General features: G+C 35.0%; 5 protein-coding genes across 12 annotated transcripts; 3 read left to right on the plus strand and 2 right to left on the minus strand.

Annotated features, from left to right (window-relative positions):
• The first annotated feature begins 10,504 nt into the window (after window positions 1-10,504).
• LOC114263506 (Vacuolar protein sorting-associated protein 26) lies at window positions 10,505-33,713 on the plus strand. Of its 7 annotated transcripts, none has more exons than XR_003629637.2 (12): window positions 10,505-11,578; window positions 11,668-11,760; window positions 11,846-11,910; window positions 30,089-30,143; window positions 30,966-31,055; window positions 31,176-31,260; window positions 31,350-31,445; window positions 31,719-31,903; window positions 32,008-32,096; window positions 32,951-33,050; window positions 33,139-33,275; window positions 33,400-33,713. XR_003629637.2 is itself a non-coding variant. In XM_028204059.2 (12 exons), exons 1-11 carry the CDS (start codon window positions 11,450-11,452, stop codon window positions 33,181-33,183), a joined length of 1,032 nt encoding a protein of 343 aa, XP_028059860.2. In that variant the 5' UTR covers window positions 11,052-11,449; the 3' UTR covers window positions 33,184-33,200; window positions 33,400-33,713. The 7 variants fall into 7 exon arrangements, 4 of the variants coding, with proteins under 4 accessions (XP_028059860.2, XP_028059861.2, XP_028059862.2 ...); XR_003629638.2 differs by having other exon boundaries at window positions 11,052-11,578; window positions 33,408-33,713; XR_014327798.1 differs by having other exon boundaries at window positions 11,052-11,578; window positions 31,845-31,903.
• Window positions 33,714-34,586: 873 nt separating this feature from the next.
• On the minus strand, window positions 34,587-38,301 carry LOC114263507 (Galactose mutarotase-like superfamily protein). The gene is made up of 5 exons (XM_028204062.2): window positions 37,965-38,301; window positions 37,819-37,868; window positions 37,527-37,653; window positions 35,538-35,642; window positions 34,587-35,460 (listed from the first exon to the last, which is right to left on the minus strand). Exons 1-5 carry the CDS (start codon window positions 38,077-38,079, stop codon window positions 34,838-34,840), a joined length of 1,020 nt encoding a protein of 339 aa, XP_028059863.2. The 5' UTR covers window positions 38,080-38,301; the 3' UTR covers window positions 34,587-34,837.
• Window positions 38,302-51,508: 13,207 nt separating this feature from the next.
• On the plus strand, window positions 51,509-52,783 carry LOC114282968 (large ribosomal subunit protein eL19z). Its single transcript, XM_028225756.2, has 2 exons — window positions 51,509-51,895; window positions 52,239-52,783. The coding sequence occupies exons 1-2, from the start codon at window positions 51,784-51,786 to the stop codon at window positions 52,643-52,645; spliced, it is 519 nt and encodes a 172-aa protein (XP_028081557.2). The 5' UTR covers window positions 51,509-51,783; the 3' UTR covers window positions 52,646-52,783.
• Window positions 52,784-63,208: 10,425 nt separating this feature from the next.
• Window positions 63,209-67,096, plus strand: LOC114283017 (uncharacterized). Of its 2 annotated transcripts, none has more exons than XM_028225811.2 (4): window positions 63,209-63,383; window positions 64,625-65,078; window positions 65,168-65,393; window positions 66,433-67,096. In XM_028225811.2, the coding sequence occupies exons 2-4, from the start codon at window positions 64,638-64,640 to the stop codon at window positions 66,942-66,944; spliced, it is 1,179 nt and encodes a 392-aa protein (XP_028081612.2). In that variant the 5' UTR covers window positions 63,209-63,383; window positions 64,625-64,637; the 3' UTR covers window positions 66,945-67,096. The 2 variants fall into 2 exon arrangements, with proteins under 2 accessions (XP_028081612.2, XP_028081613.2); XM_028225812.2 differs by having other exon boundaries at window positions 63,271-63,383; window positions 64,620-65,078.
• Window positions 67,097-67,432: 336 nt separating this feature from the next.
• On the minus strand, window positions 67,433-68,288 carry LOC114283018 (uncharacterized). The gene has a single exon (XM_028225815.2). It carries the CDS (start codon window positions 68,102-68,104, stop codon window positions 67,580-67,582), a length of 525 nt encoding a protein of 174 aa, XP_028081616.2. The 5' UTR covers window positions 68,105-68,288; the 3' UTR covers window positions 67,433-67,579.
• Window positions 68,289-72,089: the final 3,801 nt, after the last annotated feature.

Raw genomic sequence — 72,089 nt, forward strand, 5'->3', positions numbered from 1 at the left:
TAACCAACCAACCATTCTTTTTAAGAGAAAAACAATAAGATTCTAAACATAAGATAACAATATAATTGTACACATAAATTACAACCATTAAAATAATTTCAGTAATTTTAATAAATTAGGTGATACTCTAAATCTCACCAAAGAGATTTAACTTACCAACCACTAAGCATGGCAACGGTTAATTTGAAACCCTCCCTTGGTCAAATATTTAAGTGTCACCAACCGTAACTACCAGGGATGCTCATGTTCGGAGTTATATTTCCAAGTAGTGGCATCCGTGGTCTGCCCCAAGGAAATGGTCTGCTAGGGGTAAGCAACTTCCCTGTGTGCCACCTGCACATCCACCCTTATTCCAAAATCGAATACCGAAAAGGGTTCAAATAAGTCCCATGCCATCTTAGAGTTTTGCAACACAATTTACGTGAGAATTCTCAAAACCAGGGCTCACCCTGAACGACCGGTATTAACCGTCAACCCTTAATTTCGTACACTCTTTAAAACCAATACTCACCCTAAACAACTGGTATTAACCGTCAATTGTTAACTTTATATATACCATTATTCATTTAGATTAATTCATAGATCAAACCCATAATCTAAAAATTTATCATGAAACTAGACTTCTCAAGTCTCATCTTTTAGTTAGAAATTACCATATTAGGCTTAGTATAGGATTTTGAATAAATTTTTGAATACATAGTAAAATCTGTCTCACAGTTTCAGATTTAGTTAAAAATTTGTATAAATTCGTAGGAAACTCAAAATTTGTTGCCAAAAATTTTTGGATAAACTAGACATCATTATCAACATCTTTGTAGAAGAAATCATCTCGAAATTTTGAGTATAAGATTATCTAAAAATTCGGGTAAACATGCTGGCAGATTCAAAACAGATTATTCTCAACACAGTTTCAGATTTAGTTAAAAATTTGTATAAATTCGTAGAAAGCTTGAAAATTGTTACCAAAATTCCTAAATGAACTAGAAATCATTATCAACAACTTTGTAGAAGAAATCATCTCGAAATTTTGAGTATAAAATTGTCTAAAAATTCAGGCAAACATGCTGGCAGATTCAAAATAGATTACCTTCAACACAATTTCAGATTTTTGTTAAAAATTTGTATAAATTCGTAGAAAGCTCAAAAATTGTTTCCAAATTTTTTTGGATAAACTAGACATCATTTTCAACAACTTTGTAGAAGAAATCATCTCGAAATTTTGAGTATAAAATTATCTAAAAATTCGGGTAACATTCTGGCAGATTCAAAACAGATTATTCTCAACACAGTTTCAGATTTAGTTAAAAATTTGTACAAATTCATAGAAAGCTCGAAAATTGTTACCAAAATTCCTGGATGAACTAGAAATCATTATCAACAACTTTGTAGAGAAATCATCTCGAAATTTTGAGTATAAAATTGTCTAAAAATTCAGGCAAACATGCTGGCAGATTCTACACAGATTATTTTCAACACAGTTTAGACAATGTATCATATGTATACAATCTGAAAATTTCAATTATGTAAAAAAAAAATGAGAGGATTGAGAGGGTTTTCTTACTTAGTTGTAGGGTTGAAATGGAATAATGAAATGGTAGGAAAAATATGCAACTTCAACCTCTTCCTCTTCTTCCACAAGAATTCCCTCTATTTGGATGTATATGGTTTATGCTTAGCCCAGAAATTATGAACTTTCTGTGCATGCTACTAGGTGCATTATATAGACTCTCTCCGCGGCTAGCTCTCTCTCTCTCTCCCTCTCTCTCACACATTCTTTTCATTAATAAAACCATTCCCTTTCTCCAAGTTCTAAGAATTAGGCTTTCTCTAATTTCTTTGCTCACTTTCTCCAAATTCTATGGCTTTCCCTAAATCCTAAGAAAGATAATGGTTTATGGTTTCCATATCACCATGCAAATAGCCACGAAATTTTTTTTTTTTTAACAATAATTATTGAACATCCATAGCATTTTTATTCTTAATAAGGTCTTTGTTAGTGATAGAATTGGGTTAATTTAAAACTTTTTTTTTTTGTACTATTATATATTTTAGGTAGATTCTGAATACAATTAATTAATTAATTTATTTATTTGCTCTTAAGAATAATTTAAAGATGGGTTTTTACACTAATTAGGGAACCAATGGTTATTTAAGTCCCCCAAGACATGGGACTTCCGTGGTGATACTTATAAAATAATTACTCAAAACACATTTTAATAAACAGTTATATTCATAAGTTTTTCTTAGTATATCAAATAAGGTTCATAAATAAATAACATAATTAAAAATGCTAATATAATATATAAAACGTAAAATAAATTATAGTAACTCAAAACATACATAAAATATATTGGGTATGTTTGGTTTGATTTTGAGAGAGTAGTTTTTAAAAATTATTTTGGGAAGAGAGTTCAGAAATTTTTTGGTTTGTTTGATTGTTTATTTTGAATGTAGTTTGGGAGTTTGGGAGTTTGGAATGAATTGATATTTTGTTGTAATTGAGTCGATGTGTGTGAAAGAAAAAGTGATTGAGAAGGAGAGAGGAGAGAGAAAAAGTGATTGATTAATGTGTAAGAGAGAGAAAGTGATTTTGAAAATTGTTTTGGAAAAATTACAAACCAAACAAGTTTTTCAGAATTTTTTTTCCCAAAATCACTCTACAAAGCCAAACCAAACATAACCATTATGGTGACTCAAGGTATAATATAATTCACCTTAATATTAATTCCTACTATTCCTGTCTATTTTCTTTGGTTTTCCGAGGCTCCTTTCTTTACTCACTCTTTTACTAATTTCCCTCTTCTTCTTTTTTTTCCTTTTCTTTTCTTTTTCTTTTGGTTCTTTGGCTTCTCGGCCACCTCGTTTTTATACCTGAGCTAGAGGTGATGAGTCACCCCCTTACTAATTACACCTAATGGATGATTTATCTCTCCTATAGATTTAACCTTCCCAAGTGCTCATTCCACAAGCTTCCAACCAACATGCATGCATCTCCTTATATTCCTTCTTGGCCTCATTTAACCATAGTTGTTTTGATTTAGCCACAAATAATATATTAATAACACTTTTAATAAATTAATACCAAATTAAATTATATCTTAGCATATATAATTATAAAATAAAATATTTTATTTTATTTTACTCTTACGAAATATTTAAGATTTTTCTTATTTATAATTAAATAACACGAATATAAAATTTAAGGGGACAACTTAAATTTTCGGGTTGTTACACTTCTTGTTAATCTTCCTTTGTCTTTGCGCTTGTTACGACAATCTTTTGCTCGATGTCCCTCTTTGTCACAGATGTAACATTTGTCATTGAACTTGTACTTCTTAGTTTGCCTTCCTTTAGAGCTTTGTGCGGAACTTTCTCCAGAATTCTTCCGTTTCTTTGCTTTTAGAATATGTTCCACCACATTTGCCTTAGACTCCATTAGATGCTTACTAGCCCGTTTCTCAGAATTGCGGTTGTCCTCCTTAATTCTCAAATGCACAATCAATTCCTCTAAAGTTATTTCTTTGAGCTTGTGTTTGAGGTAGTTTTTGAATTCCTTCTAGCCTTGTGGTAATTTCTCAATTAAGGCAGCAACTTGGAAGGATTCACTGAGAGACATGCTTTCTGCATGAATGTCATGCAGAATGAATTAGAGATCATGAACTTGGCTGATCACAGTCTTAGAATCAACCATTACAAAGTCTAGAAATTTGGCTACCACGAATTTCTTCGAGTCAGCATCTTTGGTTTTGTATTTTTTCTCCAAAGACTCCCAAATTTTTTTACCGTCTTGATAGGACTGTAAGCATTGTATAATGTGTTGTCAAGTCCGTTCAAGATGTAGTTTCGGCAAAAGAAATCAGTATGTTTCCAGGCATCGACCGCAGCAATTGCCGGTCGATTTCATCATCTTTCAGAGTAGGAGCATTCTCACGAAGGAAACGCGTCAGGTTGAGAGTAGTAAGATAGAATAACATTTTCTACTGTCATATTTTAAAATTAGTTCCTAAGAACTTCTTTGGGTTCTCATCGTGATTTACTAGCACAGTCACTACAGGAGAAGGGGTTGGAGCAATTGCAGCCACCATATCAGTACTTGTTTGAGCATTAGTTTCAATAGTCATGAATTCTAAATTATAAAAAAAAATTATAATTCGAATTTTATACTACACAGAAAATTAAAACCATAAATACATAATTTAATTCTATAAAAATAAAAGAAATAAGAATTGTAACTTTTTTTTCCAATTAATTTGAAAATAAAATAAAATTTTATTTGAACAAATTAATTCCACACAGAAAAAAATATTTCTGTAACACTTCAAAAATTAAAATACTGAAAACAAAATTTTAATTAATGAAAAACTTAGAAATTATTTTTGAAAATCAAAATTAATTTCTGACCAATTTCACAAATAAATATTCTGAATTGTTAATGATTACCAATATATTACTACTAGTTGTCACAGAAAATAAACAGTATATGACTACTATTTGTCAAACAGTATATTGTTACTATTTGTGTTTTTCAACCAGAATATTATTTTTGTATACGCACAGAAAATTAATTTCTGTAAGAAGAAGAAAGAAAAAAAAGGAAATAAACGAAAAATTCTGTATAAACAAAATAATTCAAATTTGTTTTAAGATTGTTAGAACAATCTTTTGTGTAAAATAAATAACTTGAAATCAGATCAAACAAATAAAAATAAAATACTTATAGAATTTATTTACCGAACCGAATAAGTACAAAAAGATCAAGTCGAGTGTGTGATACTCTGTCCTTAAGACATATTCGCTGTAATAACTCAGATTTTTAATTATTCCGTAAAATTTATACTAATATTATTTAATTTCAGTTCGGAAAATATATAATTTGTTATATATTATTATGCGTAATTTTGTAAAATAATATAATTATTATGAATTTAGGGACCAAAGTATAAAATAAATAATTAATTTACTATTGATATACAATAAGTGTAATTTAATTAAGAATTATATATTATCAAAATTATGTATATATATATATAATTAGTTTAAAGATTTGGGCCTAATTAGTATTAACTATTTAGGTGGTGTTTGGCAAGTTGGGCTGGGGCTAAAATAGCCACAAAAGACAAAACAGGCTATTTTAGCCACAACAAACAAAACATCACATCTAACCCATAATCATTACACTCTTCTCTCACAAAAAAAATCAAAAAAGCCAAAAAGTCCTTCCCAAACTAAACTTTTTAGCCCAGACTAAAATAGCTAAAAAAGTCAAAAAGCCAAAAAGCCAACCCACTTCCCAAACGGAGGCTTAAACTTATCCGAAGGATAAACTCAAATCTTGAGTGTAATAACGGTTGAGATATAGGAAGGCTACGTGGATGCCACGTGTCACCCCCGAAACTTGTTGCGCAAGTACTGCTTGATTAGTATATAAGGAGGTGATTCATTGGAAAAGAAAAGAAAAAGGAACGAAAGAAAGAAAGAAGGAAAGAAAGAAAAGAAAAGAGAGAAGGAAGAAGGAAAAAATTAATGGAAGTTGAAAGGATCTTTGATAGTAGAAAGAAAGGGTGGGGTATTAAAGTTAAAGTGAGTTGTATTATACCTTGAGTTACTAAAATATATTTTACTTATATTTTGACTTACCATATGTATTTTATACAAGTTATATTTTATAAACTATCATAAATTATATAAACATTTTAGTTAGGTGGTTTTAGTTCTGAACCCTATTTGTTAAAAGGAAACCTATGGATATCTTTGGTTATATTTTAAAGAATATTTGACTATGACCCTATATACAATTATGTTTTGTAAGTACCACCACGGGAGTCCTATGCCTTGGGGGACTTAAATAACCATTGGCCTCTATTTGACCACTTTGTGATCCTCTGTTTGTCATGGATCCATTGATCTCTGTTCTGTGCGGAGCTAAGTGCTACACTATTGTGGGAGCCACCTCTAGAATCCGTACGAGCCACCTCTTGAATCCGTATCTCTGTTCTGTGCTGACCAAAATACTGTGCGGAGCTAAGTGCTACACTATTGTGGGAGCCACCTCTAGAATCCATACGAGCCACCTCTTGAATCCGTACCTCTGTTCTGACTATCGCTTCTTTGACCTCTGCTCTGTTTTGTTCAGTACCGTGGTTATAGTTATATATTTACATAATATCTGTATTCCAGTTTCTGCTATTTAAATGATTTGGTTACTAATGATTTATGTACCAAACTGAGTTATACAAATGTTTTGGCTACATAACTATCCATGGTTATTTCGTGTCCCTTATACTCTTGGTATAATATTTCTCACTCTGCCATGTGTTTATAGTTGTTTACCAATTTTCAAGAAACATGCAATTCAGAAATGGCTTTTGGAAAGTCTTAGATGCGGGACTGTAGGATAGACACACACGCAACACCTTTATCATATTTTTATATGTAAATATCGACCTTTTTTGTCAATATTTGTAATAAAAATAGAAGCTCCAATGATTATTTTCGTACCCTTACTTAAATATTACTTCCGCTTGCGTTTATTGATTTGTTTAAGAATTGGCCGTAAGTAACTTCAGTTACTGGCCATTACGATGCTTAACCCTTGTGTACGGGGAGCGGGTCGTGACATTCGCCCTGTTTCGGTGCTTACGGTTAAATAGCGTCTATCTCCCAAATACAATAATCTACACAGATTGTAGTAGCACTCCAAACAATCTATACGGCGAACCAAACCTGTGTTCTGTACTCTTAGAATTTTTTCCTAAATAACTAATATGAAGAACAATGCAAACAAAGTGCAAAAACAAGAGAGAATAAATTTTCTGAATCTGAAAAACTACTAGAAATGATCTCACTATAAAAAAATTAAGGTTTTAGAGATCAAAATTTAGGGACAATTATTTTTTAGGAACCAAATATTTTTGTTGCAAAAAGTATCGTCATTATATTTTTAGTAACGAAAATTGGACATTAGTGATGAATTATTATCATTTTGGGACCAAATTTTTTATCTAAAAAAATAAACCATTTTGAGACCAAATTATTTTATCCCAAAAAGTCTATTTATTAGTGGCATTTTCAAAATTTTGTCGCTAAAAGTCTTATTTTTGACTTTTCGGGACAACCTTTTAGCGACTATCCTCACGACGATAGAAATGGGTCCCTAAATGTCTTTTGCAACAAAATTTTCACTTTTAGAGATCAAAAAATTTAGTATCTAAAACTCTTATGTGTTGTAGTATCTCTATTTATGGGCAACTTGGTGGCAATTTGAACAGATATGAACAGTTATGAAAAAGAACTGAACATGTGCAATAAACCTGAACAGGTACAGTTTGAATTTTGAATAGATCTACTGGTAGTTTGAATCTGTCCATAACTGTTGGGTTGTTTTAAAACTATTAAAAAATTGTCTGAATCTATTGGAAATTTGGACCGGATGAGACTTGTTTGGACAAAAAATTTGAATTCAAATTTGGCACAAAATTTGAATTAATTTCCCACAAGAATTTTTGGAAAAAATTCAAATAAATTTTGTCAAAAAAATTAATATTCGACCCGGCCGACGGCCGCGCACGCGTGTGGTGGTTTGAACGAAATGTTACTTTGTCCATAACTCCTCATTTCTACAAACTTGGGGTGCCCCTTAAGGCCCAACCCAAGTGTTGACACCTAAAACTTATACACACACATAAGTTCTCTTAAGTTTTCAATGTGGGATAACCATTTCAAGGAAACCCATATTTTACTTCTTTAATAGTCCATTCCACGAACCCGAAAACGACGTCAACTTCTCATTCACTCATAAATGGTTTTGACGAACCGTCTTCACCGTGTGACTTGCCATGTGGCAAAGAACACGTCACCTACTTTGGACTCACCCCAAAAGACGTGTAGACCCCATCCAAATTTGAGCTCAAAGTTAACCTAAAATAAATCTATAAAAATCATAATTCCAACATGCTGATATTAGGTCACTTTTGAATTGGAGACATTAATTACTTTTGGCCAGCAGCCGAATCAGGTTTGAAGATTGGTCTCCAAGACCCCAGGTCAAGCTCCTCAGGCTATCCATTGGAGTTGTTGAACTTATCCAACTCATAGGAGTTACCGTCATTGGGAGAGGAGGAAGGGGCTAGCGGTGGTGGAGAAAGGGAAGAGAGATAAGAGAGCGTTGAAGTTCAACATCTGGGTTCGAATTTGATGCGGCATATCTTTGTCTATGTTTAGCTCTCTATCAACATGATGGTTGTTTGATTTTGTGTTTGTTGATGAATAAGAATTCAATCTTCCTAGCCATTGATGATGACAAATTTCCTAGAAAATGCATTTGTTTTATTCAGGCATCAATTCTTTCAAAACGAAAATATATAACATAAGAGTGGATTGTCGCAACTCAGCAGGTTTGGACTGGTTTTGAGGTTATGGTAAGAGTTGTTTAAATCCGATTTATATTCAAATTTTAATTGTCTATCTTTTATCTGAACATAATAAATTGAATTTGGACTAGGCTTGAATTGCCTTAGTTAACTACAAATTTGTTGGAACTGGTGGTGATGGGCAGTCGCTTTGATGGTCATTTTTGGGCCTTAGTAATGGCGATTTCCACTCATCATGCTCCCATGTTAAATGAGAGAGGCTCCCATATACTAGCCCCTTTAATTCATTTCATTTTTTAAATGAAGAAGTAAAAAAATGAACAGAAAATAATATTTTATTTGTAAGTCGAAATTTTATATAGTGCGAGATATGTCAAAATTGTTGTCTCTTCGTTTAGAGGAAAGATGACTGGATTAGATTAGGGATACACAAAAATAATATCAACAATTTATATACTGACGAAGAACTCTCCTCCTCCTCTGATAACAGGATTTAGAACAGCGGCCCATCCGCCCAATCTGGTGTGAGTTCACTGTTTACCACTACAAAATACCTCGCCAAGTCTCTTTCCGTTTCTATGCCAAGAATGCTTTCCTCACCTATTCACAATGCCCTTGTCCAAAAGAACAACTCTTAGAACTCCTCTAATCTCTACTCCAACTAGCCTGTCAGCCATACTACATACTTGTCGCAAGGGAGCTCCACGAAGATGAGACGGATTTTACTTCTCGTCCCATTCTATCCTTCCTTGCTTTGATTTTATTTATTAAATAGATATATAATTTAATTTTTTAATATAATAAAATTAGAACAATATTAGCGATTTTAAATATTATATTACAGTTTTTATTAAACATTTACATGAGTGTGTGATTTACATTTACAGTTAGTCTAATATTTTTAACATAATTGCATTGATCTCCTTTTCAATAAGATTAAAGTAGAAAAAAAAAACGATGACAATGATTTACTTGTCATGTAAATTAAAATTTCAAGAGAAATTAATACAATTATGTCAAAAGTGTAACACTTCGTTTGGATCATGATGTCAAGTGAGAAAAGAAAATAAATTATTGTAGTTTCTCACTTAGGTGAGAAAAGAAAGAAAATGATTATGGTTTCGCACCATTGTATTTGAATGAATAAAAGAGAAAATAATATGATTTCTTACACATTTTGTTTGAATAGAGTAAATAACAGAAAATAAAAAAAAGTGTTATATTTAATTTTACCAAAATAACTTTCCATATTAACAAGTTATTTTTCTAACTTCTTCTACCATAGGATAATTAGCTTTGATGAAAGTTTTTTCTCGTTGTCTATCACCATTTCTTACCTACTTTATAATCCAAGCAAATGAAGAAGTTTCTTATTCTCATAATTTATTTTATTTTTTCAACAAATCCTTCCATCAAAATGGAGTGTAAAATTAATTGTATTATTTTCTTCAAATTTTAAGAGTTTGAGTGTAATTTTTGTTTTTTAACATTACAAAATGGACAAATTATACTAACGGTCCCTATAGTTTGGGGCTTATGATACTTTGATCCTTGACCTTGTTACATTTGATCCTAAAATTTGAATCTCGTTCTAAATAAGGATAATTGAAGATACCGTTTCCTTTATAAACGGAAAATACTCTATTTCAAAGGCATAGTCGTCAATTTGATAAAATATAAACTTGTTTCACAAAAATAAATATCAAAAAATTATTTTTGAATTTTTAAAATTTATTTCTACCCATCAAAAATAAAATTATATAAAAATGATAAATCTTTTACATTTACGTATTTTTTTAATTTTTTTTACCAAATTCATTTTTAGTAAGTGTTTGAATGATAATCATATAATGGATGATTATTTTTTTGATGTTTTTGTTTTTGTTATTAACAGATATTTTTGAATGATTATTATGTAATTGATGGTTATTAGGTTTTTAATATATAATCAATATATTTAATATATGAAATGTTTTTAGTTTTAAATTTTTTAATTTAATAGGTTGGTTTAATAATGACATCAGAATTGTCGTCGTGTTTGAATTTTAAAAAAATATAAACTAATTTGAAGAAAATAAATATTAAAAAAATTATTTCTAAATTTTCAAAAGATAAAATTATATAAAAATAATGTGTTTTTATTTTTTTTTTCACCAATTTAATTTTTATTTTCTTATATATATATATATATTTTTTTTTTTCTGAAAATAGATTCTGAAAACTTTATAACTAAGAAAGTGTCAGCATTATTCATTAAAAAATAATTATTATATTTCAAATAATATACAAATTAACTAATAGAAAATAAGCTATATGATGACTTTATCTTTAAAATAAACTATTTTATTCAAAATAATATTTAAAATTCAAAATCAAATATATAAGAACGACCCCGCTACGTAGCTCGAAATTCGGTGGCTCGAATTTGGCTCGACACCAAAACGACGTCGTTTTGGTGTCTTTTTTTTTTTTTTTTTCTTTTTTCTTGTGTTTTTTGTTGCAAAAGGAAGAAGAAAAAGAAGAGAGAAGAAGAAGAAGGGTGGGTCTGCAGATCAGGAGGAGGGGGAAGGAGGAGGAAGAAGGAGAAGTGGAGGGGAGGGGGCCATAAAAATCGGGTTGGAGGAGGAGGCGGGGCCGGAGGCGGGGCTGCGACGAGCTGCGACGGGGTTGCGACGGAGGAGGAAGAAGAAGGACTGGAGGGGAGCTACGACGACGGCGGAAAGCTGCGACGACCTTTCCTCTCTCTTTCTCCCTCTCTCCTCCTCTTCCTCTCTCTTCTCTTTCGAGCCATTTTTCAAGTCAATTTATCGAGTTACCAATCTTTTTCCATATAAGAATTGAAAAAGGAAAAAATTATGTAATTCGCCCTTACAAAATCAACCGGTCATCGTGACTGCAACTTTGGTAAAAGACCAAGGATACAACTTTTTAATTTTAAAACTCTAATTAAATTTCAATAATGTGACAAAAAAAATAAAATAAAATATTACGATGAGGCTCACATCCTCCTCTCAAACATTTTTGTCTGGTAAATATGCGTGAACCGGTAAACTAATCAAACCGGGCAGGCGTTCTGGTCGATGTTGCGTTCGGTCTGGTTTGCTCTGTTGTGTTTTTGTGTCTTTCTTCTACTCATCTCTCTCTGCCGTCTCGTTGCCATGTCTGTAGAGCTTAAACTCTCCCGATCGAACCGTATCTTTCGCCCTAATGTAACTCTCTCTCTCTCTCTCTCTATATATATATACATACATACATACATATATGTGTGTGTATTTATTGATTCTGTAACTAATTTCAGGAACCACTTGAAGGCAAAATCATCACAAAGCTTCCATCTTCAATCTCCCACAACGGGATTCGCCTCACTGTCAATGGATCAGTCACCTTACAGGTTCTAGTTCTCTTCTTGTTTCATTTTCTCAGCTTCCAAACAAACATAGATTAAGCTGAAACTTCGTATTTATATATGTGTTTAGGTCCGTGGTGGATCGGCTGGAGTGATCGAGTCTTTATATGGTGTTCTCAAGCCTATTCCCATTGTGTAAGCCCTCTGCATTTCTCCCTCTTTTAATATCATTAACATTAGGACAAATACGAGGAATTTTTAAGTGGAATTAACAGGTAAAAGAGCAAAGAAAGATGAATTCTTTTAGTTATGAACTTAGGGAAGAAATTCAGATGCATGAATTTTTCAATTGATTGATTTTATTAACACTATGCGTCAATGTAGGGAATTAATAAAAGAAAAGAATTATAATTTTAGAATTTTGATATATCAATATCAAGGACTGAAGAAATTTAAAACCTCAATTCAACTGATCTGATCCTAATGCTACAAGAGTATGCATTGAAGATTTTTTTGTTAATAGAGGTTTTATTTCAAGAGTTTTACTAATAGAAATCCTTTATTGGGTTGGAATCTAAGCTGATATTTATTAAGAACTCTATATTTGGTTGGTTGGAGTTGATGATTGAAGTATAAGATGTTTCCCATGTTGATTAGAGTAATTTTTAGAAAGATTTATGTCTTTGGCTTAGGCCTTGTCAGGACGGCAGGAGTGGAAGTTAATGGATGGGTATGGCTTTACCAAAAGTATCAATATCAACACTAATCGAGCATTTAAAGTAGTTAATTATTTTAGTTTAATCATCTCCATCAATTATCCAAATTAAGAGGGTTCAAAAATGTTGTTGGAAAATTCGAAGATCTTCAAAAATCTTTGAAGAAAATTCGAATTCTCTAGAAATGATGAGAGATTGAGATTCTTCAATAGTCACAACTAAGAACACAAAAGCGAAGAGATGATGGAGATAAGAGATTAGGTGAAGAAGAAGGCAGTAGTTAGAAAGAGAAAAACGGCAAGGCTCTCTCATGGATCTCCCACTTTCACTCTCAAGGTTGATAATGGAGAGAGAAAATTAGTTCTTTTTCAAGAGTTGTCTCTCCAAAACTATCCCTTGTGAAGCTATGGGTGGGTGCTATTTATAAACACCTCATGATGTAGGATGGAACCCATGTGCAAAGGACATGGGAAATATTCTCTCTAGCCACCTTGTCCGAGGAGGTGACCTCTCTGAGGATGAAGAAAACCCCGAAGAGGAGATCAACCTCTCGACGAACCCTTCTTCTTAGCCGCACTTAACCAATGATCCCCAATCATCTCAAAGGGCCGAGGTAATCCTAGAGGACCCCCCGCCGCTGATATTGCCGATTCTCATGGACCTATGAAGCACGGATACTTCAAAAAGGGAGACGTATCCGTATCGGATACTTATCGGATACCGATACTCCTTGGATACTTGCGGATACGTATCGGATACTTCTTAAAAGTATCGGATACTTCTTAATTAATTTTTTATTAATTTTGAAGTATCGGATACTTAATTTTGAAGTATCGAATACTCGAATATTTTGTTTAGTTCTTTGATAAGAGAAATATAGTAAGAGTTAAAGTAATAGAATTTGTCAAATTGATGTATCCTGATTGTCTCTTTCACTTCTCTCTTGCTTTCTCACTCTCTCACGTTTCTTGTCTTTGCTCTCATTCTTTTTTTGGTGTTGGCATGTAAGGATGATGTTTAATTTGCATTTGCTTTTGTTTTTAGTTTTGGATGTTTTATGAATGTTTGAAGACTTTTAGGTTAATAGGAATCTCTCTCTTTATTTATTAATTTACTTTAAGTTTTATTTTCATGCATATTACATTATTAAAATTATAAAAATATATATTTTTTTACGAACGTATTCCCGTTATACTTGTATCATACTTTTTTAAATTTTGACGTATCGCTATATCTATATCGCGATATTCGTATCCATGCTTCCTAGGTTATCATTGATGACTTAAAAAAATATATTTGCTGAAATTTTTATTTAATAATGATTTTTTGGCTTTAGCTAAGGTCTTGATTCACTGAAGAAGGGGAACAAGTTGAAGCTATTGACCTTGAAGACTCTTAGTTTTATAGGAATCTTTCTTCTTTATCAAGTTGTCTTTTGTTATAGGTTTTATTTTTATGCATACTGCATTACTAAAAATTGTAAAAATAATATTTTTACGAACGTATCCCTGCCGTACCCGTATCCTAGTTTTTCAAATTTTTCCGTATCGCCGTATCCGTATCGTATCTGTATCCCGTATCTGTATCCGTGCTTTCTAGTCATGGACCCCTCGGGATTGTGCCACCTCAACTTGGGCATAGGCTAGATCAATCGATGAGTGAATTCATTTCCACCCACCGTCCTCGGGATTTGGGCCTTTTGTTCGGACTCTAACCTCACTCAGGTTGATCCGGAATGCTCCAAGTTCGCAAATGTTCTGGGACTCACCAATGGAGCGGCTTCTAGATTGCGATTGAATCTTTTCGAATCCCGAGTGCCTCGGATCTCTAGGCTTGCTCAATACCCTTTCGAGTCTGGGCCCGAGTAAGTCTCTAAGTTCGTCGATCCGAACTCTTTCGAGACTTAGAGCGATCTGGCCCATTTGATAGTGATAAATCCAGACCCACCAATTTTGGATTTTTTGATTGGGCCTAATTAATTTAAATGGGCCCGACTTGACGACTCCTACATTTTGCCCTTTGCGTGTATGAGAAATTTTAGTTTTCTCGGACATGCATGCTTTCATTTCTTTGGCCATACATTACATCACGTCCTCGGGAATATTGTCTTGACTTGGCCTATGGATAAAGTTGATGACTCACCGTAATTTATGGATAAAATTGACAATTAACAAGAAGGATTTTTTTTTTTCTTTTTCTTTTTTGTCATTGATTTTTTTTAGAACATCTGAAAATATATATATATTTTTTTTCATTCCAGGCAAAAGAAAGTTGATAAACGCATTTTCATACTTTTGAAAATATAAGGCCAACACGCTACTTTTTTTTTTTTTTTGGGAATACAGCAAGCCCATTTATATATATATATATATTCAGAATATTTGAAGGAATATTAAAGGAATCACACCTCTCTTTTTTCTATTTAAGGAAAAGGACAAAACCCTAATCAATAACACCTATCTTTTTTGATAAAGCCATTTTGGCTCTCTCTCTTTGCAGAGGCCACCCATCTCTCTTCTTCTTTCACGAACCAGAGCTTCTAACCTGCGTTGAAGACCATCGCCGTTTGCACAATTGCCGTCGTTGCAGCTCCAGGCACCGTCGCTGACTCGTCACGACTTCAGCTGCTGGTGCTGTTTTTCATCTTAGTGACGTAACTCCTTCGAGATCCAGAGGCACCGGAGCTTGGTTCTACTGACTAGCGTTGACGCCGCCGTGTGCACACTTGTCGTCGTTGCAGCTCCAGGCACCGTCGCTAACCTGTCCAGCGCCGACCACTGTCGCCATAGGTGTGGATACCATTGGCTTCGCAATCTAGGTAACCACCAGCTCACGCATACTGGTTCCAACCTGTGAGTAGCCAACGCCAACTACGTCGCGGCCCCAATGCGGCATGGGTCTGCCTAGTCAGCCGCGACACTGTCGTGCGACCACTCAACTCGCGTGGCTTGTGTGTCTCGTGTCTAGCACCTTTAACATTGCTGCTCTCTGTTAGCTGTGCCTCGTGTCTAGTATTCTTCTCACTCACTGCTCGTGCAGGCTACATGCGCCACCACTGACCTGTCTCGGCTGTCCCCGACTAATTCTATCAATCTGGGTCTTCATTACTTCAACCCAAATCATGACTAAGTCTTGCCTCGTACATCCAGTTTGTGGGTAAGCTCAAATCCCTCTTTCTCTTGATTTTTTTTTTTTAGAAGCCTTTTGTGAAAAACTGATTTCAAAATCTATAATTCCAGTGGATTTTTGCTTAGCTTCGGAACTTTGATCTGTTTGAGATTTACAATATTGAAATATGCAGTGGCACTTGAAATCTTATTGAGGGGCTTGACTTGAATATAACTTGTTGACCTTCATCACTGAGAAAAGGCCTAATGAGACTCTGTTCAGTATTAAGCTTCATTTTCTGGGTATTGCTTATATAAATTGAACCACCGCTGTTGAATTTTGCACTTGTGAGACCACTCTGCTGTTAATAGAATACTTGCCATTTTTAATTGAGCTATTTGACGTAGAGAGAGAATTATGTAATGCAAGTGAGTGTTGTTGCTAGCTTTGCTTGTTTTTTTGAAATTTGTAGAGCAACTAAAATAAATGTTGTTGCTAGCGAAATTCGAGGAAATGAGTCCCTCATATTTTTTATAAATCTTGCTATCGAACAATGAATTGTTGTGGCTTTAAAAATAGTGAAACCCGATATTGAGCTTCTTATACTTGATGGATGAATTCCTGATATCCAAATTTAGTGAACGCTTCATTTGGAAGAATAAACTGATGTAATAGAATATAAGACCATATATTGCTGTGTGCTGATCTTGCGGACACTCGAGGAAATAAAATGTTAATACCGAAATTCCATTTAAATTCTTATTAACTTGCATTGCCTCAATTCCGATATTTTGAATTTGATACGGTCGACTCCTTGTTGTTATGCCTATTATTTTAGCTATATGTCTCCTCGAAAAAAATCTGTCTTCCCAGGGTCATCAGAACCGGCTCTTATAAAAGAGAGGGATGTGCCTCCGGTGTCAGAGTGGAGGAAATCTCCTTATTTTGGCCGGAAGGACCCGTTCTAGCGAGCGGCTACCTCCATCGCTTCTCTTCCATCTCCAAAGGAGAGTTCATTGTGTCTTTTTAAGGATACTGATTCCAGACATGGGGCCTTCATTACCCTTTCTTCGGTGCTACACTTTAGGATTGAGTGAGGAGATTTTCCTTACTGCTATCCCTAGTTCAAGGTTTTCTCCAACCCTCCTATTGGTTGGTAAGAGTGGGTCGATTGTGTCCTCTCGGACAGGGGCCTTTGTCAGAGGCTTCAGGAGGCCCGATTATTGATTCCAGTGAAGATATCTCGATCTTTATCTATTCGTCGCAACAATACTAGCCTTGAAGCCATGGCTCTCCGGTGGAGCACCGAGACACACACTTTCATACTTGGCCAACATGAGATGAGGCCCACTTTCGAGGATGTGTTCATGTCGCTGCTTCTAGAAGTGACTGGCGTTGATGCCTTCTGCCCTGAACGGATACCCTCTGAGGATGATTCTCTAATCCAATCCCTAAAACAAAAATCTTCAAGCTTGCGGTCGGTAGTGCTCTGTGTTTGATGGTTCAACGAGGAGGACTAAACGAGTGAGGACGGATTGTGTCTCCTACACCGCATGGTTCCGCTACTTCTTTAGAGATCTTCAACCCCTGGCTAGAGATGCTGAACTTGGTTCTCAGGAATACGAGGTCGGTCCGATGTATGGTTCCAGGCTTTACTTTTTGGGATTTCTGACTTGCTTTCTCTTATTCTTCATTCTGCCGAGCACACCTCCAGATTCTCTCAATCCTTTTGTCTTTCCACTGGCAATTAGATTCTTCAAAGGGGATCGGATCCCCTTAGCCCCACTATTTCTTGGGAACCTGTATTACCGATTGGATCTACTACATCGAGTCATGGTACGTTTTGTGGGTCGATATAAGCCTGTCTCTTTCGTTTACAGTTAGTTCCTGCTTTGCTTCTTTTTTGAGAGGTTCCCAAAGTTTGCCCTTACTCCGACTGTATTCGAGGTAGAAGTTCTTCGGGAGATGGTGGATAAAGAGGGTATCCTTGTGATTGGTAATGACGGGTCTCACACATTTGAAAAGGCAAAGACTTGCCAACCGTTGATCACACGTTGGTCACGTGTTATTTCCACCCTGTCCCTGAATACATTGGTGAAGGATCCTCGGCGCTTTGTGGTACGCTCCTATGTATGCCTACCAGTGAGTGTGGCGACGCCACTTGTCTATCATGGCTCTTCTTGACTAGTGTCATTTCCCTTGCCAAAGGGCATTTCTGCTCATCTTGTTGATATGTTGATAATGGTTCATCCCAGTTCACTAGCAGTATGGCATGAGGAAGGCCTTGATAGTACCGTTTACAGATCTGATAGAGTAGCATGCCAATTTGGATTTGACCAGTGTGACCCAGGACCGACACCTCTTTTATTGTTTTTTTCGGAGAGCTATGGACGATTTACTCGCGGAGTTGTACACGCTTTGCTTCCTGTATTTGGCTCTTTGACACTGCCAGGTTTGAGTCGGGTAGGGGGTTTCACCCCTTCTTTCAGGAGATATTGGCGGAAGAACATTGATGCATTTGTTGAGTTTGTGCAAAGTAAACCAACTATATGTTTGCCTCCGCTGATTTATAAAAAGGTTTCCTCTCTTCGGTTGCCTAAGAGTTGGAAATCTGATCATCTGTATGAGAGTTTCTTCGCTTCATCCGCTCCAACTGACCCTTCAGCTCAAATATCTACTTCTAGCTTGGCGATTGCTGTCCCAGAGCTTGTCTCTCTGAATAAGACTTCTGGTCCTCAGATGACCTGCCTTAAGAAGATGGCTCACAAGCGGGCTTTTGATGCCAGTCCTTCTACTCGCCTTTCTAAAAGGCTTTATCAGGTACCAGATAGACATCTTAGTTCTTCTGTTGATTTGTAATTATTTTCCTTTTTGCGGCTATACTCTCTTAAATGAACACTCTTTACTTTCTTGTTGTACAGGACCCTACTCCGTCTTTTGATCCTGCAGCTGCTGATGTTCTCGATACCGCCGTTGCTAATGTTCTTGGTACCGTGGATATTGGCCATGTTGCCCCTACCGGGTCGGACTTTGACCTGGATGACACTATTCCTTTATCTGCATGACTCGTGAAGATAGACACCCTTCCTATAACAGTTATAGATAATGATAAGGCTGAGTCTTCCAATCACTTTTGTGACCTTGTCCCGCGTGTGCATCGTCATCGGCCTATTGTCATTGAGGATGCCTCTCCATCTGTCAGATATTCTCCTCACTCAGTTGTAGGGGAGGAGCGTCATCTTGGCGATGAGGTTATTGGGGCTCACTCCTCTGATGTTGAGATTATTGAGAACCATGGCTTTGGTGCTGAAATTGTTGAAGGGACTAGTGCTGCAGGGATTGATGCCGCGGGACATGCTTCTAGAGGCAGTGTAGAGATGAGGTGTGCTTTCGAGGGACATGCTTCTAGAGGCCGTGCAAAGATGATGTGTGCTTCCGGTGGTGCCGAGGGACACACTTCCAAAGGCGGTGTAGAAATGAGGTGCGCCTCTGGAAGTAGTGTGGAGGTAGATGTGCTAGAAGTTTCTAAGACTCGCTCTGGCACTTATGGTGATTCTTATCCTCCGGCCTTCCTTCCTTCCTCAAGGATGACTGCTACTGTTCTGGCTTTCATTAGACGTTGAGATCAATCAGGTGCCCCCCCTATGGCCAAGTGACTTTGTTGATGCTAGGAGTCCTCCAGTTGCCCCAGTTTTGCATAATGATTCTCCCTCAAGTAATCTTGCTTTCTGAAGTTTGTCATGCGCTTCTATCTGTGAGCACTTTTTGCTCAAATAGCTTTGCTGCTCCCTGCCCCTAATAAGACTTCCTTATCTTTTCTTCAATGTTAGCTGCTACCGAGGTCCTGCCTTCACTTGCCTCGAACTTTGCTCCGACTCTCTTTGTGACTCCTCATGGCTCTTCTTCTCGAGGGGACACACTCTTCATTGCAAGTGCCTTCGAATGTTTTGGATCTAAATCTCGGTGATTTCCACTTTGATAGTGATGTTTTTGGCCTTTCCCCTCATCGACTGTATTCTTAGGCTCCGGACTTCTCCCGGAAGTTACCCCTCCTGGTGGTTCATCTAACCCGATAGAAATTGGAGAGGTTCCTGAGCCTAATACCTTTCCGGCCCCAGTTCCCCCTTCGGCTTCTAGCAAATTGCCATTTCTCCACTATTGGGTAGCTCCTGAGTTTGCGTCGGTTCTACAGCTTGTGCATTCGAGTTACCCTGAGACCTTTGCTTCATTTGCTTGCCAATGTCCACTCATTCAGACTGCTTTTCTTGAGTCTTTTGCCACTATCCTATATAGCTTGGACAGGCAACGACTGTGTGACCTTAACGGGAAAGTAGTCGAGACAGTATATCAAGGGATCTCTGACATGGAGCGTCATTAAGTGGATCCATCTTGGCTTCGGAAGTGCCTGGATATAGCGCCGAACGTCAGTCAACGGGTAGATGTTTTGTCTGTGCTCGCCTTTTATCGGACCTCTATAAATGAGACAAAAACAACTCTTCGTGAACTTGAGTTGGGCTATGCTCGGGCCTTGGAGGTTTTAGAGGCACACTTTACTGCTTGTCCTCAGGATGTAGATGTGACGGGCAGTTTCTTCGAGGGTGTTTTTAAAAGAGATTGATTTTTTATTTTATTTTATTACTTTTTTGCCCCTTTCGATAAAAATGTTTTATCTAGGACAATGCAATGAAATGACAAAGACTGTATTTGTGGAGGTTTTCTCACTACTTTCTCATTTTGTTTGATAAAACATTTATCTCGAATGATACAATGGAAAGAACAATCACATGCACATGTTCATAAAAGCTGAAATATTCTCATTACTTCTGCAACCTTCTTGACAAAAGTATAAAATTTTTATCACAAGTAGTGGAATAGACATATATATCATAAAAGAAATTAGTTTTTTCATCACATAAGGAAAATACAACTTTTAGATAAAGTAAGAAAAATGAAAATGAGATTCAACATAGATAGTAACGCTTGATAAACTTTGCATTTAGCGGGCCTGTTCGGAAGCCATCTTCAACTCTCACGAGCCTGTAGTACCCGCTTGAACTTGCTTGGATCACCCTGTAGGGTCCTTTCCATTTCAGCGCAAACTTGGGCATGGGTTGTCCTCGCATGATTGGGTCTACGATCTTCCATACTAGATTACCCTCTTTAAACTTTCTTGGCACCACCTTTCCATGACTTTTGCGGCTCTGTCTTGCTTTTCCTCTAATGCTTCCAGTCTGGTAGTTCAAGGCTCAAGTACCATTCCTGAGGCGAGAGCTATCCGAGCAGATGGTGTCTCCAACTCTATAGGTAACACTTCCTCAGACCAATACACAAGGGAGTAAGGAGTTGCTTGAGTTGGCTTTCTCTTTAAGGTCCAATATACCCATAGGGCCATCTTGATCTGATTGTATCCGTTGAATCTATCCATGAATGAGAACATTTGGTGTCCTGAGGTGGAGTCCACAAGAGTGTCGATGTGAGGTAGAGGAGATTCATCCTTCGAGCAAGATTTGTTTAGATTTCGAAAGTTTACACATACTCTGATTTGACCATTTTTCTTCTTCACTGGCACTATGTTTGCCAACCACGTAGGGTACTGTATTGGTCGGATAAAACCTGTCTGTTGAAGTTTTTCAATCTCCTCCTTAATTTTCTCTTCGAGATTTGGGTGATATTTTCGAGCAGCTTGCTTGATTAGCTTAGAGTTTAGTAACACATCAAGATAATGGGAGACTAGGTCAGGATCTAGTTCGGGCATTTCCTTATATGAGCAAGATAGACTCATCTATGTTGAATCTCATTTTCATTTTTCTTACTTTATCTAAAAGTTGTATTTCCCTTATGTTATGAAAAAGTTGATTTCTTTTATGATGTATATATTTGTTCCATTACTTGTGATAAAAATTTTATACTTTTGTCAAGAAGGTTGATGCAGTAATGAGAATATTTCAGCTTTTATGAACATATGCATGTGATTGTTCTTTCCATTATATCATTCGAGATAAATGTTTCATTAAACAAAATGGGAAAGTAGTGAGAAAACCTCCACAAACAAAGTTTTTGTCATTTTATTGCATTGTCCTAGATAAAACATTTTTATCGAAAGGGGCAAGAAACTAATAAATGAAGAATAAAAAAAACTCAATCTCTTCTAAAAATACCCTTGAAGAAACTGTCCGTCACATCTACCTCCTGAGGACAAGCAGTAGAGTGTGCCTCTAAAGCCTCCAAGGCCCAAGCATAGCCTAACTCAAGTTCACGAAGAGTTACCTTTGTCTCATCTAAAGAGGTCCGATAAGAGGCGAGCATAGACAAAACTTCTCCCCGTTGACTGGCATTCGAGGCTATATCCAGGCGCTTCCAAAGCCAAGATAGATCCACTTGTTGACACTCCATGTCAGAGATCCCCTGATATGTTGTCTTGACTATTTTCTCATTAAGGTCACACAGTCATTGCCAGTGTTGTGAAAAGCGCGCCTAGGCGCCAAGCGAGGCGAGGCGCACTGTTTGCGCCTGTACAGGTCCCAGGCGAGGCGCTTTGAGGAAGGCTCACGCCTTAGCCGCGACTTGAGCCAGGCGATAGAGGCGCAAGGCGCACGACTAGGCGTGCTTGAGTTTTTAGCAGCTAGATCTGATCTAACGGCTACGGGAGTGTGTTCGAATGGCTCTTAACCACTGAAATGAACCCTAATCTATGTCGTTTTTCCTCTCTCGCCTCGCCTGGGCTGCTCAATTCGACTTCGACTTCGACTTCGACTCTGCTGGACTTCGACTTCGACTGGGTTGCTCGATTCGACTTCGACTTTGTAGATATGCTTCTTCATCTTCTTCTTCTTCTTCTTCTCCTCTTCTGGCCTGCTCGACTTCGCGACTTTGACTGGGCTGTTTTTTTTTTTTTGGCTTCGACCTCTTCTATCTTCTGATCTCACTCTCTCTCTCTCCTTCTTCTTCTTCTTCTTCTTTTTCTTTTGGCTTTGGCTTTGGCTTCGACTTCGACTCTGTTTTGCCCCTTCTTTTTTTTTTTTTTTTTTTTTTCAATTATGCCTTTGAGTCTCTGTTAGAAGAAGAAAAAAAAATACAAATACAAATACAAAATAAGGTGCTACTGGTCTGATTAATTAGGACAAAATAAGGTGCTACTGGTTCAAGTCTCTGATTCTGATTAATTAACTAAAAAAAATGCACTGAAAATTTTTTTTATAAATAATTAATTATTCACAAATAGTTAATTAATATAATGTGCTACTGGTCTTTTTTTTTTCTTTATATGTTAGGGGGAAAAAATAAATTCTGATTCTGATTAATTAACTAAAAAAAATACACTGAAAAAAAAATTACAAATAATTAATTATTCACAAATAATTAATTAATACAATGTGCTGCTGGTCTTTTTTTTTTCCCTTTATCTGTTAGGGAAAAAAAATGGATTCTAATTCTGATTAATTAACTAAAAAAAATACACTGAAAAAAAATACAAATAATTAATTATTCAAAAATAATTAATTAATACAATGTGCTATTGGTCTTCTTTTTTTTTTCCTTTATCTCTTAGGGAAAAAAAATTACAAATAATTAATTCATCACACATTACATTACACTAAAATTATTTTTCATTTATTAAATTTGTTGTGTAGAAAATGACATCGGAAAGTAAACATTACACTGAAATTTTTTTATTTTTTACTAAGACTGTGCGCCTTACTTAAATAAAGCCCGCGCCTCGGCTTGCGCCTTGCGCCTAGGCCTTGAGAGACCTTCAGCGCCTTAGTGCGCCTTGAGCCTTTAAAAACACTGGTCATTGCCTATCCAAGCTATATAGGATAGTGGCAAAAGACTTGAGAAGAGCAGTCTGAATGAGTGGATATTGGCAAGCAAAGGTCTCAAGGTAACTCGAATGCACAAGTTGTAGAACCGACGCAAACTTTAGAGCTACCCAATAGTGGAGAAATGGTACTTTGCTAGAAACCGGAGGGGAAACTGGGGCCGGAAAGGTATTAGGCTCAAGAACCTCTCCAATTTCTATCGGGTTAGATGAACCACCCGGAGGGGTAACTTCTGGGAGAAGTCCGGAGCCTGAGAATACAGTCCGATGAGGAGAAAGGCTAAAAACATCACTATCAAACTGGAAATCACTAAGATTTAGATCCAAAACATTTGAAGGCACTTGTGATGAAGAGTCTCTAGCAGTCGTCTCAAAGGTATGTGTGTCCCCTCGAGAAGAAGAGCCATGAGGAGTCACAAAGAGAGTCGGAGCAGAGTTCGAGGCAGGTGAAGGCAGGACCCTGGTAGCGGCTAACACTAAAAAAAAGATAAGGAAGTCGTATTAGGGACGGGAAGCAGTAAAGCCATTTGAGCAAAAAGTGCTTACAGATAGAAGTGCATGACAAACTTCAAAACGCAAGATTACTTGAGGGAGAATCATTATGCAAAATTGGGGCAACTTGAGGGCTTCTAGCATCAACAAAGTCACTTGGCCGTATTGGGGGCACCTGATTGATCTAAACGTTTAATGAAGCTAGAACAGTAACAGTCATCCCTGAGGAAGGAAGGAAGGCCGGAGGATAAGAATCACCATAAGCGCCAAAGCGAGTCTTAGAGACTTCTAGCACATCTACCTCCACACTACTTCCGGAGGCGCTCCTCATTTCTACACTGCCTTTGGAAGTGTGTCCCTCGGCACCACCGGAAGCACACCTCATCTTTGCACGGCCTCCAGAAGCATGTTCCTCGGAAGCACACCTCATCTCTACACTGCCTCCAGAAGCATGTCCCGCGGTATCAATCCTTGCGGCACCAGTCCTTTAACAATCTCAGCACCAGAGCCATGGTTCTCAATAATTTCAACATCAGAGCAGTGAGCCCAAATAACCTCGTCGCCAAGATGACTCTCCTCCCCTGCAACTGAGCGAGGAGGAGAATATCTGACAGATGGGAAGGCATCCTCAGTCACAATAGGTCGGTGACGACGCACAAGCGGGACAAGGTCACAAAAGTGATCGGATGACTCAGCCTCATCGTCATCTATAACTGCTATAGGAGGGGTGCGCATCTTCACGAGTCGTGCAGACAAAGGAAGAGTGTTATCCAGATTTGAGTCCGGCCCGGTAGAGGCAACATAGCTAATATTCACGATACCAAGAACATCAGTAATGGCAATACCAAGAATGTCAGCAACTGCAGGATCAAAAAAATGGAGTAGGGTCCTGTACAACAGGAAAGTAAAAAGTGTTCATTTAAGAGGGTATAGCCGCAAGAAGGAAAATAATTACAAATCAACGGAAGAACTAAGATGTTTATCTGGTACCTGATAGAGCCTTTTAGAAAGGCGAGTAGGACTGGCATCAGAAGCCCGCTTGTCAACCATTTCTTAAGGCGGGTCATCCGAGGACCAGAAGTCTTATTCAGAGGGACTGGCTCTAGTACAGCAATCGCCAAGCTAGAAGTAGATGTCCAAGCTGGAGGGTCAGTCGGAGCGGATGAAACGAAGAAGCTCTTATACATATGATCAAATTTCCAACTCTCAGGCAACTGAAGCGAGGAGTTAAATTAGCGGAGGCAGACATATAGTCGGTTTACTCTGCACAAACTCAATAAATGCATCAATGTTCTTCTACCCATATCTCCTGAAAGAAGGGGTGAAACCCCCTACCCGACTCAAACCTAGCAGTGTCAAAGAGCCAGATACAAGAAGCAAAGCGTGTACAAGTTTGCGAGTAAATCGCCTGTAGCTCTCCGAAAAAGACAATAAAGCAAGTACCGGCCTCGGGGCACACTGGTCAAATCCAAATTGGCATGCTACTCTGTCAGGTCTGTAAACGGTACTATCAAGGCCTTCCTCATGCCATACTGGTAGTGAACTAGGATGAACCATTATCAGCATATCAACAAGATGCGCAGAAATGCCCTTTGGCAAGGGAAAGGACACTAGTCGAGAAGAGCCATGATAGATAAGTGACGTCGCCACACCCACCAGTGGGCATACATAGGGGCGTGCCACAAAGCGCCAATGATCCTCCACCAATGTATTCAGGGATAGGGTGGAAATAACACGTGACCAACGTGTGATCAACGGTTGGCAAGTCTTTGCCTTCTCAAATGTGGGAGACCCGTCATTACTAAGCACAAGAATACCCTCCCGAAGAACTTCTGCCTCGAATACCGTCGGAATAGGGACAAACTTTGGGAACCTCTCAAAAAAGAAGCAGAGCAGGAACTGATTGTGGACGAAAGAGACAGGATCATATCGACCCACAGAACGTACCATGTCTCGATGTAGCAGATCCAATCGATAATACAGGTTCCCAAGAAATAGTGGGGCTAAGGGGATCCGATCCCCTTTGAAGAATCTAATTGTCAGTGGAAAGACAAAAGGATTAAGAGAATCTGGAGGTGTGCTCAGCAGAATAAAGAATGAGAGAAAGCAAGCCAGAAATCCCAGAAAGTAAAGCCTGGAACCATACATCGGGCTGACCTTGTACTCCTACGAACCAGGGTCAGCATCTCTAGCCAGGGGTTGAAGATCTCTGAAGAAGTGGTGGATCCATGCGGTGTAGGAGGCACGATCTGTCCTCACTCGTTTAGTCCTCCTCGTTGAACTGTCAAACACAGTGTTCCATTGACTACAAACTTGAAGATTTTGTTTTAGGGATTGGATTAGAGAATCATCCTCAGAGGGTATCCGGTCAGGGCAAAAGGCATCTGGGCCAGTCACTTCTAGGCGCAACAACATGAACACATCCTTGAGGGTGGATCCCATCTCATGTTGGCCAAGTATGAAAGTGTGTGTCTCGGTGCTCCACCAAAGAGCCATGGCTTCGAGGCTAGCATTGTTGCGGCGAATGGATAAAGATCGAGATATCTTCACTAGAATCAATAACTGGGCCTCCTGAAGCCTCTGACAGAGGCCCCTGTCTGAGAGGACATCATCGACCCACTCTTGCCAACCAAAAGGAGGGTTGGAGAAAGCCTTGAACTAGGGATAGCAGTAAGGAAAATCTCCCATCTCAATCCTAAAGCGTAGCACCGAAGAAGGGGAGTCCATTGTGTCTTTCTAAGGATACAAATTCCAGACATGGGAAATGAGGGCCCCATGTCTGGAATCTGTATCCTCAGAAAGACACAATGGACTCCCCTTCGGAGATAGAAGAGAAGTGGTGGAGGTAGCCGCTCACCAGAACGGGTCCTTCCGGCCAAAATAAGGAGATTTCCTCCACTCAGACGCCGGAGGCACATCTCTCTCTTTCATAAGAGCCAGTTCAGATGACCCCAAGACGACAGATTTCTTTTGAGGAGACATATAGCTAAAATAATAGGCATAACAACAAAGAGTCAACCGTATCAAATTCAGAATATTGGAATTGAGGCAACACAAGTTAATAAGAATTCAAATGGAATTTCGGCATCAATATTTTATTTCCTCGAGTGACCGCAAGATCAACACATAGCAATATATGGTCTTATATTCTATTACATCAGTTAATTCTTCCAAGTGAAGCGTTTACTAAATTTGGATATCGGGAATTCATCCATCAAGTATAAGAAGCTCAATATTGGGTTTCACTATTTTCAATATTGCAAATCTCAAATAGATCAAAGTTCCTAAGCTAAGCAAAAATCCACTAGAATTATAGGCTCCATTTGGTGGAGCTTTCAAAATATAATTCCACACTCACTTTTGAGTGGTGTTTGTTTACCATTTTCAAAAATTAATTCCACACTCACTTTTGAAAACTCTTTGCAAGGCAGGAAAATTTGGGCTAACCAGACGTCCCAACAGTTGACCGGAATAGTGTTCGATTTTTTTTTTTTTTTTGGCACCTACTATTTTTATATTATTAAAAAAAATATATTTATGAAATTTTTTATGAGCTTTGAATGGAATTTTGGATTGTGTGTTTGGTTATGAGTCATAAGTTTTTGTATCAAATATCATATGTCACATCACTCAATTCAAACTCAATTTAAAACTTGTTTCAAAAATCATAACCAAACAAATTTTCCACACTCAAATCATAATTCCAAAACTCACAAACTCAAAATACAACTCTATTCTCAAATCATAATTCTAAAACTCTACCAAACAATACCATAGATTATGAAATCAGTTTTTCACAAAAGGCTTCTTAAAAAAAAAAATCAAGAGAGAGAGGGATTTGAGCTTACCCACAAATTGGATGTACGAGGCAAGACTTAGTCACGGTTTGGGTTGAAGTAATGAAGACCAAGATTGATAGAATTAGTCGGGGACAGCCGAGACAAGTCAGTGGTGGCGCATGTAGCCTGCACGAGTAGTGAGTGAGAAGAATGCTGGACACGAGGCACAGCTAACAGAGAGTAGCAATGTTAAAGGTGCTGGACACAAGACATACAAGCCACACGAGTTGAGTGGTCGCACGACAGTGCCGCGACTGACCAAGCAGACCTATGTGGCGTTGGGGCAACGACATAGTCGGCATTGGCTAGTCACAGGTTGGAACCAGTAGGTGTGAGCTGGTGGTTACCTGGGTTGCAAAGCCAATGGTATCCACACCTATGGCGACAGTGGTCGACGCTGGACAGGTCAGCGGCAATGAACTACAACGATGGCAAGTGTGCACAAGGTGGTGTAGGCACTAGTCAGTAGAACCAAGCTCCGGTGCGTCTGGATCTCGGAGGAGTTACGTCGCTAAGACAAAGAATAGCACGAGCAGCTGTAGTTGCGACGTCCGCAGCAGTCGGAGCTGGGACAGGTCAGCGGTGGTGCCTGGAGCTGCAATGACGGCGAGTGTGCAAACGACGGTGGTTTTCAACGTAGGCTAGAAGCTCTGGTTCGTGAAAGAAGAAGAGAGCTAAGTGGCCTCTGTAGAGAGAGAGAGCCGAAATGGCTGTATCAAAAAAGATAGGAGCTATTGATTAGGGTTTTGTCCTTTTCCTTAAATGGAAAAAAGAGGGGTGTGATTCCTTGAATATTCCTTCAAATATTCTGAATACATATATATATATATAAAATGGGCCTGCTATATTCCCCCCCCCCCCTCCCAAAAAAAAAAGTAGTGTGTTGGCCTTATCTTTTCAAGAGTATGAAAATTGGTTTATCAGCTTTCTTTTGCCTGGAGTGAAAAAAATATATATTTTCAGATGTTCTAAAAAATATCAGTGGCACGAAAAAAAAAAAAAATTTCCTTCTTGTTAATTGTCAATTTTATCCATAAATTACAGTGAGTCATCAACTTTATCCATAGGCTATGTCAAGACAAAATATTCCCAAGGACGTAATGTGAAGTATGGCCGAAGAGGTGAAAGTATGCATGTCCGAGAAAACTAGAATTTCTCATACACGCAAGGGCCAAAATGTAGGAGGAGTCAAGTCAGGCCCATTTAAATTAATCAGGCCCAATCAAAAAATCCAAAATTGGTGGGCCTAGATTTATCGCCATCAAAAGGGCCAGATCGCTCTAAGCCTCGAAAGAGTTCGGATCCACGAACTTAGAGACTTAGTCGGGCCCGGACTCGAAAGGGTATTGAGCAAGCCTAGAGATCTGAGACACTTGGGCTTTGAAAAAATTCAATCGCAATCTAGAAGCCACTCTATTGGTGAGTCCCAGAATATTTGCGGACTTAGCATTCCGGGATCAACCTGAGTGAGGTTAGAATCTGAACAAAGGGCCCGAATCCCGAGGATGGTGGGTGGAGATGAATTCACTCATCGACTGATCTAGCTTATGCCCAGGTTGAGGTGGCACGACCCCGGGGGGTCCATGAGAATCGGCAATATTAGCGGCAAGGGGTCCTCTAGGACTACTTCGACCCTTTGGGATGATTGGGATGATTGGGGATCATTGATTAGGTGTGGCTAAGAAGAAGGGTTCGCGGAGAGGTTGATCTCCTCTTCGGGATTTTCCTCATCCTCGGAGAGGTCACCTCCTCGGATAAGGTGGTTAGAGAGAATATTCCCCATGTGCCTTGCACATGGGCTTCATCCTACATCATGAGGTGTCTATAAATAGCACTCACCCATAACTTCACAAGGGATGGTTTTGGAGAGACAACTCTTGGGAAAGAACTAATTTCCCTTTTCCATTATCAACCTTGAGAGTGAAAGTGGGAGATCCATGAGAGAGCCTTGCCATTATTCTCTCTCTAACTACTTTGTCTTCTTTTTCACCCAATCTCTTATCTCCATCATCTCTTTGCTTTTGTGTTCTTGGTTGTGACTATTGAAGAATCTAAGCCTCTCATCATTTCTAGAGAATTCGAATTTTCTTTGAAGATCTTTGAACTTTCCAACAACATTCTTAAACCCTCTCATATAATTTATAAATTGTGAACTACCTTGTTTGTTACAATACATTCAAAGTAATTCTGTTAATTCCATTAGTCCACGTGGATCCATACCTAAAACTTGCCAAGTTGCCACTGTTCTACATAATTGAGGTCTAGTTTAGTTCTTTATGTTTGGTTGGAAACGACCTGATCAATATGTACACCAGGCTTATAAGATATCTACATCAATGTGCATGATTTTATTTATTTCTGTTGTTCCTCATGTGAATATTTTTTTCACTTGACAACAGGAATAAAAGTATTGAGGTCAGATCTTCTGGAAGGATAGGTTCAGGTACAACAGAGGTATGATATTGGGTTAGATAGTTCATCCAAAAGGTTGCTTAAAGTATGGAAAGGTTTTGTTATAGTTGATGATTCATGCATGTTTCAACACCTCGGATTGAAGGACCAGCATATAGAACTAAACTATATTTGCATGTCTGTAATTGTTGGGCAAATGAAAAATTTTGTACCTGTTCAATCAGCAGAGTTTGTTTGCATGTGTTAGACCAAAAGAATCAGTGTTGAATATGCTAAATATGCTGATTCCCTCCTGTAGACCAGTGAAAGAGTACTGATAACAAATGAAACCACATGGCAGGCCAGAATAAAACAAACAGCCATAGCATGAGAAAATAAAAAATGATTTCTGAGAGCAGTAGCTCAGTTAACCCCTCTAGGGGCCTTGTAGCTAGAAAATAAAAAAGGCTGGTGTGCTGTGTGAAGTGATCAGTACTTTATACAATAGTTTCACCTTGAGCAGAAGCTGCTACAGCTGCTATACCGAAGTAACAACTAAGTGGTGGCAGATTTTGTCTAACATTTTGCTTTACAGATTACCGGCCTATCAAAGGGGGTTCCTTCTGAAGAGGAGCTATAATTAGAAGCAAAGATAGTAACGTTTTCAGGATGATAATTGTAGCTACCAATTTGTATAGAGAGCTCTAAACATGAATTCAAAGTTCCGTATGACTGCAATGCAATTTTACATATGACTGCAATTTTCCATATGAATGCAAGTTCAATGTATCAGCACTCTTTAAATTATCTTTTTATATTAATTATGGTCTAGTCAATTGCAATTTCTAATGTTATCTCTTTGATAATTGTTTTCCACCATGACAGATTCCATTTTCTGTGATTCTGAAACATCCAGGAGATGACAATTTAGAAAGATTTTATGAAACCTTTCATGGAGGAAATGTCAGCATCCAGGTGGATTTTTTCTTCACAATTTGTTCTTATCTGCTTTTTCTGGTTTCACCTTTTTCATTCTGTGATAATTTTATCTTTAATATTGTTCTCATGCTTGATGTCTTGTAAATCCCATGATAGTATCTGGTAACTGTAGACATAGTTAGGGGATACCTGCACAAGTCATGGTCTGCCACTGTGGAGTTCATAATTGAGAGTGAAAAAGGTATATGCATATTCTATTTCTTGATTTCTCCTGTACCAAATAATCAATGCACTTAATTAGCTTCCATTCTGCTGTGGTGTTTTCTTCAGCTAGTCTCCCTGATCAACCAGTTTCTCCTGAACTGGTCATATTTTACATTACCCAGGACACGCAAAGACATTCATTACTTCCTGAACTAAGATCAGGTTGTTTCTTGTTCTCCTTTCCCCTCTCTTTCTAGTTTTTATGAATTATAAGGACCAAAGTAACATTTTTCCAGCTTCCATGTCCTTACGAACCTTGTAGTTATAGTGTTTTTAAATACTGATAAGCATGAAGGTTGATGAAAGTCGAAGGGTCTGCTGATACATTTTTAGCAAAACGGTGATCATTATTGTTTTGCAATTGGTAGTGACCTCTTAAAGTTAGCTCATTGCTACACTAAAATTGTCATATTGACAATAGTTGTTGCTGACTAGGTGGGTTCCGAGTAACTGGTAAAATTGGCACTCAGTGCTCGCTGTCAGATCCTCTTAAGGGCGAGCTAACAGTTGAAGCGTCTGCAGTTCCTATTCATTCCATTGATATCCACTTGCTTCGTGTAGAGTCAATTCTGGTCGGAGAAAGGATCATAACTGAAACCTCTTTAATTCAGACTACGCAGGCATGCAACCTTTCATATTGTTTCGAGCAATTTTAGTTCTGTTATGCCTTCTTCAATTTTCATTTTCTTCCTTTATTTTGACAAAGTTTTTCGTTCATTTACAGATAGCTGATGGAGATGTCTGCCATAATATAACTCTACCCATTTACATCATACTTCCACGTCTTTTGACTTGTCCAACAATTTATGCTGGGTGAGTTGCTGATACAGATATCTACTTCCGGAACTTATTGTTGTGCCCTAGCATGCTGGTCCCTCTTCTCTTTATCAATTGTTATAAGAGAATATTTGCTACTAATTGCGTATTTAGACCTCTATTATTAGAATCATACTATCCACGATATGAATTGCATAATTCAGTTCGATACACCGACAATTAATTCATATTTGGGGGGTGAATCGACAGAAAAAAGAATTGCACATGAATTGCACAATTCAATTCTATACACCAAGAAGTCTTCAATTTTTCTGCAGGTCTCTATTTGCTGAAGGAACTCAATCCTTTGAGTTGAGTATTTGGATTATATGAATTGTAAAAAATTTATTAGTAGCCCCCTTGATACCCCGATTGAAGAATGAATGATTGAAGAGTTTCAGAGTTCTTGAGTTTTTATACCCAAATTTTGTTTGAAAGGGTTTATTTTTTACACAAGTATATATTTACACTTGTACATAAAGTTAGTCTATTTTTTTATATAGGGTATATAGACTTTTGATTCGACACAGAGTACAAATGTTAGAATTAGAATTTGTGAATCTTGTGATTGGTACAATTTTGTGTATAAAAATGCACATTGTGTCAAATTTATTTCACTTAGTTGATTAGAATTTTGAATTTTTAAACTTCTCATATGAAGTAATCCCCTTTTTAATATTCGAATTTTCAAGTCGATACTTCACCATCCATGGCAGAATCCCCCTTTTATCAGCATGCTCTCTGGTAGTGTTCTTTAGCTATTGTGCTCGTTTTACTTGTTTCTTGAACTTGAGGTCATCTATACGCCATAACTAGAATGCATGTGATGGCTTCTTTGATTTTGTCTGCAGTCCATTTTCAATAGAGTTCAAAGTTTCGATCGTCATTACCTTCCAGTCAGAGCTATTGAAGTTGAATCCAAAATCTGATCCTAGAACGCCTAGACTGTGGGTAAGCCTCAGTTCACTTAGGGTAGTCATCAATCACTATCAATAGCTGCTAGCTGTTGTAACTGAAATTATTTATTTTCAAATATCAGCTGGCAATGGAAAGTGTACCGTTGGAACTGATTCGAACAAAGTAAGATGATCCATATTGTAGGTAATCTTCTGATCAAACTCTTTTACCTTCTACACACAAATTGAGTGAAAACTCCTGGATATGTACTTTATTAAGGTGAATGAATAATGGTGAATGATGTGTAAGCTTTCCTATTTGTTTTATACTGATGTAATGAGCATTTTTATTCCTTATGTTATAATTTTTGTCTGATATTTTTCCACCTCGTGTCAACTGGAAGTATTTCAGTTGTTTGGAGAAGGCTCCTTGACAAGACCTGAAAGGAAGGAGGGTGGTAGCTAAAGCCTGCACTCGAAATGAGGATATCTTCAGAGTGTGTCACCTGTGTCTTTCATATGACTCAATGATAGTTGGACATCTTCAGAGACCAAAAAGGAAAAATAAAAACTGATGGCTACGATGCGTAAATACAGTTCTTTTCTTCTTTTGTTTTTTGAAAATATTCTCTCATTTGATTGTAGTCAAGGTTGGACAGTGTGTCGCCTGTGTCTCAAAACATATAATTTCAATGATAATTAACTTATTCACAAGAAATGTTGTGCCTGTAAAAAGTGGATTTGTTTACTTCTCTATCCTGTGGGACTATTGCAATAAATAACAGAACCTCTCACTCATTTCTTGCAACCTACTCAAGAAGTGTGTGATGTTGTGAATGAACCCTAAATCGCAAAATTGTTACTTTCTTTGAATTTTTCCAGGCTGGCTGGCCAATGTTGTAGGGTTGTAATGATATTGTGCAGGTCTTTCATATATTGGAATTCAAGGCTAGGCTAGTTTATCTGGACTGGATTTGCTCATTTTGTTGCTGATCTAATATATTTTTCTTGAATGCACCACCTTTAATTGATGTATGCCTGCCTCTTTTTCAGCTGAATTTTATTTATTCTTCTTTCTAATTTGAGATGTCTCAAAATGCATGTCTTACTTGAAATTATAAAATTTTATGCATAAAATCTAACAATCATAATACCCAGATTAAGGCGAGGAGAATTGAATTCCTAACCTTCTTTCTAATAAACAGAGTTAATGTTATTGAAACCTCAAAAACCATCATCAATTAGATTTTCATTAAAATCTAGTTAAGTAGTAGCATAGAAGCAGAGTCTGCAATAAAGCATATCAGTTAGTTCCATGGCATTTTTCAGCTAAATCAGACCTTGTGCTATTGTCTGAAACAACTTTATTTAGTAGATAGAGAGAAGGATTTTTTGCTAAAGGCTATCAACGTATGCAGACATAATTATATCTATGCTAGCCAACTTCAGTCTTTTTAACTAACTGGGGATGAATTTGAATTACTGCTGCAATATATAATTCAAAAGAATATGCAAGTGATTAATACACGACACCAAAATTCTGATAAATTGATATGTCGGGTATTTACAGCACACCAAGCAAAACCAGTGCTTTCTCCATCACAACCAGACTTTATTCATGTATAACTCAAAGTTTTCTCCATTGGATGATCATCTCTCCTTAGCAATTCATTGCAGAGAACAATCTCTAAAAAACCATACGTCAACTAACTTTCTCATTATTATTTCCGGTCTCATAACATAAAAAAGAACAGATAACCCCATAAGAACTAAGAGAGAGAAATAAAAAAAGAAAAAGAATAGAATTTATTCACGTTTTCCCTTCTCCAAGACTAGCATACCCTACTCGACTGAGAATTCAAACAACATACTGTGTTGATACTTCTCACCGGGCTTAACAATCACAGATGGGAAGTTCGGCTGATTAACGGCATTTGGAAATCCCTGCGTCTCCAAACAGAGCCCCGACTGCTTCCCATACACAGCCCCTCCTTTACCCACAACTCCATTCACATAGTTAGCCGTGTAAAACTGCATACCGGGAGCATTGGTCCATAAATTTAGGACCCTTGAGCTTGATGGGTCCTTCACTTTTGCAGCATGTTTCAAGCCCATTTTTTCATCCTCACAGTCCAGCACAAAATTGTGGTCATAACCTAAACCAACCTCATGAATCGAACTCCCGATTTTCTTCTCAGCTGTGAAATCAAAAGGAGTACCTTTAACTGGCATGATTTCACCCGTTGGAACGGTGTTCTGATCCACGGGAGTGATATGCTTTGCCCATATCTGAATTGAATGGTCGAGTATGTTCCCAGAGTTGTGACCTGCTAAATTCCAGTAAGTGTGTTGAGCTAAATTGATAGGAGTGGGCTTATTTTCAGGTACAGCCTCCATGTCAAGCCTCATTGTCGTGCTTGAAGTAAGGGTGTAAGTTACAGTTATAGAAACATCTCCTGGGTAACCTGTTTTTGGGAGCAACAGAAGAGTTAATTTTGGATGTGTGTGTGTGTGTGTGTGTGTGTGAGAGAGAGAGAGGTACCTTCCTCCCCGTCATGACTGTGATATTTAAAAGCAATGGATGGATTTTCACCCTGTTTGTGTTCAACAACGTCCCAAACCACCTTATCGAAACCCTTGAATCCACCTAAAAAAGAAGAAAGTTCAGAAGAGTCCATAGCACAATGGATTAAAGTAGTAAATTTTCAGTTTCTTGATATTCTTTTCCAAAAACAAATAATTTGTTTCAACAGAAAAAAAGACATATTATAAATATTGAATTTATGGAGCAGGTAATTTCTATCAATAGAGTATGACCAAAGCAAAAAGTAAATCAACAACAAACAGGATGTTTCTTTGCTAAATGAAACAGAAGTATATATCTGGTCAAGTGGAAGAAATTCCAGAAATGTGATTTTTCTACAAGGAAAGCAGGATTTTGATAAGAATATTACCCATTTCTGGGAAGGCAAAATAAACCTTAATGATGATGCATTTTGAAAGTAATATTCTTGTGGCAAGCATACCATGTATATATATGAGTAATGCTATGGTACACACCCTCGTGCATATATATATACACATTTACCTTCACATGCATATAATTATTTTCTCTTCCTTGCAGGCAAAATTATGCTTAGAAATGCTTTTACATGAAAGAGAGAGCATCAACATTCTTTCCAAAATAATAGTTCATGAGCAACATGAACTAGTCATACTAATACCTAATTTTGCTAACCATAAAGTCAGATAATAGTTCATACAAAATCAGAAGCAAAATTGTGAAGAAAAAAAAAATTATGCATCAAAACAAAACAATTGGATAAGGAGAAGATAATTTTTATAACAAATGGTGCCACCAGTCATGCACAGAGTGAGAATAAAGCCGAAGGGGGGCAAGATGTGGTAGATGCCTCCCCTGAAAAGTACAACAACAGTTATCCAAATCAACAAATATGACATTTTAAGGTGTAACCGATTGAACTTGTTAGTTATATAAAACCTTCTTTCATGGGTTGTGACCAGTGACAATTAGTCCATTAGACCATGCAAACACTGTTGGCACAGACAGCTATCAACATACAGTACCATATTAATAATATCAATTAGAGGCACGTACAAAAAAAAAAATTAAAAAAAAGTTATAGATTAGAGGCCAGACACAGTTGGCCTCGAAGAACATCTTTTAAAAATATAATAAACTGCTCTCAAACTTGTGGATTTTTCACTTAAGGTTAGCAAAAGAAAGCTTCACATGAAATTATTTTAAAATTTGGAAGACATGAGACCCCAGTGCTTACAGTTGCAGCTACTTAAAACATTAATAGCAGAACATCTGGGCTCTGGAAGACAAAGCCCATTCAAAACGACGATTTAACACCACTTTACACTCTGTTTGGTTCTTGAATTAGTCAAGGGAAAATAAAAGGAATCAAAAATGAAACTTGACAATCTAGACACCTTGCTTTTGGTTGGTTGGTTGGTTGGTTGGTTGATTGTTTGGGAAATGTAAAGAAAATGAAGAAGCATCTCTCAAGAAATCCACTATTTTGTCTGGTTACCCATAGAAAAATCACAATAGGCATGTGTCATTTCATTTCTCTATTCTTTCCCTTTCCCTCAATGAATCCGAGATGTAAACATAGACTAATGTTAGGCTAATTGTATTTGTGTAAAAATCAGTATTCACTATTCATTAGTTAAGAAGTATACACTGCCCCCAGTAGACAAAAATATTCAAATTTCTGTCTAAATCATTGCTCGTGTGGATTATTCGCTGGACTTTCAATCACAGTCAAATGGACTTAGAGCAAATAAATTCATGATGGTAAGAAGAATCAATTTCAGCCACTTTTGATTGCAATCATGAAATCTCAAATACATTTAAAGTGACACCAGAAGTCAAATTAGTTGAATATCAATGAATTTTTATTCATTAATTTTTTCCCCCATATTCCAGAGCCCAAATCAGATTGGAAGGAAAATGTTTATTAGATAGGATTCAGCAGAAAATAGAGTAAAGAGAAAATACCATGGAGACTATTTGGGGGCTTGTTGATGGGCAAGGAGTAATCAACCCCATTGAGTGTAAATTTGCCATCTTTGATCCTGTTCGCGACTCGACCAACAATGCATCCAAAGAAAGGTGAAGAACCTTTCTGATCAAACATAGATCAATCAAATCCACCAAAATCACCATTTTATTTTATTTTTATTTTTAAAAAAATAACAGTAAAAAAATATCCAAGAAATTATGAAATAGTTTTATTTTCTCTTCTTGATTGCAAAAATCAACAAACCCAGAAGTGAAAAGACAAGCTGACCAGATATGGATCGAGAGAGTCGAATCCGAGAACAACATCAGCCAGTTCACCTTCAAAAAAATTCAGAGAATCGAAACATGAAAGGGTTTCAATCAAAGGTTGAGAAAATAGATTGAGGACATAATAAGAAGGATAAAAAAAGGTACCATCTTTGCCGGGTACGGATAAGGAAGTGATGGTGCAGCCATAGTTGGAGACCTTTACAATCATTTTCCCATTGTTGAGTTCGAAGAGCTCTGGTTTCTTCACAGACTCTGCCATGTAATTCAGATTTTGTATAAAGAGATATGGATGATCAAGTGATTTAATGAGAGAGAGGAATCGGATTCTGATGGGTGGGTAGTTATAAAGATTACACTATGTTTGGGAACTCAGGAGAGAAATGAAATGAAATGGTCACTTGAGTTACAAGAGAGAAGAAGAGAAAAGATATAATTGTGTTTTTTTTTTTTTTTTTTTTTGGATAAGGAAAAAATCTATCCTATATATTTATCTATATTTATACGATATATATAATAAAATGTGGTCAGTTTGTTTGGTTGTGTTTTTTCAAAAACACTTTTTAAAAAATTTTACTTTGTTATTTTTCTTATTTTTTTATTTTTATTAAATTTTTTTAATATTTTAAGTAAATTTTTTTACTTTTTAGGTAAATTTTTTTACATCTAAAAAAATTTTTTAAATTTTTTTACTTTAAAAACACTTTTTTGTTTTAAGTAAATTTTTTTAATATTTTAAGTAAATTTTTTTAATAAAATATTTTTTCCCAAATTTTTTACTTTTTAGATACATCTAAGTAAAGTTCATCTAAAAAGGTAAAAAAAATTTAAAATTTTAAAAATATTCACTAAAAACAAAAAAAACACGAAAACCAAAAAATTGAGTTTTTAAAAAACTTAATCCAAAAAACTCAAAGTATTGTTCCAAAAACTTTTAAAATACCATTCTAAAATTTTTATAAATTTAAAAAATATGTGGCAACTCTCTTTTGAATTTATAGCTCTTTTTCTTCCCTCTCAAAGACTTTCATAACCATAAAAACTCCTACTCTTCCACCTTTCTCTCCTACCCTACGTTTGTTCCCTACCCTCAAAGACTTTCACTCCCACTCTTTCACTATCCACAACTCCTATCCATAAAAAGTTGTCAACAAAAAAAATCAAAACCTATCCATAAAAAGTTGTTACTCTCCCACTTCAAACAAATCTCTTCTACACTCAAACACTTTCAGTCCTACTATCCTACAACAGATAGATATACAAAAATTAAAAAAAAAAAAAAAAAAAAACCACCCATCTATCCATATCCCCTTAAACCATTATTTCTAACAATCCACTACTACAAATACACGTATTTCATCAACTTCCTTCATCAGCAGGGAACGCCAACAGTCAGCAGTCCGCCATCGAATGCAAGTCTCGGTTTTTTTTTTTCTTTTTCTTTTGCTTTAATAATTTATTTTTTGTTCCAAGCATTTGAGATTTTGTATTTTGACTACAAAGATTGCAGAAAATTGTAATGTCCATGTCTCTGTTTTTCTTTTTCTTTTGCTCTAATAATTTGTAGCATATTGTTTCCTTGAGGATATTCCTGGAGTGTTTGTTCCACCAATTTTGAATTTTTATTGAAGACTCAATAGGATATATATAACACAATCTTCTCTCCGGTTCTATATCTCTCTCTCTCATCTCCAACATTATTTTCAAACCTGGACCGGACTGGCCGATCGAACCGGTTGGACCTGGAACCAGGCCTTGTTCCGGTCCGGTCAACCCCCAAAACCCGAAATGGGGCCAAAACCGAGAAAACCCAATGACCCAGTGGTCAAACCAGCAAAATCGGTGACCCGAACCGGGTCGGGAGGGTCAGACCGTTTTTTTTTTTTTTTTTCTTTCTCTTTCTTATATATATATATATATATATATAAATATATTTCAAAATTTTGACTAAAAAATTCTTATTTCAAGAGTCTCCTCTCATAAGGAAGAGTCTTATTGAAAGCTTGAGAAGATTATGAAAGTCTATTCCTATTTATAGGAAAAGATTTTTCAAAGAGAACCTACAAAATTCTATGTGGGATTCAATCAAATTATTTGAAACATATTGATTAGAGGGAGAGTTGAAAATTTTATTTCCCTCCAAAATTAAATCTAGCATTCAATCAATTTATTTGGAGGGAATGCTTAAAAAATTTAATTTCTTTAAAATAAGTGACTTTTTTTTTATCAATTATGACTTTATTATATTATTAATAAATACTATGCAACAATTTTTATTTTTATTTGATTATTTATATATATATTTTTATTTATTTATAATTTATAATTATATTTTTTAATTATATAATGTTAATTATGACGTCACGGTTCGACCGCTTTGACCCGGCTGTTGAACCAGTGACCCGTCCACTCGGTCCCTTTTCCGGTTCGCTCACCGGTTCGGTTTTGAAAACATTGCTATAAACACAAATCTCTCTCCTCTGCCTCACTCCATAGAGCTTAAATAAGTGCACATGGCTATTGTTTATGAGGGCAACAAACATGTCTCTGTTTCTCTTTTTCTTATGCTCTGAAAATTGTAGTGCCCATGTCTCTGTTTTTCTTTTTCTTTTGCTCTAATAATTTTTTTTTTCCAACTATTTGTGATTTTGTATTTTCATTATAAAGATTGCAGAAAAAAAACAAGTGTAACTTACCCATAACTTTACGTGCAGACATAGGCAGATCAGTCTAAGAAATCCAGCTGCATTTACGGTTCAAAAATTACAAGCTTAGAATAACATGCATATGGGCTGCTGAAGTTGCAGATTTTGAAACCACAAATCTTTCAAGTTTTAAGAGAATTTCAATTCAAACAACTTTCAAGCCCAATTCTGCAGATTCATTCTGTTTCTTCTCATTAATGGCGTACTTTTATTATTGAAATACCTTGAATACACTTGCACAAAGGCACATTTTTTGTATTTATTGAGAAAAGTATGGGTTTGATTTGCATTAGGAATTTAAATAGTGTTCATATGCATTCGATTTTTTGCAGAGTATAATTTAAATTGTGTTCATATAAATTCTTTTGGTTGCAGTATTGTTCTTTTTTTTTTTTTTTTTTTTTTTGACATGTCTTACTTTCAGATATGGTAGGAAATGGTTTATAATGGTACCACTGTGGATGGTATTATGAGTGTTCTAATCAAAATTTAATCTTTCATGTTTTATTTTGTTTTACAAAATCCAAAATTTATATGTACATACTTGGTTTAAAAATCGGAAATATTATGTTTTGAAATGAAAATTCTACCATATTAGACATGATTTCAATTCTTTTGTTTTTCTTTATAGTTTTTAATTTAAGATTCAAATTTAATTATTTTCATTACTTCTTTAATTTCTTAGATTGCAAGAATCTATTAAATTTAATACTATATTTTGTTTATGATTTTAGTGGATAAATAATTCAATAAAAAATAAAGTTTAAGATGGTTAAAAGTATATTTTGATAGATATTTGTAGTGTTCCACCAATAAGATAATGCAAGTTTACCATTATATTAACAATACATGTTAGTTTTATTTTTATTTTATGTTATGAAAATAAAATCAATAATTTTACACATATTACAACTAAATTTATTTTGGGTGGAGTAAGGGGAAATTGACTAATTTTATGTATATTATAAAATCATAACAGGTATTAAGTTATTTGTGCATTAAACTCATAATTTTTTTTTAATTTTTTTTTTATAATTTTACACAACTTTTAAATTTACAAATAATACTCTATTTGGTTTGGAGTTTTCAAAAACAGTTTTTTGAGTTTTCAATTCGTATTTTTATATTTTTAGTGATTCTTAAAATATTTTTATTTTTATTTTTATTTTTTAGATCCACTTAATCTTGATATACTTAAAAGATATAAAATTTGTACAAAAATCTTTAAAAGATTTATTGATTACAACAAAATACGAAAATGTATTGAATTTTCTTTTTTTAAATTTTTGATTTTTTTTTTGGTATTTGGTGAATTTTTAAAAAAAATTATATAAGTATTATATTTTTTAAGTGTATCTAGATTAGGTATATCTAGAAAATTTTAAAAAACTACGTAAAATGTTAAAAAAATTACTAAAAAATAAAAATTTAATTTTTTAAAAAGTGAGTTAAATCTAAAGTTTTATATAAGAGAAACAAAATGATTATAAAAAAAAACGAGTATAATATATATGGACAAAAAATATTTATCCCGTGCATAGCACGGGGTGAACGCTAGTAAAATAAAAAAAAAATGATTGTGATTTCTCTCATTCTTGTTTGATTAGATTTCATTAAGAGAAAAGAAAAGAAAAGAAATTATTTTATGTTATATTACTAAAATAATCTTTTTATTTTTTCAATCATTTTATTTCTTTTATTTTTATAGGGACAAAATTGGTGTTATGAAAATAGTAGTTTCTTTTCTCTCCCAATCTCTCCATTTTTGGGAAGATTGAAAATGAGGCTTATAAGAGAAATGAGTTTCTCTCAATTTCTCTCTATTTCTTCTCATTTCTCTCCACTTAAGTTATCCAAACAAATAAGAGAAATAAATATCTCTCAATTTCTTTTCTTTTCTTTTCTCTCCAAATCACTCAATCCAAACATAGAGTGAAAGGTGAAGTGACTGTGCGAGAGATTACTGCCAATTGGTATCAATTCGGTTTGCTCTATAGTTGTCCTTCCAATTAGGATGTAATCGGTTCGGTACCGTAGCTATAATGTCAATTTCATTATTTTGAATATCGATACAAATCGTAATTCTCATCAAATCGTACCAAATTGAACCAATTGAAATGATTTGATTTGATATGATTTAATCGATTTAAGATTTTTCAAACTTGAACCACTTTTCAATATAATCATTACCAAACCAAATCAAACCAAGCCTTAAGTCCCATCAAATGAGGTCAGCTACATGAATCTTTCTTCTTCACGCGGTCCTATCAAAGGCCGTGTCGTTAATCAAATTAAGTAGATTCATATTTCTATTTACAACGATAACCAACGTTAATCTAGGCTTACCCCGTCCCCTAACACTTCCGTCTACCGTTACAGTATCGCATCTCTTCACTACTGCCTCTGTTGGTCTACGTTAAATATGACCAAACCACCTCAATCGATTTTCTCTCAACTTATCTTTTATCTGTACTATTCCTACTTATTCCCAAATACACTTATTCATAATTTTGTTTTGTCTAGTCTTGCCACACATTCACCTTAGTATTCTCATCTCAGCCACACTCATCTTATCTACATATTGTTTCTTGGTTGCCCAACATTCCGTCCCATTCAACATCGTTGGTCTAATAGTCGTTCTATAGAACTTATCTTTAAGTCTAGTAGATATTCGTTTATCGCACAGTACCCTAAACGCACTTCTCCACTTACACCATGCCACCTTAATCTTATAGGTCACATCCGCATCAATCTCTCTGGCTGTTGTAATAATCGATCCTAAATAACGAAAGTGTTCACCCTTAGGCAGTTCTTGGTTCACAATCTTCACTTCTCATCTGCTTTCATTATTACTATTACTAAATTTACACTCCATGTACTTTGTCTTAATTCTGCTTATCCGGAATCTTTTAAATTCACGGGTTTTTCTCCAAATTTCCAACTTTGTATTAACTCCTTCTCTAGTCTCATCCACTAGCACTATATCGTCTGTAAAAAACATACACCAGGGCACGTCATCCTGGATATTTCTCGTCAACTCATCCATAACTAAAGCAAAAAGATAAGGACTTAAGGTAGATCCTTGGTATAGCCCTACAATGATAGGAAATTCATTTGTCTCTCCAGCAAACGATATAATAGTTGTTACCAACCTGTAACAACCCTCATACTGTTTACCGATTAAAGACTGATTGATTACCGATAACCATCGATTACCGTTAAACTGAATTGATTATGATCGATAATTGAACTGATTAAAGTACTGAACTGACTGACTGAAAACTGGAACTGGATTGAATGAGATTTTATGGTATAATTATCCGAAAACTGATTAGGTATGCTTACATTAGATTAAATAAGCTAATTTAAGAGTTGGACTTAATTACCGTTTTGCCCTTGAGTGGGCCACTACCTCTACACCTTGAGCTCACTATACTTGAGCCAAAAACATTTTCCTCAGCCTTCTTCTTGTTCTTGCCGACCTTGAGGGAGAGAGGGAGAGAATAGAATTGTTCTCGGGGGTTTGGCTTAGTCAACTTGAAGAATTGCTTGAAATTGAAGTGTATCTGCCTATTTGAGCTCCCTCACTTCTAATTCTACACCTAAGGTAGATCATTCATCATCTTAATGGTGTCTTTGAGTTATTCTTGCATGATTCATGCTTCATTGTAGAACTAAGTCATGAATTGGTTCATTGTTGTTGAATTGAAACTTAATTGTTGCATGCATGTACATATATTGAAGTTTTGAGGTTGTAGTCCATGTTTCCTCACATGCATGTCCATCTTTTGGTCATACTCCATGAGTTCATCTTGTTTTTGAAGGTTTGAGCTCTTTTGAAACAACATTAAAGCTTTGAAAATGATTTGAGATCATGCATGTTGCATGTTCATATTGTTCTTGAAATTGGTTTGAAATTGGGTTTGAATGAAACACCCTTGGGCTTTGATTTCTCAAATTGAGTTTTGAACCATGTTTAACTATGAGTTTACATGTGTTTTCTGGAAATTTAGCCCAAGAGGTCGAGTTTTGATGCTTTTGAACTTGGTTTTGAGCTTGGAGGTGCAATCTGGGTTTTTCAGATTTCGCACTTCCGCTCGAGCGGGGGAAATGCCGCTCGAGCGTGGAATCCGAGCATCCAGCATCTCTCTGCACTGTTTTACAGTCCGCTCGAGCGGAGGATTGGGCGCTCGAGCGGAGTCTTGTCTCAAGCTCGAGCGGGCGTCGAGCGGAGATTTCACCCATCTAGTACTTTTACAGTACGCTCGAGCGGGTAAGTTTACGCTCGAGCGTGTACCTTTGTTGCGTGACCGCTCGAGCGGGGAAACATGCGCTCGAGCGGGACCCTATTTTTCTGAAAATGCTTTTAATGTACATCTTTGCATCCTCATCCCATTCTAGGCATTCTTAGGCCTAGTTTAAGGCATCTTGTTGAGGATATAGATGTAGAACACACCGAGGCATTAGGAATTAAGTTATTACCGTTCCCAATTGGGTAGCTTAGTGTGTGTTCAATCTGTTAACTGTGTAGGGTTGGCGACTGGGGAGACACGCTCTAGCATACTGTAGCCCAAACTCTGTGAGTAACAATTGTGTAAAGATATGTTCAACTGATATCTTTTGAATACTGAACTGAACTGTTTACTGAACTGGTATTACTGAATGAATGTATGTCCTTTATTTCTGACTGTACTGTGGCATCCTTGGTACCTACTGTTTACTGTTACTGTTACTGTTACAGAGATCTCTGTCGGTTCCCTCGTGGAGCCACTATTGTTTACTGACTGATGGCCATCATTACTGTTCGGTCTTTTAAGACCTACTGTTACTGTTATGCTAATGGATGTACCACATATGACTGTTTACTGTACTGAACAACTGAAATACTGATTGAATTGAACTGTTTTCATTACCGTAAGGACATTCATTCTAAACCTCTTTACGCATTATGTTATTCACTGGGCTTTAGCTCACTGTTTATATATATATGTAGGTGCTCAGCCACCAGATCGGAGCTAGGAGCGTGGGTTAGACTCCAGTTTTGTCAAGCCAGCCTTTGTGCCTCATTGCGAGGTTCCGAGTTGCCATGCTATGGCTTTGGGGTGTTTTGTTCGTTTCCCCCGTCTGTCTCCATACTATTTGGATTACTGTATAGACTGTCAGTTGCTAACTGTACTGTTATCAAGGGATTAGGTCCCTGTACTGTGTGACTGTAAATTTTGTATAGACTGTACTGTTTGTATATGTATGAATGCATGAAAAATCTTTTTGGCATACAGACTGTCACAGCTCAATGGACATTATTCATTTACTGTATTGGCTTCCGCCAGGCCCTGTACTCTGTTTTACTGTATTACTGTTAAGCAGGCCTTCGGTAATCTCGGATTACTGGCCGGTTACGGTGCTAAACCCATAGGGCCGGGTTTGGGTCGTGACACAACCCTTCATACGTGTCCCTAATCACATCAATGTAACCTTTTGTCATCCCTTTCTTCGCTAACACCAACCATATTATATCCCGGGGTACTCTATCATATACTTTCTCAAGGTTGATAAACACCATATGAATGTCTCTTTTTTTTCTTTATACTTTTCTATTACTCTTCTCAAAAGCTAGATCGCTTCTATTGTTGACCTACCAGGCATAAATCCAAATTGATTTTCTGACACCTCTGTTATATCTCGCAATCGGCGTTCTATCACCCTCTTCCACACTTTCATTATATGACACATTAGCTTGATTCCTCTACAGTTGTTGCAATTCTGGACATCTCATTTATTCTTATAGATTGACATTAAAATATTCTTTCTCCACCCATCTGGCATGTTCCTAATCAACAAAATTTTGCTAAACAACCTAGTCAACCAAGCAGCCCATTTTTTACCCAAATACTTCCAAGCTTCAATAGGGATATCATCTGATCCTAAAGCCTTATTTGATTTCATCTTCTTAAGTGCAATCTCCACTTCAAAGTTCCTAATCCTGCGATAGAATCTATAGTCTTGGTTTATCGTATTGCTGGCTATTTCTTTCCCTATCGCCGTACCTCCATGTTCCTCATTCAATAGTTTCTCAAAATAGTTTTTCCATTTTTCCTTAATCTCTTTATCCTTCACAAATACCTTAGAATCTTCACTCTTGATGCACTTAACTTAATTAAAATCTCTTGTTTTCCTCTTTCGTATCTTAGCAAGTTTGTATACCATCTTTTCTCATTTTTTACTATATAGTTTAGTGTATAGGTCATCATAAGCTTTCAACTTAGCCTCTCTCACTACTTTCTTGACCTCCTTATTAGCCAATCTATAGCTCTGAAGGTTTTCCTTAGTTCTATCCTTTTGCCACTTTTTAAAGCACTCTTTTTTTGCCTTAACTACCGCTTGAATCTCTTCCCTCCACCACCAAGTTTCCCTAGTGTTGTGTCCCGTTCCTTTCGACTCTCCAAGCACTTCCCTTGAGATTCTCCTTATACAATTGGCCATCGAGTTCCACTTCCAAGTCCCAAGTGCCTTCCTTATCCATTTTATTCTTAAATATTTCTAATTTATCCCCTTTTAGGTCTCACCATCTCGTCCTACGACGTCCACCATCCTACCTAGCTTGGTATTGCCATCAAAAACATAAATCTAATACCAAAATCCTATGTTGAGAAGTCAAGCTCTCTCCAGGAATCACCTTACAATCATTGTATTTTAGGCAGTCCACTTTTCTCACTAAGAAGTAATCTATTTGGCTCTTAACTGACCCACTCTTAAAGATTATTAAATGTTCATCCCTCTTCTTATACATAGTATTGGCCACCACCAGGTCAGAAGTCAACACAAAATCTAAGATACTGTCTCCAGCCTCATTTCTGTCACTAAAATCGTATCTACCATGCACCATTTCATAGCCTAGTTTATCTATGCCTACATGGCCATTAAAATCTCCACCTATAACCAGATTCTCTCATATGAGTATCTTTTGTAAGATCTCATCCATTTGCTTCCAAAAATCCCTCTTAGTCGGATCATCTAATCCTATTTGAGGGGCATATACACTAATAACGTTCACTATATTTCCTCCAATAACTAGTTTAACTAACATAATCCTATCTCCTTTCCTAATGACCACCACTACATTTTCCACAAGACCCTTGACAATTAAGATTTCTACTCCACTCCTGTTTTTATCCTTACCATTATAATACAGTTTAAAACCGGTATCCTCAATTTCCGTAACTTTCTCACCCGTCCACTTAGTTTCTTGTACGCAAGCTATATTAACTCTCTTTCTAATCATAATATCTACCAATTCCATCGTCTTACCAGTTAAGGTTCCTATATTCAATTAGTTACCCTAAACCTATAGTCTTGGACTAGCTTCTTTACCAGCGCTCGTCTAGAAAAATGTGGTAACTTTTGCCCATTTTTCACTGCACTCAGGCGTCAATGTGACCCCCCTTACTCACTTTTTGAAACACCCGGAGGCAGGCGCAACGCGTCACTTGAGGGGAAAGACCTAGTATTTAAACGTTTCAAAGTAGGATTCATTGTCATAAGGGATCCGAGCGGCTTTTTTACGGGTTGGTTGTCGGCTACCTAACACACAACCCTCTTCTTTAACCATGGCTTGGGACTGGCAGAGTTGTTAACAACCCCGACAGAGTTTTTAAAATATAATCATTAATCTATATAAAAACATTAATATAGTTATTTGTCTATCATTTCAAACATATCCAATCTATCCATTTAATACTTACTTTTCAATACCTAAATTAACAAAAATAAAAACAAAAAAAAAGTTTTAAAATACTAAAGTTTCAAGAATAATGAGTTAGAATTAAGATTATATATAATAAGAGTTTACAAACTTAAGTTATAAAGATGATAAGGTTAATTAATTAAGGTTAATAACTTATTATACTCATTAATATCATTATATTATTAGATTATATATATGTATATTATAAATACAATATATGTTGAAACGGTCGATTTCGGTTTAGTTCGGTACACAGAGTGCTTAAATCAATACCGAACCGAAAATCTAAAAAAATCAAATTTAAAAACCGCACAGACCGATTCTTGTTAAAAAACAGACCAAATATAGCTGGTTTAGTCCGATTTAATAGGTTTTTTCTATTTTTCTTATATCCCTACTTCCAATGATAAAAGGACATGTAATTATTATTATTATTATTTTTTGTGAAAATAAATTTAGAAAGTGATTTAGTTATTTATTTTGTATGAATTTGAAATCACAAGGATTGAGAATAAAATAAACTGTAGATTATAAATCAATAATATTATAAATTCAGACTTAATTATTTAAAATTATTATTTAATGGTTTAAATATATTTTACATGCAAACTCCACATTACACTAATGGAATCTCAACCATACAATCACTATTCTAGGTCAATGCAAGGACCATTACATCCTTAAGGCTTAAGTTTTGAAAATTACATGACGTCCGTTCAAGTTTATAATCACATAATAAATTATTTATTTTATTAATAAATTAAAAAGTCAATTGATAGTTTTAATGATGTTAAAAATATATTTTAATTAATAATTAAAGTAATTTTATTATTGTATAGAAGAGTAATTATAAATTTTATTTTTTTCTATTAATTATGTTGAATAAATATTCTGATATGAGAGTATTTATAATCAACAATGATTCATCCACACAAATTTTCCTCCTTAAATCTCCTAAATGATATTCTTACCAGTAAGAAACCATACTCTTATCGGTAAAAATGTCATTCGAGAGATTCGAAGGAGAAAAATTATGCAGATAAATCATTAATCATTTATAATTTTTCAAATTATAAAAAATAATTTGCATTTTAAGTAAATTTTAAAAGATATATTTGTAATTTATCTTAAAATAAAGGGTAAATTACAAATACACCTCTTGAGGTTTGTTTAAAATACAGATTGTCTCCTGTAGTTTGAAAAATTACAAATACCCCATCGTTAAAATATTTTATTTAACAGAATTAATTAAAAAAAAGAAATTCATAATTGTTCTTTTATACAATAATAAAATTATTTAAATTATTAATTGAAACATATTTATATCATCATTAAAAACTGTAATTGATTTGATAATTTATTAATAAAATGGGTGATTTATTATGAAATTAGAAACCTCAAAAGTTGAAATGTAATTTCCAGAACTATAGAGGGCGATTTGTATTTTAATCAAACCTCAGGGGGTGTATTTGTAATTTACCCTAATATAAAATATAAGTACCTACCAATTCATAAAGTAATTGTCTCTTAAAATTTTGGGTAGACTCCCAAGATTTGCTTAAAATACAAATTATCCTTTATGGTTTGGAAAATTACAAATACCTTTTTGTTAGTATTTTTTTATTTAACAGAATTAACTAAAAAAATAAAATTCATAATTGCTCTCCTATACAATAATAAAATTACCTAAATTATTGATTGAAACATATTTATAACATCATTAAAAATTATTAATTGACTTAATGATTTATTAATAAAAATGGCAATTTGTTATGACATTAGAAACCTCATGGAGTGGAATGTAATTTCCAAAATCATAAGAAACGATTCGTATTTTAATCAAATCTCAAAGAATGTATTTATAATTTACCCTTAAATTTTAAATTTAAAGTATTACTCGACTTGATCTAATAACACTTTGAATATAATAATTTATCGTATTATTGCAATTTGTCAAGTAGGCTGCAAAATGAATTAAAAAAATATACGAAAACATATTCTAAATAATTAAGAAAAATATTATTGAAAAAAATTAATTATTCGACATTGATTCGGTCATTGTTTTAAAGATTTGTATAAAAAACTATAATCTCTCTTCCCTGTCATCCATCTAGATTCTTATTCAATGACCTCTTATCTTAAAGCTTGTTTGGAATTTTTTTTTTTTTTACTTTATTTTTTAATTTTTCTTTTCAAAATTACAAGTATAGGGACAAATTTATTTTTTTACTCTATGTTTAGAAATCATGTGTTTGTTTAAAAGTGTTATTGCAGGTAACCTTTTTTTCAATTGAATGCAAACACTTAGAAAGAAATTACGGGACGCCGACCATAAATTCAATTTCAAAATGTTTGACACAAACTCTATTTTTTGAGGATTAAAAAAAACAAATAATTGAAAAGATCATATAATCATTGCCTGTTTATTTATTTGTATATTGTCAATATCACTTATTTATCTATTTATTTGTCTATGTATAATCTACTTATTTATCCATATATCACCTATCTATTTAAATTACCATCACTAGAGACCAATATAGTTTACTTTTATGTCATTTTTTGACAACTTTTTTGGCCAGTGACAATGATAATCCAATGACAGTCTATAGTGAAGTAAAAAATTTATAAAAAAAAATAAATCTAAATAATAATTTATCATTTTTACCAAATAATTTCATTAATCATGTTATTATCACACCCCCCCCAAAAAAAAAAAAACAATTTTTGGATCTAATATCATATCCATCCAAAAAATTTGACTTATCACCAACAAACAAAAAAAAAAAATTATAATTCACATAGTGTTTTATGTTAAATTAAAAAAAGTGATTTCTAGTCATGTTTTAACTTAGAATAAGAAATAAGTTGATCTGTACACATCTCTCACATATTTTAGAGACTAAAGGCCTATTTGGGTAATTAGAAAGACAAAATTAATTTATTGACTTATTTAAATCACATCACCTCTCTATTTTTTGCATATTTTTTTTTTAAAAAAATAATTTTTTTTTTTTACTTTTCAAAATAGGCCTAAAAGTATAAATTTTTTAATTAAACTTGTACATTTACTCCTGATTTTAACCGGGTACATACTAATTAATCAATAAATATTGAGCCATATTTGACATTTTCATGTTTTAATACATCACTGCCTTGGGCTCCAAGAAATTAGAAGTGGAAAGAATTCTTCACTTTATTAAAAAAAGAAAGCAAAGAAAGAAAAAAAATGAGTGCTCAACACTCTTCCACCTCTATATATATTTGAAAATATGATCTTCTCAATCAACACCTCAAAAAAAAAAAAAAAGAAAGAAAGAAAGAAAAAAAGGAGAGAAATTTTGTTTTGTTGACAAACTCAAAACCTCTCTTGCACCCTAAGACAACAACAATCTTCACAGCACTGTTGTTTATTTGTTGTAATTGTTCTTGATTCTGTACAAATTTAGAACAAGCCTAATTATTTTGTTGCAGTTGAGGGAGAAAAAAAAAAAAAGAAAAGAGAAAGGATACAAGAATGGGGTCGCTAAAGCTGCAGAAACGATTAGCAGCTAGCATACTCAACTGTGGAAAGGGGAAGGTGTGGCTTGACCCTAACGAGACCGGTGATATCTCCATGGCCAATACTAGTATGTCTTTTCCTGTTTTTAAAATTATTCATATCTTGTGTTGATGAACAAATTTTTGGCGAATAAATTGCGACAATTTGTTTACCATTTTGGTCGACAAATCTCTATTTTCGTATTTTGCATCCATTTTTATGTGGGCAAGTCTGTCTTTTGTTGTTGTTATATTTTGTTTTACATAGTCATTACATCATAATTTCTAAAGAATTTTTTGGAAAAATAAGGTGTGTAATTTTATGTTAAATTATTTGTGTTTATTGAAAATAATGAGGGCGGTATTAAGTAATTGGTGCTAATAATGTGTAGCAATTTTTTTGTTTTTTTTTGGGGGGGTATTGATTTACAGGGATGTTCATAAGAAAGCTAGTAGCGTGCGGTATTATCATCAAGAAGCCAAGAACAATTCACTCCAAATCTCATGCTCGATTGGCTTTACAAGCAAAGAGAAAGGGAAGGCACTCGGGTTATGGAAAGCGAAAGGGAACAAGTGAGGCAAGACTACCAACAAAGGTGTTGTGGATGAGGAGGTTGAGAGTTTTGCGACGTTTACTGTGTAAGTACCGTGAATTAAATAAGATTGACAAGCACTCGTACCATGAGATGTACATGAAGGTGAAGGGAAATGTTTTCAAGAACAAGCGCGCAATGATGGAGAACATTCACAAGGAACAGGTTGAGAAAGCGAGAGTAAAGTCACTTTTTGATCAGACAAAGGCCATGCAAACCAAAAACAACATTATTAGGAAATTTTAATTTGATGAATAAGCATTTAAATAACAAAATCAAATATGTTCAATTGTAGTTGAGATTTTTAGAGTTTGTTCTATATATGTTGTTCTGTGATATATATTGCTCTGTGAGTTAATTCAAAAAACTTCTTTGGGTTTGATACTTCGAGAGATTAAATTTTAATTATAATTGCCGAATGATATTATTCAAATTGTTTGATGAATGACTTCTAGTCCGGTTAGACGAATACTTTATTCTCATCTCTTTCTTTTTCTTTTCTTTTTTCCATTTATTTTTTCTTCATTTTTCTGATCTCAGAAAAAAAGACAAGCTAGCTCCCATTTTAAATGCCAAAAGGGTATATCCTTGCAAGGAATTCCATCAATGAGTTTGTCCTTCTATAAATTTCCAATTTTGTTTTTTGTCGTTTGGAAAACAAAGGAAAGCATATGCAAAATAATGAACAAGTATGAGTTTAAAAATAAGATTCATTTTTCCTAGACAAATATAATAAATGATGCGACTATCATTTTATATCAATTTGATTTATAAATAAATGCCTAAAAAATAATGATTTAAATTATTAAAATGAAATCCATAGGTTGCCAACGGGCCAAAGTGCACAATCCAATTCATTGTCATGGGGCGGAGAGAAAATCTTCTCAAAATAAAAAACAGTGAAAATTTCAAAAACACAATTATTTTACACAAATGATTTTATTTTTTATTTTTTTTTTGAGAATTCATAAAGCAATTTAAAATTGATTTCTAAAAATATTATGATTTAACCCCCAAAAAAATTGAAAATAGATTTCAAAAAATAATATGTGAAACAAGTTAGTGATTTATATGTGTGTAGGAATGGTAACAGGGCAGGCGGGCCGGGGATTACACTCCCCGTCCCCGATCCTTGAAAGTGATAAATTTTCCGTCCTCGTCCTCGATGGGAAGCTCGTCGCCCTCCCCCTCGCCTTCTAACTGGGATCGAGTATCCCCGACCCCAAAAAATTCCTGAATTAACAGTAGCATATCATAATTTTATTTTTATTTTTTTTATTCAAAGGAAAAATTAACAGTGATATGTAAATACCTTCAAATTCAAAATAGTATATCTTCAAACTCACAATGATTTGTAAATAGCATATCTTCAAATTAAAAAATAGCATATCTATCAATATATCTTATTCAAGCTCTTCACAAAAAATATTCAAATAGCATACTCAAGCTCCACTCAATATATTTGTCAACATATCTTCAAATAGCATATTACATCTAGCAGCCCTATATTCTATCCATTTAGAAACCGTAACCTATTTAAGCTCAACACAAAGGAGAATTGAACAAGTTGCAAAGAGAATAATTAGTCCCACGCACAGCTCGCAAGGGATAGGCTACCCAAAAAATAAAATAAAATAAAACAAATCCATTACAATATAAAAAACTGCACAGCTAAATAGCAGCCACAATAAAAAAAAAGGTACTTACGTGTAGGTCCTAATAAGTGGACTTATTGTCTAATAGGTCATATGAAAAAAATTTGTCATAAAAAATATCACTAATTATAAATTTTAGTGACAATTTATAAAAATCATGACAAAAAAAAATCACTAATTGTCAATTTTTAGCGACGTGTATAAAAAATTGTCACAAAAAAATTATTTTTAGTGACAATTTTACTAAGATTTATTTTCAATAGGACTTTATGGGAATTAAGTCCAACTATTATGACCTATTAGTAGTTTACCCTAAAAAAAAAAAACCAAATCTATTGTGAAAAAAAAAAAACAACATTGTTTCTCAAATACTCTGATATAACCACACAACTTTCATCATCTCCTTCAATTTGAATTCCTGTTAAATAACAAAAGGGAAAAAACAAATAATCAAATACTAATAATAAGATATAAAATATGTTAACAATTAAAACAAGAAAGATGACAACTAACACAAAAGTGACACACGACTTGTGACGCCTCAAAAAATAATTACAATAATCCACCCACAATATCCAATATATGATAACAACAATAATAAGGTTATCTTCCATTAATTCAATATGATATACAAAAGAGAAACATATGCACCATACATTCATAAAACCTAACCCTAAATCTATAGCATATGCTACCAATTAAAGGAGAGGAAAGAAGATAACAGACAAAAATGCCATGAAGGCTTACATATTTTCAAGATTGTGCTTAATTACAACAAAACAAGTCATCAGCTTAATACAAGTAAAGCCCTAGGCTTGAAAAGAAAATAAATACAAAGCAAACAGAAATTGAGCCTTCAGCCTCAAAGTCCTCCCAAGCTACGTATTTGGAGGAGACATATCACCTGCACCTGAAAATGATTTTTTCCAAGTAAGGTGAGCCAAACCCCAGTAAAAACAATCTAACACAATATATGAATCTTAACAAAAATATGAGTATAAAGTGCATATACAATGCATATGACAAAATCATTTGTATTGTTAAAATATCATTTTAGTCTTATTTCATTTCATGACAATCCATTTCATCTCAATCCATGAGTTAAATCCATTGTTATCCAGACAACACAACTGAGGTTACAACCCAGTGGCTCTCTAACCAATTCAATAATCATATAAACACTTCAATTTGTCATTTTATGGAAATTTCATCCACGAGAATTGGCACCCATGTATATACGTGCGATTTTTGGGATTTTCACCCTGGACACACATGCCAACTTAATTCAATGGAGTTCATCCCCTTTTTTCTCCCAAACATGGAGTACATCTCTTTTCTCCTCCCAAACATCATATATGTACAATGTATTAAAACACAGTCATATTCAATGACAATCGATAAGAAATTAGTTTCAATTCACCTAATCCTCATGCAATTTCTATAACAATCATAGCTATCATCTACCGATAGCCCAAAACAAATATTTTTAAATAGATATACAATCTCCAAAATAGATAAACTATCCATATTTCTATAGTTGAGAGATGACAATTATCCAACTCCACCATTTACATACATATCTATCCAATTTCACACTTCTCATACCAATTTCATTATTTATACAAAATAATCATTTGGAACATTTTAGAGCAAAACCCCATTTTCTCCTAAATCCAACCCATGTGTCAAAATCAACAAGTGTAACACAACACAACCTCATATCTATATCCATAACCATTTTCAACACCATTATTTGAAAACCCCTCTTTTGATTTTAAACCAAAACTCTAGGTTTGTCTAAATTCTTTCAAATCCCAACATTTATTTACACAATTAATAAATAACTAAGTTAAGAATCATAGGAATGTGAAAAAAGTCCCTACCTCAAGTTTAGAAAAGAGAGAAGGGAGAAAAGCCCAAAAGTTTATTGTGACAAAACAACGACTTGCTCCGATCAAAATGAAGCCCTTGACAAGCTCTACACTTAATCTCAAAGGATCAAGATGAGGAGATGCTTCCAAGTGAGTAGATTTAAAGATCTTTGAGCAAAAAGTGATTTTGTAGAGGGAGAAAGAGTTTCACAGCTTGGAAAAGGAAAAAGAGAAGAAAAAGTAAAGAAAATGTTAAGTGAATGACTTATTTATAGTACTAGGTCAAAATGAAATAAAGTCCCAAAGTCAACCTAAAAAATCAAGTCAAAATTCCCAAAAAATAGGGCCTAAAATCAACTGAAAATCTGGAAAAAGTTCGTAGGTGTCGACCCTTGCAACAGAGGTGTCGACCCTTATAAAGAAAAGCTAGAACATTCGTAGGTATCAACCCTTGCAAGGTGTCGACACCTCCCAACCTAGAGTCGACACCAAATTTCAGCAAGCAAACTCAGATTTTGCTGCATACAAGGGTCGACCTTTCCCAGACTGGCGTTGCCCTTTTGGCCAACAACAAAAGACAAGTGTCGACACCTCTAAGACTGGTGTCAACACTAAATTTCAGTACCCATTTCTAGAACACAGTAGCATGATAGTGTTGACCCTTCTAGCACTGGTGTCAACACCTGGAGCAGAAAAAGGCAAGGAATAAAAGGTAGTGTCGACATCAACAAGGAAGGTGTCGACCCCTAAAGCCAAAACCAATCATGAAGAAGAATGAATGACAACCATGACTATGGTTTTCCGAATTCAAAAGCAATAAATGGATCGGGTCGATGCCTGGATCGCTATAACTCATCCAAGTCGATCTCTTCATCATCATTTATAGTCACATAGCCCACCGATTCCAATGTTGAATTTCCTAAAAAGTGAAGAATATAAATTCAGTATTGAAATTATTCCATAGTAATATAAAATTGAAATAATAATATGTAAATTTGATGAAATAATAATATGGGTACTTTTCATCTCTGCAGCCCATAATCAACTTTGTACACGCATCAATGCTTCTATTCTGTTTGGATGAAGTCTACTACGATGTGGACTCACCAACCTTCCACTAGTACTAAATGTTGACTCAGAAGCAACAGTGGATACAGGAATAGTTAAAATATCCCTAGCTATTGCCTATAAGGCCGGACACTTTGGTCCATTGGCTTTCCACCAATTCAAAACATCAAAACCTGAAGTTCTTGGCAAAACATCATCTTCTAGATAATGGTCCAACTCTGATCTTACATTCTTCATTTTTTTACTTTTCTTTCTACTAATAAACAAATCATACTCTGAAAGAGTCTCTGTAACAATTTTTGGATGAATAGAAGATTCACCAAGAATATCGGTCTCCATACCAACTTGATGCTGATACTCTTGCAACAAATCATAACAAATCTGACGAACCCTATCAATTTTATCTTCAGCTTTGTCTCCAAAAAGTTTTTTCAAAATAAAACTCCAATACACTCATCTTATACCTATGATCAAATACAACAGCAACTCCAATACCATGTATCACTAACCAATATTTATCAAAATTTTCCATCATTTTTTATGCCATTGTTCTAATCACTTCAATTTCACAAGAGAGCCATTGAGACAATGTCATCCTAATCTCACATAAAATTGGGAAACAAGCATTGGCTATGGAATACTTAGTACCAAAAAATAACTCTGTGATAGAAAAAATATATCTTAAATCTCCCACTAATCTCTCTAGCAAACTCTCATGCTTCCTCGCTTGGCACAGTTTTATATTGGGGCTCTCTATTTTTCAACCGAGAAAAGACATCCTTATATAATAAGGCAGTTTGAAGCATCAAGTAGGTTGAATTCCACGTAGTTACGCAATCAAGTCCTAATTTCTTAGTATGTGAATTACGCAATTGATTGATTTTTTCTTCAATTTTTTCTTGTTTTTTAGGTGTTACTGTCCAATAAGCTACACTCTCTCGAATTTTCTCTACACCCACTCGTATGACATCCAGTCCATCTTTCACAATCAAATTCAAAATATGCACACAACAACGCATATGAAACAAAGTATCACCCAACAAAAGCGATGTATTACTCAACTTATCCATCAACATGGTAATCATGGCATCATTTGTGGAGCAATTATCAATAGTAACAGTAAAGATTTTTCTATCAATATTCCAGTCAATCATACACTCAAGCAAAGTATCACAATGAACTTTTTTGTGTGGACATGGAATATAAATAAACCTAAAATATAATATTCATGAACAAGTATTAATAACATGCAAATTGAATTGAATAAGATAGAACTTTTAAATGATTTGCAAATTTACGAATATATATCTCAAAATGCGATTTTGCAATGTCCATGAATCATCAATAAAGTGTTCTGTGATAGCCGTAAATCCTTTCTTTTGATTGCTTGCAATCCACATATCAGTTGTGATTGCCACCCTACTTTTATTATGCTTCACCAAACTCAATGTCTTCACCTTCTCATAATCATAAATCTTTAAAATATCACTCTTTATTGTATTTCAAGAAGGTACTTTAAACAATGGTTGAAGTGCTGCTGAATATCGTTTAAAACCAACATGATCTACAATAGAGAGGGGATATTCATGCAATATTATGGCATGTGACAACTCTTTCCTAGCAAAATCTTGATAAAAAATATATAAATTCATTTTTGGACTCTCTCTATTAAAGTTGTTAGTTAAAACTTTTTGCCTCATGTCCATCACTTTTTTCATAGCATAACTCTTATAGTGATCATGCAAATGCCTAGTTTCATTTTTTGAATCACCTCTAAGATGCTTATTATAATAATTACACATTGCCTTTCACACCCCATTGGCTTGTTATTTCTTAAAGTGTTCCCACACAACACTAGGTTTTCTTTTAGTTTCTCTACAAATATTAGACTTTTCTACTAAATCAATAACATTTTGATTAGAGAGGGGAGATGGTAAGTTCGTAGGTGAGTTGGTACCTGGCGATGATTGTTGTGAGACCTCTCTCTCAAATGGTACTTGAGAGTTAACTGGTACTTCAGAGTTAAATGGTACTTGAGAGTTAACATATGTCATTTTTAACTTTTATAAAAATAATATGGATTGAATTAATGTTAACAGAGGCAGCAATATCATATAATAAACACAGACGTCAATATCATCCTAGTAATGTTAACAAACAAACAAATAAAAAAATGGATTGAATTAATTCAGCATTACAATGTGTACACTAATTAGAGGCTTTTTTAGTGAACAATTTGACTTGGAATGTCCAAAAGAAGTTTATTAATCAGTGAAGCCAATCTTCATTAAATTAAATCTTGTTAAATTAGAGGTTTTGAAACCAAATTTACTTAATTAATTATTCATTATTCACTAATCTCTCATAACAACTCTCCACATCAAATTAAGGTTGTCTTCAACAAGTAATAACAGATCATACATATCAATAATTAAAAAAAAAAAAAAAAAACATGATTTGTATGAAAACAAGATGTAGACAAGTAGTGTTTCGTAATCTTAAAAAACAAAAAGAAATCAAAATTTTAACAAGAAACCCATATTTAAAATAAATAAATTCAGAGGAAAAAAAAAAACAACAGTCAAAATAGTAACAGAACTCAGATCTAGATCTAGTTTAACGAGATATATATATATCCTGTGAAAATCGGCGGTGAGGGAGGATTGGCGGTGAGTAGCAGCCGTTATGTGTGTGTGTGTGAGAGAGAGTGAGAGTGAGAGAGAGAGAGAGAGAGAGAGAGAGAGAGAGAGGCGAAACCCTAAACAGCAGTAGCAATTAGGGGGGATTGGCGGTGAGGGAGTAGAGAGAAACCCTAGACAGCGGCAGAGAGAGAGAGAGAGAGAGAGAGTAACAGTAGCCTTGTGTTTGTGTTGTGTGTCATTGTGTTAACCAAACCCTAAACATACACATATATAAACAGGGGCATATTCATAAATTTACATCGGGGGCTAAACAGGGGCGGGGCCAGGGCTAGGGCTTAGAAATGTATACCGTCCCCAGCCCAAGTATTAATGGGGATTGATTTTTGAATACCATCTCCGGCCCGTCGGGGATATTTTTGGATAAAATCCACTCAATTTGAGGTCGGGGCATCAAGTCCCCGTCAGATCGGGTTCAGATTGCCATCCCTATATGGGTGGTGATACTTATCAGACCATTTGATTTGGTATTATTTTTGTCAATTCCCAATCACTTTTGGTTAGGGGTGGGCAACGATTTATCCGATCCGCAAAAATCGCCCAACCTCGCATGCAAATGGACAGTTTCACAAATACAATGCGGGTGGATGCGATTTGAAATATGGCATATTTACGGGTTGCGGGCGGGTTGCGAGTTTAACCCGCACCCGTAAGAACCCGCCTGCACACTTTTTTATTTTATTTGATTTTATTTGATTTTATTTTTTATTTTTTATCTTAACCGTTGATTTCATTTCTATATCCCATCTAGATATTTTTGTCCAAAACAAAACACCATTTATTTTTTGAACTTACTCTAGCATTACATTTGTTAATAGTATTATATCAACAGAAATTGAATAAATACTGATCATATTTTATTGTAACGCCCTCAAAATAAGACATAATTCATTCATTCTTAAGATCCGTAAAACATAGAAGAGGTATTATATTTCATACATCAGAGTGTTCTTTACAAAAGATATTACATGTTAATCAACAAAATAAATACCCTACGGGCTTACGTCTTTCCAAGTATGACTTGGTTACAACAAAAGAGGGTCAAAAGCCCTTTACAAGTTAAAGCCCTTGGCTTAGAAATGAAAACATATAACATAAAACAAAACAACCAAAATAGAGACTTCAGCCCCGAGACCTTCCAAGTTATGACCTTGGAGGCGACATGTCACCTGTACCTAAAAACGGTGTCCCAAGCAGGGTGAGCCAAAGCCCAGTAAAGATATGGTAAACAGAATATGAGAATTAACTAAAACATTAACATCCGATAAATGTTTAACACAAATAAGCTACGTACATCATCTCTATAACCAATTAATTCATTGACATAGTTCAATATTATCCAACAGTTTAAAATGAGACTACAACTTATATATCAACACTTCAATAGCAAACATCATTCACCACTTCCATTCACTTGCCATTTTTCAGAACTACGTCCGAGGGAACCGGCACCCATAAATAAATAAAATTTCGGGACTTGTACCCTGGCCACTCTGGCCAACTTAGTTATCAATGGAGTCCATCCCCTATCTCCTTTCATACACAGATACATATATAATGTATTAAACATGTTGGCATATACAATGACCCAACAAACTCACATATTCAATATTTATATCCAACCGTCATATTCAATGACATCAACCAAGTGATTAGTTTCAATTTACCTAATCATCATGCAGTTTCTACAACAATCAAGGCTATCCTCCACCGATAGCCCAAGACAGATATTTTTACACAGATAAATAAATGTATCAAACAGATAATTTATTAACTTTTCCACAGGTGAGTGATTTTTCAATCCAACTACACCATTCAATTACAATTTCCCCAATTTCACGATTCTTAACCCAATTTCATATTCCCACAATTTACAAATTAATTATTTAAATTCAATTAGGGCATTAAACCCCCATTTCTTAATTATTGCACTCGAGGCCCAATTTCTCCAATTATATACACATAATCCTTTTTTAAGACCTTACATATACAATAGAGCCCAAAGGTAGAAAACCCCTCTTTTAAACATTTCAAATCTCAAACCCTAATTTCCCAAAATTTCTAAATCCCTCCATTTATACAGAATGGCTAATGTTTTTGTCAAAACTCATAATTAAGAGTAGAGTATCCCTACCTCAAATGAAGAAGCTCAAAGGAGAAAGAAGAAGAAAACCCGAGATGCTCCAAATCCAAGATTTTTTGGATCAAAAGATAGCCCAAACCAAGCTCTAACTTTCTTACAAAGGGACTAGGGTAGAAAACCTCCAGAATATGGAGTATTTGTAGAGAGAGTGTATAGAGAGAGAGAGGCAGCCGGATTAGGGTTTTTGGATAAAAAGATGATGAAAAAGTGATGAATATCATGCTGCTGCCAACTAATATAATCGAGTCTCGCTCGAGCGAAGAAGTGGTCGCTCGAGCGACCAGGCAAAAAGAAGCGTCGCTCGAGCGCAAGAAGCGTCGCTTGAGCGAACAATGCGAAACTTTAGGTCTGCAACCCCAGACGCACGCTCGAGCGCAAGAGTTCTCGCTCGAGCGAAGGAACACAAAACATAGGGCTCGCTCATTCGAGCTCAAGAAGCATCGCTCGAGTGAAGAATACCAACCTTCAAATCCAAAAGAGACGTAGACGCATGCTCGAGCGTAAGAGTTCTCGCTCGAGCGAAGAAATACACCAGACCAGGCTCGGTCGAGCGCAAGAAAGCTTGCTCAAGCAGAAGCTTCGTCTGAAAGGAAACCTGAAGACCCTCAATCCTCACTCGAGCGCAAGAACTCTTGCTCGAGCGAAGAAGCAAATACCCAGGCCTCGCTCGAAATCTTGGGCAGCAACCATTTGTTCTAACTCACAACCAGCCTGTTCCAAACTCACCAAACACATCCCAAAACTCAAATACAAAGAATAAAAGGATGGAAACGAGATACAAAAAACAACATACAACCACAGAACTCGAGTCCGGAATATAGTAAATGAGAGGGGAAAACTAGGGTCGCTATAATTATTGCTACATAACTGAACTTGTCCCGGATGAAGTGTGATTTGGAATTTTAAATTCCTTAATGAATATGAAGTTTTAGTTTAGGATTTTAAAATATGTATTTGTGTTAGTTTATTATTTGATTTAAGATTTTGAATGATTTGTTTGCGTTACGAATTGATTTTGTTATGTTTTTAATTTTATAAGTTTTAATTCATTAATTATTAATGTTGGAGCATTTTAGAAAATAAGGAGAAAAGGGTCCAAAATAAATATTTACAAAATGGGAAAAAAAACAAGGCTCAAAATAAATTTTTGAAGAAAAAAGTTCAATCTGCAAACTACTTGCAACCGCCCGCACATTAGCAAACCCAATCCGCACAAACCGCAAACCGTACTGCAGACAATTGCGGGTTGTCTTTTTCTCAAACTATATAAATACAGACGGGTCTAAACCGATTCACAAACCGTTCAAATCTGAACCGTGAACACCCTACTTTTGGTGGATTAGGTCAGATTTCTTATCTTCACATCCCAAAACAACCAAAATATTTTTGGGCTTACACTGGCGGCCCAATATAAAAAAGCCCATTCAGATCTACAGGCTCATAAGCCCTAATACATCATCCACCTCGCTGCCTCACACCGCCGTAGACGAAGATCGCCGCCGCCGATCGCCGCTGCCTCTTCTCCTCCAGTGTGATTATTCTAATCAGGTGTGTGTTCGAACTTGCTTCCCCAATTGGTACCGTACATTTTTGCATTTCAATGATAAATTTTTGACGTATAATCTTTGGTTGATGGAGTAGAAAGATACTAGAGACCTAACAAAGTTAATCACATCATGTTCTTGTTTCAGGCATCAAAAAAACCATCAAACTTATGAGAAACATGAGCTTAAGATTGATTTTCCAATAGTGTTTCTCTATTTAATATATATACAAATACTGTTTGGGGGAAGGCATAATCTTTGAGGGGAGAGGACTACATAATGCTAGAATTGAACCAAAACAGCTTGATAGAGATTTTCCTTTTCACATTGTGAGACCTGTGTTCTGGTTTTGTTTTTGAAATTGTTGTGATGCTAGGGTGTAGATGGGAGATGAGGAATTCGGGTTTGGGTTACATTTTCTTTAGGTGGGAGATTATTAGTGGAGTGGATCTTTGTTGTTTCAAAAAGAAATAAAGACAAGTGATCAAAAGCTTGTTAATACATGTGTTGCAACACTAATTTGGATGAAGCATTAGCATTTATTTTAGGGTGCATGAGCCCTTGTTTGCTGAAATATTTCAGTCAATTATTTCTTATCTAATTTCTTTACGTTCCCCATTACTGGACCTTGAAGACTAAATCTATCAAGGACATTGGTGGAATCTTGGCAGATTGGCTGATCAATAATGACACTTACCTTGTTAACATAATATTAGTGTAGTAATGGGTCTCGCCACTCACGTATATCTGCAATTCAGCATTGACAACTAGGCTGACGCATAAGATGGCAAAAATAGATGGTCAGTGTAGCATTGCTCTTGGCTGATTTGTCAACTCAAGCCAAATATTCTTGGTGTAACTGCCATAGGGACAGTTTCAAGAAATGCCTTGCTGTAAAGTTCTTTACATCTTCACTTTTTCCATTCTTGGAAGCAGAAAGAAAATTTAAAATACAACCAAGCTGCTGCTTTGACATTGTTTCCAGCCTCGTGCGCACCAAGCAAAACTCTGGAATTCCCCTTTTCTTGTTATCATGTTTTGTATCACCTTTTTTTTTTTTCTTCCCATTGTTTTGTGTGGCTTCAGAGACATCTTATGAAGTTGATTTGAATTGGAGACCTTTGTCCTACTTCTCAGTGTTTATTCTCTTTTTTCCCTTCTTATTATGCATTCCTCACCTCTTTCAGAAATATTAGTCGTTTAAGTACTACAATGTATATTCATTACTCTATAATGTCAGCACAGGTGATTGGTTGTTATGGAGAGCTCTGATGATGAAAAAGATGGTGTCTTTGAGAATTATATACCCAAAGATCTGAGTCAAACTTTAGCATCTAATGGTGCAAAGTTTGTGGATGTAGTTCTCAATGGTGACAATGAACATTGTTTGGAGAATTTTCGTATGGATAAGCATGCATTCTACAGGTTATGTGACATCTTACAAGCAAAAGGTCTATTACGTCACACAAATCGAATCAAGATTGAGGAGCAATTAGCAATATTCATGTTTGTAATTGGCCATAATCTACGAACTCGAGCAGTTCAAGAGCTATTCAGATACTCAGGGGAAACCATCAGTCGCCATTTCAACAATGTTCTTAATGCAATTGTGGCTATCTCATTAGATTTCTTTCATGATCCAGGTTCTGACATTCCACCAGAAATCCGAGAAGATCCTAGATTTTATCCTTACTTTAAGGTAAATTCAACATGACCAATACGAATGAACTTGATCACTAGTTTAATTTGGAAATGAAAGTTTGCTCACTTTTAATCATTTTCTGTCAGGATTGTGTGGGAGCAGTTGATGGCATACACATCCCAGTGATGGTGGGTGTGGATGAGCAAGGACCTTTCCGTAACAAAAATGGTTTTCTTTCACAAATTGTTCTGGCAGCTTGCTCATTCGATTTGAAGTTCCATTACGTTCTAGCTGGGTGGGAAGGCTCAGCAGCCGATTTACGAGTTCTAAATTCAGCTCTTACAAGGAATAAGAAACTTCACGTCCCTGAAGGTAATTTTCCATCCTTTTACAAGAAAGTGACAATTCACAGTAGACTTAAACTACATCATTGAAGGAACTCTGGCATGACATGTAGAAATTATTGTGTCGAGAAAAAGTTCTGTAAATATTATTTGGAGATGACTTGTCTTCCATTGTTTTCTTTTTTCCTTTCTTTTTCGACTTCTTATTTTGATTGGTTCTTTCTATGTTTTTTATTTATGCTCATCTCTCTCTCTTCATTAAAGAAAAAGAGTGGTTGGGGCTGGGATGGGACTTCTTATCAATACTATTGACATATGCCTCAAATAAGTATGGAAACAAAGTGATTAATACCATTTCATTTTGTTGGCCTAAACCTAAGAAGCACAGACAGGCATACGGAAACGTGACCGGACAGATACGGATACGCAATGCGACATGAACACGACACATGGGATACGCTTGCAAAAAATTTAGTTATATATATTGAATATCATATATTTGAAGATTTCATTCAAAGATAATAAAAAATTGTAACATGACACTAATTCCTAGTCATGAAATTGGTTTGGATGCTGCCATCTTCATATGCCACTGTCACGTTGCGACAATTTCCATATTCGTCTGAAACTTTCTAGAGTCATATTGGATTTCTATGATACCAAGTTAGATTGCAGAATATGAAGGTTTGGGATTAATGAGAAAAGGAAGGAGTGAAAGAGAAGCAGCAAAGAGGGTCACCCTTCACCTCTGAATGTATTTATATTTGTGCATTATGAGATTACAAAAAATACCTACAACATAATATAATAATATAACAGTAACATGTATAATTCTACATTGTTTTTCTTTGATCATGTTATCTTAAGTTTTTGTTTAAACTTATAATGTGTGCCTAGCTATGGACACACATGTCCTCTAAATGTCCGAAGTGTGTCCAGGTATAAAAGAATAAAAATGAATAATAAGACAAGTTTGGATATGTGGCTGCCACATGTTGTACATGGACACTGATAAACTCATCTTGTGTTCTTATTTATGTGGATAAAAATATTCAGTTTTGATGCAGGTAAATACTACCTGGCGGATACCAAGTATGCAAATATCCCAGGCTTCATTGCTCCATATCATAGCACTCCCTATGGCATAATCGAATTTGGTGGTGGTGTGCATCCACAAGATGCGAAAGAGCTTTTTAATCATCGGCACTCATTGTTACGCAGTGTTACCGATCGCACTTTTGGGGCCTTGAAGGCACGGTTCCCTATCTTGATGTCAGCTCCTCCTTACCCGCTACCAACACAGGTGAAATTGGTTGTTGCAGCCTGTGCAATACACAATTACATACGTGGGGAGAAACCAGACGATTGGATTTTCAGAATGTATGAACATGAGGAAGCTGGACTACAATTGGAAGATCCAATGCCACCTTTAGAAATTGAACAGCCTGTAATGCATGCAAAGGCCCAAGTTGTGGACATGCCTTTTGAAGCAGAGCAACTGGAATATTCTTCACAGTTGCGCGACTCTATTGCAGCTGAGATATGGAACGACTATATCCGTGATTTTTCTTCTATTTAGCTGTTTGTGTAGATTGCAGTTCTTGTAATTAGTTTAGGTTTGGAACCTTTTGCTGTGATAACCATGTAAAAAATTGTGTTTTATTTTGGGTGGTACTTGGCATTTGTGTTCATAGGAAATACATGGGATTGGTCTCTGCTTGTATCAGCAAATTCAAGTTTTATGCTGCAAAGCTCTTGTTCATCCATGATAGGGACTTGCTTAATAAGCAAGTGATTGATTATGAAGCACTATATGACTGGTGTCATTCATACCATTACTCAGATAATGATTTATTAACAGGAAAATTATGTAAAATATTATATGCAGAATAACATGGAAAATGTTAGTTTTATTACTTTAAAACAAATGGTCCATGAATTTGCTTTGGTAAATACATTTGAACGAAATTGACCCTTGCTCAATATCATTCTCAATCTGAACAACCCTTTGCTCAATATCTTCTCAATATCATGTCCAATGCATCATTATTGATATATTCAATGATATTCAAAGTTTAATCCCCATAACATTATTGAATAACAAAACAAAAGGTTTAGCCCATAAAAAATTGTTCTAAAAGTTACTCTCAAAAGTCACACTATACATAACAACTAGCACAAAAATAGAGTAAAAAAAAACAAAACAAAAATTCATCAAAGCCTACGCATACATGTTGGAGATTCAACAATGGTCTCCAAGGCAGGAGTCCAAGATCTTTGCCTGGAATACCTCTCCTCCACCGGCTCTTCAACATTGCTCGCCGGAATATCTGTCTTGGCTTCAGAAGGAAACATACAAAAGTGATCACCAAGAACTGGGAAGATCTTTGAAAAGTTGAAGCTTCCATGTTTCGTCAATGCCTTAGAAGCTCTGTTTCTGAGAGAAGTGAATTCTTCATTTGTGAGGACTGAGTAGAGCATTTCCATGGGAAGAAGAAAGTAGAGTTGGCGGCGGCGGCGCTCAAGCTCCTCGTCGGCGGAGAGTCCAGGAATGCGGTGGCCGACCTTGAGATGGGTTGAGTCGCAGATGAAGTGGCCCGGATTCTCTACCATGAGCTCGGCTGCTTTGACAGGTCTTGTGTAGATTTCAAGTCTTCCATCAGAGAACAACACCTTTACTACTTCTACGCCATTGCTGCAGATTATTGAAGGAGCACAAGATGTTGCTGCATTACCCATGACTGAAGAATGAATGAATAGAATGAATGTGAGGATGGGCACAGAGAGAGAGTCAGAGAGAGAATATGGTAGAAGGGTACCAAGCTAGCTATATAATCTTGTATGAAATTGGGAATGGAGATTTTGGGATTGATGGTGATTGATAACAGCCTGTTGAAAACTTAATTTATGCATGCTGAGGATGGTTGTTGAGTGAGTGAGGGAGAGAGACAGTCCAATGTTTGGTGTTATTTTATTTTATTACAAGTTCGTTCATGGTTTTTTTTGTGATTTTTTTTATGCCTCGTACAGACAGTGCAAATTATGTTTTAAATTACTATTAGTTATTATTTTTATTTTTATAGTGTTGAGTTACAGGTTATTGTGATGGTGAGACTATCAAATTATCAAATTAAAATTAGTTACGCTCTAGTAGGACAATTAGTTATGTTATGGTATTGATTATGACTTATTATAATAACTTTACTAATAACAAAATGTTCAGAGTGGTGTTAATTTAGACTAATCTGAATATAACTGATAACTCAAATTAATTTATTATTTGCTTCATTAAGAATAATTTTCACATATCATTAGAAATAAATTGTAAGAGCTCCTACCCAATTTATTAACTTGAGTAAAGCTTACATTAGGCCATTCGAAATGCTCTTACCAACCAATGCATTAAAATTTCATGCCTTCAAATTATAGTAGAGATTTAACTCAATTCAACTTAACAATTGTATAATTTAAAATATATTAATGACTAGAATATATCATTTGGTTTATACTCTGTCTCATCTTCTGTTATATATTCATTACATATCACTATGTTATTAAAATTAATGGTTAAAAGAGTATGAGACAATAATACTACAAAAGAGAACTAGACAAATGATCAGCCACTCCTAAATGATGATAAATTCTTACTTGTGTCCACTTTAAGGTCAAATGCATGGACAATCAATGATACTTGGGTGATCTTAGCATCTTCATTTGCACAATTTTTTTATTGAGGAGAGCACATGGTGTGGCATGGAGCAAAGGTTAGGCAATGCAAGAGAGCTCACTTGAGGACACCACCAAACTAATGATAGGACATGGCAACAACAATTTCTTCAATATTATTCTATTTAGCTGCTCACCTAATTCCTCTGCTGACCCTCTCCCCAGCATATAATACATATCCATTTATAAAAATATAAATATATGTATGTAGGTATATATTTTCTTATAATAAATTTGGAGAGGTAGGGTAGAGAAGAAGAAGAAGACTGGAGTAACATTATTTTCATTATTATCAGATAATAGAATTTGAATTCTGAACATGAGAATCTTTTACAGAAAATATTATTGTAATATTTCATATGTCTTTGCTTTAGGTATGGGGTCACTCTCTTGTGCTAGCTTGCATAATATTCCTCACTATGCATATATATATATATATGTAATAATAGGACAAATGTTCCTTATCACTTTGTGTATAAACTTTCTGCACAAACACACATAGTTATAATTTATTAGCTAACAATTTTTGATAAGAAACCAAAACTTTTTTTGTGAATCTTGCAATGGATAACATTTGGTTTCGGGTAAATTACCAATAAGTTTTAATAATTAGATTTAATTTTTATCAAATTCTATTAAAAATGAGTCATAGTAAAATTGTCGCTAAAAAAATTTTTGTGACAATTTATGTATATGTCACTAAAAATTGATAAGTAGTGACTTTTTTACCACAATTTTTATAAATTGTCGCTAAAACTTAAAATTAGTGACTTTCTATGACAAATTTTTCAAACTGTCATTAGAAGTTGAAAATTAGTAATTTTTTTTGTGAAGATTTTTTCAAACTGTTGCTAAACTTATAATTAGTAATATTTTTTATGAAAATTTTTAAACTGTCATTAAAAATTAACAATTAGTGAAATTTTTTAGTAATATTTGACAAAAAAATGCAATTAATTGTCATAGGACTTATTGGACTAAATTCACCTATTATAATCTGCACGTAAGTCTGTCTTTGGTTTAGGCTATATATGAAATTCTTATGGTTGTTCCATTACGATTTGAGTGTCATGGATTTAATTACGGAAGCAATTTCTCCATAAGTAGAAATAAGAGTGATGAAAGTCTGATCTTCTTCGGTGGTGTTTTGGAAAGAAGGTTAAAAATTGATTTTTTTGACTTTTTTCACTATTTTATGTGAGAGATGATATGATCCATAATGAGTTAAAAATGACTTTTGGCTTTTTTTGACATGTTGCCGAAACAGAACTTTGCTCAATGAGATTGTTTGAAAAAATTTCAGGTTAAGTCTTCACTTGAGTCCTATTATTAAAGGGGAATCAACCCTCTTAATATAGTGTTAATAAGATTGAATGCAAAAATTAAAACTTAAATGATATTTTTTCAATATATATAAGCCAACCAACTTTTATTTATTTAGGAACATAAAGGAAAGGAATTAGATCCCAGTTGCAGTTGGGTTGGGTTGGGTTGGTGCCCAGAAGGTTGACAGACTCCAGCCAGCCATCCATCCATCCATCCAATAACATTCCCATGGAAAGATTATATTATATTATTATTAGAGTAATACTATATAAATAACAAATTCATATATAATGATGTACATTCACTTTAAAATAAAAATATCATTAAAAATGCATTTATTTAAAATAATGACATTACTATATCATTCTTATAAACTTTTTTGTATAAATTATGTATGAATAAAATTTTTCTTATTTTTGTTGTCTTTCAATTCAACAGTACTATTGTAAGTTAAAAGTTGATAATCAGAAAGTAGAAACTAAAATAATCAGTTTTTCTCAACTTATTGAAGCTATTTTTGCTTAAAAAACTGTAAGAAGAAGCTACATCAAATAATCTGATACAAATTTTCAAATTAAAATAAGTTATGATCACCTCTTATAAATATAATCCACACCAAACACCCCCAACAACTGCTTAAAACAGAAATTGCAAAGTTGTCATGCTTTGTTTTTTGGTTCAACTTTGCAATGTAGGCTCTATTTAATTTCAATTTGGGCTACATTTATTAAGTTCAGCTTGGGCTCTATTTAAGTTTGTTCCCAACAAAATTGAGCCCAGATGAGGTGACAAATCCAACCCGAATCTTCAACCCATTTAAATTCAAGCCCTCTTCTTATAACCCCATTCAAAAACCATGTCTAATTTGAGTATAAGTGAATGTTTTTTATGATTCGATTTTTCAATTTTTTTGATTTGTAATTTAAGTGAATGTTTTTTATGATTCATTTTTCAATTTTTTGATTTGTTTTGGGGATGGGAATGGAAAGATAAGGTGTGGAATATTCTTTCAGGGGGGATTGATGGTTAAAGTATTAGTTATCTAGTGTTGAAATTTACATTTATATTAATATAGTTTTTTGGTATTATATTAGAGTGTTATATTATAATATTGCATTTGAAAAAAGTATACTAAGAAGTTTTTGTATGTTACATTGATTGGACTGTTTGCAAAAAAAATACACTATGAAGTTTTTTGGAATGTTACATTATTAAGTTTGAGAAAAGTACGTTAAAGAGTTTTTTAGTGTGTTACGTGTAAAAAAAATACATTAAGTGATTTTTTTTAAATATTACATTATTACGTTTGAGAAAAGTATACTAAGGAGTTGTGTGTTATGTTAATTGAAATGTTACGTTTAAAAAAAAATATATATTTTTTTTTTTTGAAATATTACGTTTGAGAAAAGTACATTAAGAAGTTTTTTAGTGTTATTTTTTTAGTATTATATTGGAGTGTTACGTTTGAAAAAAATACACTAAGGAGTTTTTTTTTTTTTTTTGAAATATTAGGTTTAGTAATTTCAATATTATATATTTATCTCTCAATACATAGCACACGCGCCTTTAGGTCCATAAGAAAAAAGAAGAAGTACTAAACAGTTCATAAAATTACTATTTAAGATTTATTGGTACTTCACATTCTTTTCTTCTTCTTTTTTTCATTTTTTCC

This window comes from Camellia sinensis, chromosome 4 (genome assembly GCF_055761805.1).
Source record: "Camellia sinensis isolate YWXY chromosome 4, ASM5576180v1, whole genome shotgun sequence".
Lineage (NCBI taxonomy): Eukaryota > Viridiplantae > Streptophyta > Magnoliopsida > Ericales > Theaceae > Camellia > Camellia sinensis.

Excerpts from the sequence above, each read along its gene's own strand:
- LOC114283018 (XM_028225815.2), bottom strand. The coding sequence starts at position 68,104 with ATGGGTAATGCAGCAACATCTTGTGCTCCTTCAATAATCTGCAGCAAT.
- LOC114263507 (XM_028204062.2), bottom strand. The coding sequence starts at position 38,079 with ATGGCAGAGTCTGTGAAGAAACCAGAGCTCTTCGAACTCAACAATGGG. Across the intron at positions 37,869-37,964 it reads ATCCGTACCCGGCAAAGATG|GTGAACTGGCTGATGTTGTT; the intron begins GTACCTTTTTTT and ends ATTTTTTTGAAG. Across the intron at positions 35,643-37,526 it reads GCCCCCAAATAGTCTCCATG|GTGGATTCAAGGGTTTCGAT; the intron begins GTATTTTCTCTT and ends CTTCTTTTTTAG.
- LOC114263506 (XM_028204059.2), top strand. The coding sequence starts at position 11,450 with ATGTTGCGTTCGGTCTGGTTTGCTCTGTTGTGTTTTTGTGTCTTTCTT. Across the intron at positions 11,911-30,088 it reads CTCAAGCCTATTCCCATTGT|GAATAAAAGTATTGAGGTCA; the intron begins GTAAGCCCTCTG and ends ACTTGACAACAG. Across the intron at positions 31,056-31,175 it reads GAGGAAATGTCAGCATCCAG|TATCTGGTAACTGTAGACAT; the intron begins GTGGATTTTTTC and ends ATCCCATGATAG.
- LOC114283017 (XM_028225811.2), top strand. The coding sequence starts at position 64,638 with ATGGAGAGCTCTGATGATGAAAAAGATGGTGTCTTTGAGAATTATATA. Across the intron at positions 65,079-65,167 it reads GATTTTATCCTTACTTTAAG|GATTGTGTGGGAGCAGTTGA; the intron begins GTAAATTCAACA and ends ATTTTCTGTCAG. Across the intron at positions 65,394-66,432 it reads GAAACTTCACGTCCCTGAAG|GTAAATACTACCTGGCGGAT; the intron begins GTAATTTTCCAT and ends GTTTTGATGCAG.
- LOC114282968 (XM_028225756.2), top strand. The coding sequence starts at position 51,784 with ATGGGGTCGCTAAAGCTGCAGAAACGATTAGCAGCTAGCATACTCAAC. Across the intron at positions 51,896-52,238 it reads TATCTCCATGGCCAATACTA|GGATGTTCATAAGAAAGCTA; the intron begins GTATGTCTTTTC and ends ATTGATTTACAG.